The sequence below is a fragment of the Bidens hawaiensis genome, unplaced genomic scaffold (genome assembly GCF_021521415.1).
Source record: "Bidens hawaiensis isolate Kalapana, Puna unplaced genomic scaffold, B.hawaiensis_p1.1 tig00035523_1, whole genome shotgun sequence".
In the NCBI taxonomy this organism is placed as follows: Eukaryota; Viridiplantae; Streptophyta; class Magnoliopsida; order Asterales; family Asteraceae; genus Bidens; species Bidens hawaiensis.
The window spans coordinates 123,658-195,746 of NW_027496184.1; the positions used below are offsets into that span (position 1 = coordinate 123,658).

The 72,089-nt window shown below is 36.5% G+C and overlaps 5 protein-coding genes and 1 long non-coding RNA gene across 6 annotated transcripts; 4 read left to right on the forward strand and 2 right to left on the reverse strand.

Annotated features, from left to right (window-relative positions):
- The first annotated feature begins 15,272 nt into the window (after positions 1 to 15,272).
- Positions 15,273 to 17,101, forward strand: LOC143587468 (uncharacterized). Its single transcript, XM_077068751.1, has 2 exons — positions 15,273 to 15,537; positions 16,825 to 17,101. The coding sequence occupies exons 1-2, from the start codon at positions 15,449 to 15,451 to the stop codon at positions 17,027 to 17,029; spliced, it is 294 nt and encodes a 97-aa protein (XP_076924866.1). The 5' UTR covers positions 15,273 to 15,448; the 3' UTR covers positions 17,030 to 17,101.
- A 5,001-nt stretch (positions 17,102 to 22,102) lies between these two features.
- Positions 22,103 to 23,749, forward strand: LOC143587463 (putative fructokinase-5). Its single transcript, XM_077068748.1, has 5 exons — positions 22,103 to 22,311; positions 22,642 to 23,052; positions 23,140 to 23,274; positions 23,372 to 23,488; positions 23,570 to 23,749. The coding sequence occupies exons 1-5, from the start codon at positions 22,135 to 22,137 to the stop codon at positions 23,699 to 23,701; spliced, it is 972 nt and encodes a 323-aa protein (XP_076924863.1). The 5' UTR covers positions 22,103 to 22,134; the 3' UTR covers positions 23,702 to 23,749.
- A 1,790-nt stretch (positions 23,750 to 25,539) lies between these two features.
- On the forward strand, positions 25,540 to 27,164 carry LOC143587474 (pheophytinase, chloroplastic-like). Its single transcript, XM_077068756.1, has 4 exons — positions 25,540 to 25,928; positions 26,586 to 26,697; positions 26,791 to 26,884; positions 26,956 to 27,164. Exons 1-4 carry the CDS (start codon positions 25,540 to 25,542, stop codon positions 27,162 to 27,164), a joined length of 804 nt encoding a protein of 267 aa, XP_076924871.1.
- Positions 27,165 to 27,180: 16 nt separating this feature from the next.
- Positions 27,181 to 27,752, forward strand: LOC143587464 (uncharacterized). The gene is made up of 2 exons (XR_013144894.1): positions 27,181 to 27,252; positions 27,330 to 27,752. It is a non-coding gene; the product is annotated as an uncharacterized LOC143587464 (long non-coding RNA).
- On the reverse strand, positions 27,630 to 34,683 carry LOC143587462 (histone acetyltransferase HAC1-like). The gene is made up of 14 exons (XM_077068747.1): positions 34,042 to 34,683; positions 33,850 to 33,958; positions 31,480 to 33,771; positions 31,094 to 31,390; positions 30,738 to 31,016; positions 30,521 to 30,649; positions 30,246 to 30,450; positions 30,020 to 30,158; positions 29,642 to 29,951; positions 29,437 to 29,576; positions 29,276 to 29,354; positions 28,791 to 29,183; positions 28,151 to 28,368; positions 27,630 to 28,066 (listed from the first exon to the last, which is right to left on the reverse strand). Exons 1-14 carry the CDS (start codon positions 34,218 to 34,220, stop codon positions 27,952 to 27,954), a joined length of 4,884 nt encoding a protein of 1,627 aa, XP_076924862.1. The 5' UTR covers positions 34,221 to 34,683; the 3' UTR covers positions 27,630 to 27,951.
- An 11,587-nt stretch (positions 34,684 to 46,270) lies between these two features.
- On the reverse strand, positions 46,271 to 47,504 carry LOC143587465 (delta(12)-fatty-acid desaturase FAD2-like). The gene has a single exon (XM_077068749.1). The coding sequence runs from the start codon at positions 47,452 to 47,454 to the stop codon at positions 46,324 to 46,326; it is 1,131 nt and encodes a 376-aa protein (XP_076924864.1). The 5' UTR covers positions 47,455 to 47,504; the 3' UTR covers positions 46,271 to 46,323.
- Positions 47,505 to 72,089: the final 24,585 nt, after the last annotated feature.

The window sequence follows — 72,089 nt, forward strand, 5'->3', positions numbered from 1 at the left end:
ACATACAAGCAAGAGGAAATAGAATATTGGAGTTATAGTCATTATATGCTATCTGATGGCTCAGATATTTTATTGCAAATTATTACAAAGAGTTATGTTTTCCAAGAAATGTATTTGAAATATCAAACGGGTAATTAAACCCGAGTTTTTAATAAGTTTTCAATATAATAATATTTTACTAAAGACTTCCGCTGATATAAAACCCGCAACTCTGATGTATTTACAAAACATGTACCAACTTGTGGTCACACGCCTAGGCCCTAAAGTGGGGTGTGACAGGTTGGTATCAGAGCCATCAATCTTAGCGAATTAGGTATTTAATTATACCTAGGATTTGATTAAGGATAAGTTTTGAAAACTTATTATATTGATTTTGATTCAAGCAACATAGATACTTAGTTGAAAAGTATCTAGAAATCATTCAAAACTAAAAACGGATAAGATATAACGAATAAGATAGGAACGTCTTCCTATCCTTAAAATCTAACCTCGCGCAGATGTCCGATTATCAATCTAGCCAAGGATCATGTCAGCCTCAATTTGGCAAAGGAAAAGGATTTATGGGAACGTATTTTCTCCCAATTCCTATATCTAGCGATGAAAGTACATGCCAAACAAAAATGGAGGAAGACTCAGATTCCTTTGATTCTAACATTCCACTAGCTCGGATTATTCAAAATCAAAATACGTATGGAGACGTATCAAGTAGATCCAAGAAACCAATGATGCCAAAGGAAAAAAGAAGTAATGACTTATCGGGAAGAATATCCTCACGAACAAGAATATTTTAATTTTCTGGAAACTCAAGATCCTTACTTCGCTTGCGTTCAAAAGGAAGAGACAATGAAAGAGATGGAAGTAGAAGAAAAAAAAAGGAGACTATCAAGAAAGATAGCAAAATTAAGAATTTTATCATTCGATGGAAGAAATAGAACCTTAATAAAGAGTATAATTGTAACAAAAATAATATGCATTCTTGTAACTATAATAAGATGAATAAAAGATATGTTTTAAGTTCTTCGAATATTGGACTTATCTTTTAAAATTTTATTGTAGTATGAAAGTGCAAACTCTCACAACAGTCCTCCCAAGAAATCGGGAAACGAAGAAAACATTAATAATAAAGATATGAAATTCCCGCCCAATATAAAGAGTGAATTCAAAAGATGATTAAGGAATCTATGAAAGACTTTTCTACGAGTCAAATACCCGGTGTTTCCTCGAAGTACGAGCCACTCAAGAAACCCGACATTCCGTCTTGAAGTACATGAACGACCCGGGTGACGACCGAACATTGCATCGATTTGCGTGCCAAGAAAGGTGGATCCCGAATTATAAAAATAATTATAAACGTATTGAATTACAATTACAAGACTTAAGACGAATTTTAGATTTAATAGGGTTTTAAGTAAAGTGAAAATATCATTAGATTAATTATCATAATTATTGGTTATTGTTATTATTATTAATTATTTTTGTCGAATAAAATAAATATTACTTATTGATAAATAGGTAAAATATTATGTAATACATATACGTTAATAGGAAGGTTTAAAAGAAAATTTATTGTGAACATCTAACATAGTTTGGTTTGTTAAGCTAATGGTAACAATATTGTTATCATATTTATTACCTATGACACACACACATACACACGCGCACACACATATATATATATATATATATATATATATATATATTAAGATGTTAATAATAGTCCAAAGATAATAAAACAACAAGCTGGTGGTTAAGTTTCTAGAAAAAAAAAACAAACATTTATTTCATGTTATATATATATATATATATATATATTAAGAGGTTAGTACATAATAATAGTCCAAAGATAATAAAAAAACAAGCTCGAGGTTCATTTTCTCAAAAAAATATATAAATATTAATATTAAAAGTTCGTTAAAAGCTTTTAAAAAAATAAAAATTTAAAAACTCACCCTGGAGACTCGAACCCGCTTCCCAGGCCAGTTCAATGTTTTAAGGAATTACGCACCTGTCACTGGGGCAGGTGTCTAATGATGGTTGTGTATAAATCTTGTATTAATATATGTTAATTTATAGTTTTTCTATAGTTTATTGTTTGAACTACGGTATTTCAAGCGCACTTTTGTATTTCAGGTCATTGAGCATCAAAAATTCTAATTGAAGACATTTACAAGCATGCTTTGGAGTCTATAAACGATCGAGCCGCTTCTCATTTTTATATAATCTAATATTATGAGTCAAGTTCACCATATTAAATTGTTTGAGATTAGGTGAGGTCAAAAAAAGATAAGACGTGGAGCCGGATGGTAAACTTGTCAAGTTTCAACACATTTAATTGATGTTACATAATATCTAGTGGTCTCCACTAGTAATGTGTTCAAAGTAATTGATATTTAGAGCATGTTTTGGTGATGGCATTTAAACGCATAACAACATGTAACGTCCGAAATATTATAGGAATATTGGATTTTAATAATCCCTATTAAATGGTATTGGCCGATAATAATCCCTATTCGTTTTATTCCCACCGGCGGTCCCAAATTCAAAAAATTTGGCCCCCAATGGTCCCCCGTTAAATTTGACTTAGCGGCGTATAGTTTTTTCTGAATTTCAAACCAATTTTTTAGGGCTTTTGATCGTTAGGAGGATACGAGTCGATTTGTGTAAAATTTAGTATGAAATAGTTCTTCAAAATGATGAAACAATGCTTCAATTCGGGTGTTTGAACTTACAATTAACCAAAATCAAGTCGTTTGGATCATTGTTTCGAGCTAAGTTTTACATCGATCGACTCGTATCCTCCTAACGATCAAAAGCCCTAAAACATTGGTTTGAAATTCTGAAAAAACTATAACGCCGTTAAGTCATTTTTAACGGGGGACCATTAGAGGCCAACTTTTTTGAATTTGGGACCGCCAGTGGCGATAAAACGAATAGGGATTATTATCGGCCAATACCATTTAATAGAGATTATTAAAATCCAATATTCCAATATTATAATATTAAATAAAGGAAGATTGTGTTAAGTTGTCGAGCGTTAAATAATGTTAGCTAGTGTTTAATAAAGAAAAGATCATGGACTTGGATTAATTAAGATGGATTAAAGGGTAATGGGCCTTAGGTCCATGGGTTTTAAGGGATATAAATATCCTCTTAAATCACCCTAAAACCCTAAATCCTCATTTCTTTCCATTTTAATCTCTACATACTCAAGAACACACACACCACCTTATATACGGCCGCGAGAGAGAAACGGGATTCGAGTCCAAAATCAAGCCAACCATTATTAGATCTTCAATATATATACGAGCTAGATACGAGATAACCAAGCAAACCGCGACCACACCGAACACATAAAGGTATGTCTTTTACCTTAAAGTTCATGTTTTTAGGATTGGTTAGCCTTGAAACTTAAACATAAAGTAAATCGGGTCTAAATGAAACGTAAAGTAGCAAACTTGACGTTGGAAACGAACTTAACGAACCTATGGCTATGTACGGCGACTTGTATTGAACGTTTTTAAGCTTAAAGGTCCAAGCTTTATAGTATATACGGGATATATATGAACGAAAACGGTTGGAAACGTTGGTGGGTGATGTCGAACCATAACAAGGGTATTAAAATCGCAAAATGCTTGTTAAGATTGATTAAAACCAAACCCGTATCTGCTACTGTATAAATTCCCCTGCAAGCAAGTTCTCTTGCAAGCATGTTCGCCTGCTGACTAAGTTCGCTGGCTATAACTTCGCTTGTTGTTAAGTTCGCCTATCAACAAGTTTGCTGGCTGACCAAGTTCGCTTGAAATAAGTTCGCCACTGATAAGTTCGCTACAGGTTAAGTTGCCACCGATAAGTTCGCTACTGGTTAAGTTCGCTTACATTATGACCGCTTGCGAATACAGGAGAGTTAAAATGATAATTTAAAATCCTAATGAAAAATACGTTAAGACAGTTAACGATAATAAAATTTTTCTAAGCTGACCTAACAGCTTAACCCCAGCCAGGGGCTCTGCCCCTTGGACCCCGCCAGGGGCTGACGCCCCTAGAACCTCGCTGCCGGGGGCGCTGCCCCCGGACCTCCGTTATCTTGTGGGTAATAACTGAACTAGGAAGACGATATGGGTAGTGATAGTTAATTGATACGTGTAATTGTTATACAGTTAGTCGTGCACAACTCAACAAAGGGATTACCATAAACGGTGAACGCAACCGCATTCAGGTGATTTTCTAGCCCCATTTCCTTGTTATGTTTTCGGGGCTGTGTGCATACTCGATTTTTTTGTTAATACATTTATCCTAAGTGTTAAATGTATGCCTTACGTGAATATGTGAAAAGTATGAATGATTGCTTGTCAGTACGTGAATGATCTTCGGATTGCACGTTTTGTCAAGTTGTAATGTTATGTTAAATGATAATATGATATGTACGATATATGAATGAATTTAAATGAGGTATGGTTGTATGTTAACAAAGAGGGACCGAGCCCTAATAATACTCGAGGAAGGAGGGACCGAGCCCTAATAATACTCGAGGAAGGAGGGACCGAGCCCTAATAATACTCGAGGAAAGTAGGGCGTAATTCTCTTTATAACGTAAGAAATGAAGGTAAGTAAGAATGAAATAAAGATATGAAAGTATGAATGAAAGTATGTAAGTATATATGTATTGCATGTTATGTGATTAACTAGAACTCACTCAGCGTAGCTGACTTTTAGTATGTGCACAGGTGAGTAGGATGAGGCAGCTCGCTTGAGGGGAACACGTGGCATTGAATAAGAGCCTATGATGGTTCACTATAAGCCTGTGTTGTTTGTTTCTTGCACATAACTAAAACAACCTTGTAACCCAATAATATTTTCTAATCTTAACAAGTCTTTTTACAATTACCACTAATCTTACAAGTTGAGTTTTGTGTTCATGTGAGTTGCTACTGATGGGTGGTTATACTGGTGAAGAGGTAGGTCCCAGCAGAGCCCAGTTGGACCCGCAAGACTCACCTTAAACAGGGAAGTCTGCGCAGAGACCAACTGGATCCGCAGAACCAACCATGCTCAGAGACGTGACGTCCTTACGCGCAGTACGCAAGCTGGCCCCGCAGGAAATGCCTCCCAATGGTGAAGGACTCCGCCTGTCCCCGCAGCCTCGGATACAAGCCATTAGGGAAGGCCACCCGCGCAGCATGGCTACACGCACAAGGCACTTAGCTCTCGATCATTCAGTGTCACCTGAAGGAATGAGCCAAGCCGGGAGCAATCCCGCACAGAGGCGGGAGGGGGAATACTCCCGCCCAAGCCAGTCCGTATACTGAAGGATCTTTTACTGTACCTGACGAGGTATGGGCGAAAGATCTGATCAGAGATACGACAGCTCACTGATACAGTATGGCGAGCAGCATGCTCCTGTACTGTATCACTATTAGCCGCTGCCTACTCACCAACTACTGTCATACCACGTGCGTAGCCGGCAGTTGGTGGAAAGGGAATGGTACACAGCAGGCCTGGTCACTATCAGCCGCTGCCTACCCACCAACTACCAGCAGGGCACGTGCGTAGGCTACTGTTGATGAACAGGAACACTGTAGCAGCCGGCCATACCTCCTTGGAAACCTACCTTCGGCTATAAATACCCTAAATGGTATGATCATCTGGACACATTACATTATCACATTATCATCATAATATACCTGATATCTGCTCTAGCAATCTCTTAATATACTTTTATATTTAAAGAGCAATCTAGTCTGATTCTCACGCCGGAGGGTGGTCACAAGGAGGAACCCCCCCCTTCTCAGTGACGAGCTCACGGTGTCTGTTTTGCAGGTTATCAGAAGAACCATCTTCCAAGGGTCTAACCCCTCGTGGGAAACAGCTATCTAACCCCCAGGTTACCAGTAATCTGCCCGGGGTCCGGTTAGTGTTTCTTCATTGGCGCCATCCGTGCATAAAGCTAGAACTTTATTTTTCTCCAGTTTTTTCAAACTTCTACAAAGATGGTTAGAGAAATTCCGGTAACCACAACCCCAGCTACTGGGATGAACACCGGCAACACAGTTTTTACGAACACTATCCCGGCTACCGAAGCCGGGGCAAGTGAAGTAAATTTTACGAACACTACCCCACTTACCAAAGCTGGGGCAAGTGCAGTAAATGATCGCCTACTGGGATCCACCGATACCCAGTTTGAGAAACGAAGACTCCCCCGCCAGACTCTCGATGAAGTTAAGGCATGGGCGGAGGCACGACAAAAGGAATTCCAGGCTGAGTTGGACGAACGCTTGCGTTCCGTGCAACAGGCCGACGAATTCGAATACTGGGAGGATGACTCGGAGGAATCCGACTCCGACGCGAACCCTCGCCATAGGGCAAAAGGGAAGCGTAAGGAAACGGAATCCCAACCGAAAAGGCATTTTGGACAAGCCTTCAAACCAAAAAGCACAGGTGGAAGTCCACGAGACTTCTCTAAAACGTTCAGACCAAACGTTGCAAATGCAGGAACGTCCAAATTTGCAAGGGACATTGCTGAAGCAATCGCCCCAAAGAGTGCCAAACAAATGCCCAACATAGGCACATATGACGGTATATCTGATCCAGACGATCATTTGAACAGGTTCATAGCGGGGGCAACCGTCAGCAATTGGACGGAACCCACGTGGTGTTACATGTTCCAAATGACGCTGGTGGGGGCTGCTAGAGCTTGGTTTGATCGCCTACCGGTCAACCACATCTACGACTGGGCAGACTTCCAGCAGAAGTTTAGCCAACACTTCAGCCAGCAACGGAAGTATACCGAGGAGCAATGGACAATCCTCAAATGCATACGAGAGGAAGATGAATCTCTGCCAAACTTCATCACTCGCTTCAACTCAAAGAAGCTAAGTTTGGGCAATATCAGCGAAGATCTTGTTCGCGCTGCCTTCATCCAGGGCGCACATGACCCAGAGCTCATCCGCACCCTAACGGGTAAAGATGGCATGCCATCCACATGGGATGGCATCATGACAGCAGCAAAACGCTATGCGGAAACAGAGAAGCAACTGGGTAGAGATCTCCCACAGAGCACAAACCTCTACACTCAGAAGACGAGAGAAGACAACGTCCTCACCGCCAGACTAAATAAAAAGCGAAAGCTAGGCATTTGGCAGTCAAGGGTAAACTTTGACACCTCATCCGGCTTGCAACATCGAGTGGGCGGAAGGGATAATGTACAGTCGCACCGGAACTCCAGATGGACGCCACTCACCAAAAGCGTCACTGAGATATTCGCCACTGAAGAGCTCCCATGGCCAAAGCCTCCAATAATCCGACATCGTCACGATGCTGATCGGAGCAAATACTGTGACTTCCACAAGACAAAAGGCCACAACACTGAAGAATGCATAGATGTAAAAGACATGGTCGATGCATTTGTCAGAGATGGGACGCTCGCACACCTCGTGGCGCAATAAAGGCTGAGCAGGCGGATGCGTGTAGAACCCCAGCTGGGGAAAACGAATTAAAATTCCAGCTTCAACATTGAGACTACATGCTGCGTAAAGAACGAGATCCCGAACCAGGTGCGTATCGGCTCGATGGCACTCCCATCCCAACATGGAAGGGAGCTCATTTACACAGTCTGCATGTAAATCAATTCCAATTTGTAAAGAAAAGGCCAAGAGCCACTTCTAATGGAAATGATTCTCTTTAAGAACATCGAAGCTGATGATTTTACATTCATACTTTTCTGAACACTAATATGCCGGTTTTCACCGCATAATTACGTGAAGTCATTGCATGGGAAGGCGGTCCTACCCGCACGAACCCAATAACGTGACAAACCTTCACGCAGGTCAGTTTGGGAAAAAGTTCAGCACCTAAAAATGAAAGTGCCGGTCTATCCGCATGAATCATTAAAGGAAACTGAATAATAACCTATCGACAACCGCGCGTCGAACGGTTCAAAACAAAATTCTTAAAAAGGATAAGGAAAACCTACACGCAGGTCAGATAAGGGTAAAGTTTTGCCATCCTACTAAGTGCAAGTGACGGTTCTACCCGCACAATCACGAAAGAGGAAGCAAAACTTCACACCTATTATCAACCACGTTCAAAGGTTAACTTATCCTCAAAGGATGAGGAAAACCTACACGCAGGTCAGATAAGGGTAAAGTTTTGCCATCCTACTAAGTGCAAGTGACGGTTCTACCCGCACAATCACGAAAGAGGAAGCAAAACTTCACACCTATTATCAACCACGTTCAAATGTTAACTTATCCTCAAAAGGATGAGGAAAACCTACACGCAGGTCAGATAAGGGTAAAGTTTTGCCATCCTACTAAGTGCAAGTGACGGTTTTACCCGCACAATCACGAAAGTGGAAGCAAAAACTCTAATCCATTATCAACCACGTTCAAAGCTTAACTTATCTTAATGCCTTAGAAATTTCGAAAAGGAAAACCTACACGCAGGTCAGATGAAGGTTAAAGTTTAGCCATCCTACCAAGTGCAAGTGACGGTTCTACCCGCACAATCACGAAGGAGGAAGCGAAACTTTAACCCATTATCAACCACGTTCAAAGGTTCTTATTCTAAACACTTGGAAAATTGCTAATTTAAACTAAGTATGCAAGTCATAAGTTTATAAAGCAAGGAACCCAAAGAAGGAAATAACAATCTTATACGCAAAAAGATTAATATTTCAAGAATGGCCGGGTAACTACCCGCCTAAAAGAAAAAAAAAAACTATACAAGTCTATCTTAGCAATGGGAAGGGATCTTCAGGATCAAGCTTCAGGGCCGCTTCCACTTGGACCCGCTCCGTCAGAAGAACGGGGTGGTTCGAGGAACGCTTTGAGGACAGCTAACCCATCATCAGCAGCAGCTACTTCGTCCACCTTTTCCACCACTGGATGCGGGAAGGCGGCGTATTGGTTCAATGCGTGGTCATAAATGGCTTCGGTATCCACATTGAACAAAGGGAAGTTGGAAGGCGGGACGCCTTTCTCAACAAACCCTAGACCAAGCAAGAAGCCGGCCTTTTCCCCATCCTCATGAAAAGCGTTGAGGGCTGCGGTCATAGCATCATCGTAAGAGGTCTCTGAAAAGACCCGACGCACAACCTACAAAGAAAAAATACAAGTATTAGAACCTTTTCTTACAAAAGAAAAGCGAGAAGATAAAGCTAAACATACCTGAGGCAACGCTTCTCGAAGAAGCCATTGGAGGGCAGCTTGAGCTTCGTTATGGGCGCGTTCGGCTTCGCTCTTGTTAAGGTTGGCAAGTAAAACTTCCTTTGCGGCAGCCTCTTCGACGCCCTTAAGCTTCCGCTCGGTGTGGTCAAGCACCCCTCTTTGGTCCAAGATTTCCTGGAGTTTCTTGGCATCTTCCATTGCCAAGGCATCATGAGCGCGTTGGAGAGCCTCTAATTTGGCCTTGAGCTCCTCATTCTCCACACGCAAAGGCTCAGCAACGGCTTCAGCCTTGGCAGCCCTCTCGGTTGCGTTTCGCGCAGTCTCCCTGGCCAGCCGAAGCTGTTCATTCACAGCTTGGGCAGCCTTGGAGCGGGCCTCGAGTCGCGCCTGAACTTCAACCTCGAGGGCCTTGAAGGCCTTCTCCTTGTCGGCGGCAGCTGCCGCCAGCTGTTGGTTCTCCTCCCGGAGAGCACGCGCCTCAGATACGTCCTTGGCGCGAGCTGCTTTCAACTTGTCGTTTTCACGACAAAGCAGCTCGACGCGCGGCTGCATCCGGGCTTGGAGAACCCGAAGCTCATTGGTTAGCCTACCCTCCTGGTAGCTAGCCATGGCTTCCCCCAACGCACCATGAGGAGCAGCGTGGCGAGCCCAGTCCACGCACTCCACAGGGGTACGAAGGGTTGTTCCTCGGCGTATGTTCCATCGCGGAACATACACTTCATTGGAATCCGACACTGCAAAAGAAACAAAGGCAGTAAGGAAAAGATGATAAAAAACATAAGGGAAAAAGAAAGGAACCCTACGCACCTGTAGGGTCAACGACAGGCCGATAGCCGCCAAACCCATCACCTGAACCTAAAGGAAATCCATCCAACAGGTCAGGCAGACGGGAAGGGGGCAAAGATCGGCGGGAAGCCCTGCGCGTACCTGATGGTCCGGCCGTAGGTGCCGGTGGCGCGGGCATGGTGGCAGCCGCCGTGGTCGCCGTTGTGGTCGCCGCCTCCTCAGCAGCAGCAGTAACCGCCGGCTCCGTGAAGGATGCTGTAAAAATCGCACTCACGGCCGGCGGTGACGTCATCTCGGCCGGAACAGTTGGCTCAAAGGAACGAGCAACTGGACCAGCGGATGCAGGCGCAGGCGCCTGGGTCGACGCCTCAGGAAGGCTGACCGAGCCTACCGTCATTGGCGGGGAGGTACTCCCCTGCGCTTCACCCCGGAATGCGTCAACATCCACGCCTGCACAAAGAAGAAAGTGTTAAAGATAAATTTAAGAAGTAATAAATCTGCAAAGACATTATGATTGTACTTACGGGTTTTCTTGACCCTGAACGTACGGACGGGCGGGGAGGAACCCGATGGAGCCGGCCTCTTGGTACCGGTCACCGTCGTCTTCGTTGGTTCTCCGGAGGTAACGGTCGTAGCCTCCGGAACAGTGGTCTTCTCACCACCGGGCTTCCCCGCCACCTCTTCACTATCTGACTCCGAGTCAGATAGAACCACCGGACCAGCCGTGGAGGCCTTCTCCTTCCCTTTCCCGCCGGCAGCAGCTTTCTTCTTCTGCACCAATGGAGGAGCATCTGAGGATTCCTCAGAAGAAGACAGGTCAAGAATTCCAACAGCGGGTACAGCATTAAGGGGTTGAGGAAAGAATATCGCCTTACCTGGCCGCCGGTGGCTCAGGATCTCGTGGCCCAGCGGATAGACCTCCACAAAACGATCCGCCGTTTGCTCCAGGATGGGCAACCCGCCCTCGTCCAGAGCACGAGTACCCATCCGCGCGGGACCGTCGGTTTCCCTCGGGAACAGAAGCGACTCCAAATTATTTCCCTCTGAAAGAAAAGAAACAGTTAGAACACAAACTTGTATCAAAAAGAAAGACAAGACATACCATAGGGAATAGAGTTCAAACCGTATTCGAGAAGGATGGGAACCTGAGACGCATCTTTCCACACCCGGCTCATCCCTAACATAACCATCCCGGATTCCGCAAACCGGTAAACCGGAGATTGGATCCGGGATATCTTCGAAAACCATTCCGCCTCCTGGTAGTTGGGGGCGTGAAGGCTTGGTATCGCTTGGCCATTTTTAAACTTCATGGCAAGGGGGATGGCGCGGGCAGAAATATAGAAGAATTCCTGCTTCCACGCGCGAAGACTGCGCTCGGTGTCGCAAATCTTCAGACCCTTAATACGGGTCGTCAAGGTGTACCACCCCTGGATGCACCTCCAGGTATAGAAGGTCATCAGGCGGTCCACATGGGGCTCGATGCCCAAAATCCGGCACACCCACTCAAAATGGCGAATCTTGGCGATCGCCATGGGGTGCAGCTCGGTCAAATGAACACCGTGCCTCTCAAGGACACGGTAAACAAATTTTGTCAACGGGAATCTAAGATTCCCATAGACAAAAAATGCAGCATAAACCCCGATCTTGCCTCTGGGGGCATCATACACGGTCTGGTGGGATTCAGGAAACTCAGGCTCGAGATGATCGAGCATGAACTTCCTGACAACATACCGGTACTGATCGCCGGGCAGAGCACACTGGCACTCGCCAGCAGTACCCCTGTCGTCAGCTATAGCTTCAGCATCACGAGAAGACATCTTGCAGACAGAAGAGAACGATTTCGAGAGAATGCTCGATTGAATAAAGGAGTATTCGCCGGAAATCGCCTTAAAGATGAAGAGAAAAGTAAAAAGTGTGAATTGCAAATAACCCTCTACCCCTTTATATAGTAATCGCAATTAATGCGGTGAATTTAATGCGGAGGAGAGAGAAATCGAATGTGCAATGAAACTATGACACGTGGCAAAAAGCAAGCTGGCAACAGCTGTTGAAAGGACGTGTGCCAGTAATTTCGCGGCCACGCGCCCGAAAAATCGCGCCCACGCGCCTGAAAAAGCGACTGGAATGACCATGTTCTGTCACGTCACCATAACTTCCTGCACGTCCTGACACAGTCAGAAGAAACCGTCGCACGACGTTTCAGAGGTTTGGACTGTTCTGATCTTTTCACCAACTCTTCGAATTTCAAAATTCAAAATTTGAAAATATTAAAAAGTAAGCGGGAAAATACCCCTTTACCCCTTGGCAAACAAGTAACCGTAAGACGGATGCGGGTACAGTGTAAAGGCAAAACTCTTCACATACCTAGCACCCGCAGGGAATTGAAGCCAAATAAACCTTGGCAAACAAGTAACCGTAAGACGGATGCGGGTACAGTGTAAAGGCAAAACCCTTCACATACCTAGCACCCGCAGGGAATTGAAGCCAAATAAACCTTGGCAAACAAGTAACCGTAAGACGGATGCGGGTACAGTGTAAAGGCAAAACCCTTCACATACCTAGCACCCGCAGGGAATTGAAGCCAAATAAACCTTGGCAAACAAGTAACCGTAAGATGGATGCGGGTACAGTGTAAAGGCAAAACCCTTCACATACTTTAGCACCCGCAGGGAATTGAAGCCAAATAAACCTTGGCAAACAAGTAACCGTAAGACGGATGCGGGTACAGTGTAAAGGCAAAACCCTTCACATACCGAGCACCCGCAGAGAATTGAAGCCAAGTACCTCGGCAACCAAGTAACTATAAGACGGCTGCGGGTACAGTGTTCAGGCAAAACCCTTCACATACCTAGCACCCGCAGGGAATTGACGCCAGGAATACCTTGGAAGTAAAATAACCGTAAGACGAGCGCAGGTACAGTGTTAAGGCAAAACCCTTCACATACCTAGCGCTCCGCTGGGAATTGAAACCAAGAAGGATCTTCTGGGCAATGCTTGCGGAAACGGAAATAACATCCCCGCATAGCGGGAACGTCGAGAACTACGCTGTTTGAAGCTCCAGGATGGAATTGGTGGTCTTAACATAATTGATCACTATGTTCAAAACTACCAAAACCTCATGGAAAATCCATACAACTGGGACTCAATGCTCCTGACTTGCGAGGAGGTTACAGACCTACCCGCATCATACCCAAAGACCAAGCAGGAAACTCGGGCATTTCTGCAAGTGACAAGGACTTCCGCGGAAAGAATCCCCATGGAAAACCTTACAAAACCCTTTCAAAACCCTTTGCTCAAGTCCAAAAGTTCACCTCACTTTATTAAACACTCATGAGAAGAACATTGGACTGGGGGGACTTGAAGAGGTAGGTCCCAGCAGAGCCCAGTTGGACCCGCAAGACTCACCTTAAACAGGGAAGTCTGCGCAGAGACCAACTGGATCCGCAGAACCAACCATGCTCAGAGACGTGACGTCCTTACGCGCAGTACGCAAGCTGGCCCAGCAGGAAATGCCTCCCAATGGTGAAGGACTCCGCCTGTCCCCGCAGCCTCGGATACAAGCCATTAGGGAAGGCCACCCGCGCAGCATGGCTACACGCACAAGGCACTTAGCTCTCGATCATTCAGTGTCACCTGAAGGAATGAGCCAAGCCGGGAGCAATCCCGCACAGAGGCGGGAGGGGGAATACTCCCGCCCAAGCCAGTCCGTATACTGAAGGATCTTTTACTGTACCTGACGAGGTATGGGCGAAAGATCTGATCAGAGATACGACAGCTCACTGATACAGTATGGCGAGCAGCATGCTCCTGTACTGTATCACTATTAGCCGCTGCCTACTCACCAACTACTGTCATACCACGTGCGTAGCCGGCAGTTGGTGGAAAGGGAATGGTACACAGCAGGCCTGGTCACTATCAGCCGCTGCCTACCCACCAACTACCAGCAGGGCACGTGCGTAGGCTACTGTTGATGAACAGGAACACTGTAGCAGCCGGCCATACCTCCTTGGAAACCTACCTTCGGCTATAAATACCCTAAATGGTATGATCATCTGGACACATTACATTATCACATTATCATCATAATATACCTGATATCTGCTATAGCAATCTCTTAATATACTTTTATATTTAAAGAGCAATCTAGTCTGATTCTCACGCCGGAGGGTGGTCACAAGGAGGAACCCCCCCTTCTCAGTGACGAGCTCACGGTGTCTGTTTTGCAGGTTATCAGAAGAACCATCTTCCAAGGGTCTAACCCCTCGTGGGAAACAGCTATCTAACCCCCAGGTTACCAGTAATCTGCCCGGGGTCCGGTTAGTGTTTCTTCAACTGGTTAGTCTAAAAGATAGGAGTTTTAACAAATGGGTTTTGCTATTGAATATGGTCAATAGAAAGAGTTATTGCTAAATCCGAGACTGTCCCGAGGACACTTAACATATAATAGTTACGATTGAACGAAGTTACAACTAAAGTGGAGTTGTTGCTAAGGACATAGTTATAATCGAAGCAAGTTACCAGTGATGCTAAAGATACACTAAGTTCGCATTGATTGACATTTCCACTTATATTCAACATACTTCTTATATTAGTTGTCACTAATGGAAAACTTCATTGATTATCACTATAGAGATTGGCATGTGTATTTTGACAATATAACTTGAAGATAGTGTGTAATTAGAGATACGATTAGGAGAGAATTATAGAGTAAGTTTCTTTGTGTCGTTTGTACGACGTGAATGTGATGAGGTTAGATAAGAGAATATCAATCTTAACTTGCAGTTTACTTCATTGAATTAATCGATGAATGATAATGAATTAAACTTGGTAAGAACCATTGTGTTCTTTGTCTATTTTTAAAATGACCACATAACCTTAATCATAATCTGCTATGTTCTTCATTGCAATATCATTTGATATCATTCCAAACAACTATGGCTAGATGTTAGTGTTCAAAGCAAACCCTATCGATCCTAACATCTACACATTTAATTAAATTAAATAATATAGATATTTTCAAGCCATTAATCTACCAAGTTACACCATAGTGCCATGCAATAACATGTAAGCCAACTTTATTAAAGTTACACCCATTTTAACATACGTTAAAACAACTCGATCTGGCTTTATCCTATTTTTACCTGTCATATTTATTCTAAACTTGTATTGCCTAACACTATATAACCCAACTATTGTATTCAACCAAAGGAAGCATAATGATAAGATTTTAGTGGCTAACATTAGCAAACAAAAGATGCATAGGTGCACAAATTTAAAAATCCTATAACCAAGTTCATTATTTGTTTCAAACATGTCATGCCTCGCTTTCCATATTACCATCCAATCACCCAAATTAGTTCCTATTCCCTGTTATCACAACCTTAAACCCGCAACCAAACACTCCTTCTTCTTCTTCATTTTGTAAATCCACAGCTAGGGTTTATTATAACTATAACACTCGCCGTTATCACGGAATCATCAAAGCTTCTTCAGAAACCATGACTACTGTAGAGAAATTGGGAATTAAGATCGTTAAAAACCCAACGGAATCAAAGCTTACTGACCTTGGTGTTAGATCTTGGCCCAAGTAATTACTCTTTTACTTCACTCTCTTGTTTCTTGATTTATGACCCGAGACCGGAACCCGTTAATAAATAATAACCATAGGTTAGAGACGGGTAACGGGTTACCCGAATATAGGTTAATAAGGTCAGTTACTAAATTGGGTTATTATCGGTTAACCGGTTTCATAGGTTAGTGATTGTTTACTCAAAAACCAGGTAGTAACTGAAATACAGGATGTTAATGAGCCGAGCCCGAGCTTGCCTAGACTTGTTTTGACTTACGAGAGCTCAAGCTCAGTTTCGAGCTTCTTTTCTGAAGCTCGAGCTTGACTCGTAAGTTGTTTTTCAAGCTCGGGCTTGACTCGTTTATTTTTATTAGTTAATTTACATACGTTTTAGTTTTTATTATATATTTTGAGAAAAACCTTAAGCGAGCCTATAAGCTCGGCTGAAGCTCAGCTTGTTTGTTTCGAACTTTTATTTAGAAGCTCGAGTTTGGCTTGTAAGTTGTTTTTCGAGCTCGGGCTTGACTCGTTTATTTTTATTAGTTAATTTATATACGTTTTAGCTTTTATTATATATTTTGAGAAAAACCTTAAACGAGCCTATAAGCTCAGCTGTGCAGTGTGAAATTCATACGCAGAAGTCTAAAAGGGGTCAAATTTAAAAATACACGAGGTTCATTATGGCTCGACGGGCCTAAACGAGCTTCCCATACAAGGCTCGAGCTCCAGCTCGATAACTAAACGAGCTTTTTATCGATCCGAGCGGTTTGCTATTTATTAATTAGTTTATATAGGTTTTTAATTATATTTATATCTTTTGAGATAAACCTTGAACAAGCCTAAGCTCGGCTAGATCTCGGCTGTGTACTTGCGTAGTGTGAAATTAATACACAGAGGTCTAGGTCCAAAAGTGGTCAGACTTAAAAGTACACAAGGTTCATTATGGCTATATGAGCCTAAATGAGCTTCCTATACAAGGCTCGAGCTTAGGCTCGATAACTGAACGAGCTTGACTTGAGGCTTGGCTTATTTCGAGCTTTTTATCGATCCAAGCTCACGAGTCTCGTCTCATTTTCTCCCTTGGTGATATCGGTTATTGAGATTAACTGGTTATTTTGACCTTTTGAAGGAAAAACCAGTTCGGTTAATAACCGATACTCCGATAGTCCATAAACTGCTTGAGTAGTATTTTCACCTCTACTTTCAATTGTCGTTTTCTGTTTGAAATTTGAAACCCTAGAAGTCGAATCCGAACAAATTTGTTAAGGAAGACTGATGTGGAAAGTGTGTGTGTGTGTGTTATAGGTGGGGATGTGATCCGAGCAAATTTCCATGGACATATTCGGCGAAAGAGACATGCTACCTTCTGAAAGGGAAGGTGAAGGTTTACCCTGAAGGCTCCGACGAGGCTGTGGAGATCGGCGCTGGCGACTTGGTGGTGTTCCCTAAGGGTATGAGTTGCACTTGGGACGTTTCAGAAACTGTTGATAAGCATTACAAGTTCGAGTGATCAGTCGGATATATTCAGCTTTTATGTGTTAAAACTGTTTGCTAAACTCGTGCTAAAGTCGTTTAATCGTTTGATTTTAGTGTTGAATCTGGTTTCTAATATTGTATGATCAGTATCCATAATCAATTTGGATGTTGTTATCTTTGTTAGTTAAAATGGTCAAACTAATAATAATATGGTTGTGTGAAGTTATTTGCTTGTCTTTAGTTTTTCCGGTTTAACATAATTGTCGTCCACCATGGTAATCATATAAATAGGAAAACATTTGTTCCACGAGAATCAAAACCATCAATTCTATACATAATTGTCGTCTAGATAACCTAGAACCTTAAGCTCTAATGCCAAATAATGCATATTGAATAGCAATCAAATGGCTCAAAATTCTTGAAGATTAATTCAATAATAGGAAAACTAACTCCTTAAACGATAATTCTCTTTTTAAGCATTTAAAGTGTTCCAATTAGGCTATGTGTGGTGGATGAGCTACAAATTGAGACGAATTGCGACACGTGGCGCCCAGTCAGTAAATTGTAGGTTTTTGTTTTTGGGTGTAATGGTGTTCTAGCCCAATCTATATATATATATATATATATATATATATATATATATATATATATATATATATATAGGTTTTGGTTCATTTCAGAAATGATTCTTATAGAGAGAAGTGCGAAAAGTGAATTAGACCAATCATAAATTTTCTTTTTATTTTTGTATTATTTAAATAAATGGGTATTTTAGTAAAATGTTAGTTATATTTTTTTTGGTAACTAATCACACTTAAGTAAGTTACAATCCATTAATTTTATTATTTCATCTTTAACTACATTGACTTAACCCAACCAATACAAAACGATATGGTCTCCTCCATGTAAATCAACATCAAGATTCAGTTTCAATAATTCAATACGGGTAGGGGATTCAATTTCAAGATACTAATTTAATTATGTTTAGAGTTTCAATTTTAAGAATTAGAATATGAGCTCAATCATTTGCAATATTCATTTTAATAATGTCATTGATATTATTAGAATGAATTTGTATTACTATCGTCATAGATTCCTTTTAATTTTCGGATGCCATCATACCATAAATTGTACTTATATGATCAAGGGGTAGGTTTGAATTATTTTTGTTTCACGAACCACAATAAAAAACTTGTATTGTCATTAATCTTACACAATTTAACAAAATCATTAAACTATAAAGGTTATCTGGTACTTATGAGTTCAATTTTTTTCCAAATCATACAAACATGTCAAAATGAATTAATAAAACATTATATTGTTTATGTAAAACCCAATAAATAGACTAGTAATTCTGTGCATACTCCTTTATCAACAAAACAATCATCTTGAATCTTGAATTTATAAGCTTCGAAATATATGATTCTTTAGCATTTATGTCTTAACCGAGCCTCCATCTTTTACGGGGTAACCTTTGAGCATCAAAATTATGTTATTATGTTTTTACAATAAAACAAACCAAAGTTTATAAAACATTAAACATTAATGTAACTAGTTTTTATATTAGAAGTATTATTACCATACACTATAAACAAATATATAGAATACCTACATATCATCATATTAGTAAACATAAATTACATTTCACATAGTACAGTAGTACAAATATACATGTACTTAAATCCAACACTTAAAATCTGTAAAACAATTTCATTTTTGTTTTTATAATATAGATATTACTCCTATTTAATTCATTAACTATTTATAAAATTCAAATAGTGAACAAAACAAACTTTGGTGATAACCCAACCCAATTTGACATGTATTTAAATCAAAATTTGACATGTTATCGAATCTTTTCATTTTTGCCATCTCTTGGTAGCGACTCATCACTGTACGAAATATAAGTGCACATACACATTCTACACTTAGTTTATAATACCGCCTACATCAATCATCATATTATTCATAATGCATAGTATAGGAACTTTGAGATTTTTAAACAGCTGTTAGGGATATTCCTATGCATACACACACATACAAATAATTACACTAATCAGATAATTAATCATGCTACACATATGCAACTAATATATCCCTTCACAACCATTAATATCTCTATATATGCAAATTAACTCCTAAACAACCTACATATAACATAATTTGGGCTCAAATTAATACCTACATACACAATTTGCAGATATGCCTTAACCTACACATAACACAATGTATACTTAAATTAATACCTACACACCCTACATTATTTGCAAATAATACCACATACGCCGATCATCATATAACTCATAATGTACAACGTAGGAAATTTGAGATTTCTTTATCAGTTGTGTAGGGATATTCCTACACATACATGTACAAATTATTACACTAACTAGACAATTAATCATGCTACATATACGCAACTAATATATCCCTACACAACCTTTAATAACCCTACATATATGAAACTTAACTCCTAAACAACCTACACAGGTTACACAATTTGCATATATACCTTTCACAACCTACACATAACATAATTTGGGCTCAAATTAATACTTACACAATTTGCAAATATACCTTCACAACCTAAGCAAAACACAATGTATAATTAAATTAAAACCTACACAGCCTACACAATTAACAAATAACCCCTACACATCACAATTCTATATGCCAAGTATAGAGAATTTAAATCATACACCAAACAATTACTTTAGTAACCAAACATCTAAATACTAACCCAAAGCATATAGTTTAGTTAGTAAGTTTTTTTTGCCTTTCTTTCTCAATGGAACACCAACGCAACAGAACTACATACAAACATTTTACAGATGCAAAAATAACAAATTACATAATCTAATATATACAACTAGCAACCATCAAGTAACCAACATACACACAAAGAAAAACATCACCAAATGCATACATTGTTTGTATAAAGCTACCATCTAACATAATAAATAACCATAAACAATGCACCATAACAAACTGCTTGTATTGAATAAACCATAAAAAAAACATAATAATAATAATAATAACCATCCAAAAAAAGAACATAATAATAATATAATCCAACAACTACAACATTGTGTAGGGTACTCCACAAATCTAATATCGAAAACGCCCAATTTCTATTGAGAATTACTCAGACAAACTACGATGAAGGGAATCTTTTCTTATATGCCAGCAAACTGAATCATCTCATAAGAATAGAAGATTTTGTAATTTTTTTGCTTTGAAATTGATTATGACGGTTGGAATGAAAGAGAGATGATTAAGCAAAATTTATGGAAACTAATTAAGATATAAATGTTTTCTTTATTTAATTCTACACATATAAGACTATTTTACCCTTTTTATATAAAAAGTGTTATAATAGCATCTTTGTATTTACAAAAAAATGTCATTTTCTATTTCAGACCGTTGATTACACGGGATATATGGTTGAGATTTACTTCTCGCACTTCTCGCTATAATATTACTTCTCGCATGATCCATCCCCTATATATATATATATACTAGTTTTTATCCCCCCGTATTACGGGGGTTGTTTTATATTATTTATTTCTAATATTTATTTATTTTTTGAATTTTTATCTTTTTTATTGTATGAAAGTTAATAATATACTTATGGTTTGATGATAAATTATTTCACAAATAGATGAGATGTTATAACCCGATTTAAAAGCTATATGTGTTTGATGAGACTAAAGACTCGTTTATTTTTTTATTACAAATTGGTTTTTTAATTATAAATAATATATATCTTTTTTAAATAAGTCATATATTAATTTTTGGTATATCCCTACTTTATAGGATTATTATATCATATATTTAGTGAAGTTAGTTTTTAATTTAATGAGATGTTATAACCCGTTTAAGAAATATATGGGTCTGATAAGACACATACCCGTGAATTCGTGTCAAATGCATAATAAGTCTCCATTTAAAAATCAAGAAAATCTGGTGACTCTAAAAAATGGGGGAGCGACCACATCGCGACACCTAGGATTTTTGGGTTTTCGTTTATATATATATATATATATATATATATATATATATATATATATATATATATATATATATATATATATATCCCCACGTACACACAAACATATAATAATAATAAAACAAAAACACCACACGGCGAGAATTGCATGTCGCTCCTCCCCCCCCCCCCCAACATTTCGCCCATTTGTAGCCAGGGACGGTGTTCCCTCAACTTATCGCCTCAAAACTTCACTTTGCCGCCCCTTTCTCCTTACCACTACACACCCCCTAGAGATAACTAACAAGAAACAAATAATGATAAATAGACAAATAGATAATAAATACTAATAAAAAGATAAAGATAAATAAATAGATGATTCAAGGGCTTTTAAATATAGAAGATAATTCTGCATCACTTGTCTTGAAAACTTGTCAACTTGATGTAAAGTACGAAATTAGTGCGCCCAAAGTAAATTAAAAAAATTTCTGCTCCTTCCTTCACGTAATATTTTCCTATTTATAATCTTATAATCTTATACCGGGTCGTATACATAATTACTAAATTACTAATTACCAACATTCATCAAAATGGATGTCTAAAAAAAGAAAGTTGGTGTGTTGTTGCAACCACATTAACGCATTCTCCTTTTAGGTGATGGATTTGGATCCAAAAATTCATACATTTTTAATTAAAGAGATTAAAAATAAGAAGAGCTACAGTTATTAAAAAGTAAAAAGTGTATTTGTAAGATAAAAAACCGTTGGTTGGATGTTTTTAGGATAATGTTGTTCGGTTGTTCCACAAAGCCAACCAGTTTGAACTTTAAACGGATAATAATAATAATATTGTTTTAAACTAATCCATTAAACGTTATTAAAACTCTATCCATAATATATGATTAAATATATTTAAAATCTCCTCATGCTCCCATAATTACAAACCATAAAGCAAATAAAAAGAAAAAAATAAGGCATAAATAAAGAGTCAAATTTACGTTTCAATAATCATTCCGAAAATCCTTCAACAAACATGATTTCTCCATCTCACCCACATATATTCCCATTAAAACTCTAATTTCTCTCACTTGTTGTATATATATTCACCATATTCATAATCATAATGTTATTATTCATTCCCATTGTGAAAAAATGGCAGCTTCTTCAACCATAGTATGTTTTGGAGAGATGTTGATCGATTTCGTGCCCGACACCGCCGGGGTCTCCTTGGCTGAGTCCCAAGGATTCCTCAAAGCCCCCGGCGGTGCACCCGCTAACGTTGCATGTTCCATCTCTAAGCTCGGTGGATCGGCTGCCTTCATTGGCAAGGTAACGTCATAATTCATTATATATAGATCGTGTACATTATTTTTATTTGCATTTTATTTTCATAATGATTTGCTATATATAGATCTTGCGTTGGATTATATAATTTGATTTATGTTATGTTTAATGTATGTGTAATGTGATTGTGGTCATTTAAATGATTATAGTTGTTGATTTATTCATCTTTTTATGGTTGTTGATCTTGTTTAATTAATTAATTAATTTTATATCAAATTTCTAGCTTCATTGATGCATGTATGTTTTACAACATAAGCTTATATTGTGCAATACATCTTTATTATGATTCATCTTCTAGTTGATTGATGTGAGTAGGTTGGGAAAGATGAATTCGGGTACATGTTGGCCGACATTCTAAAGAAGAACGGAGTGAATGCCGAAGGGGTGTTGTTTGATGAGCATGCTAGGACGGCTCTAGCGTTCGTGACCTTGAAGAAAGATGGTGAAAGAGAATTCATGTTTTACAGAAACCCGAGTGCTGACATGCTTCTAAAAGAGTCTGAGCTCAAGATGGACTTGATCAAGAAAGCCAAGATATTTCACTATGGCTCGATCAGTCTCATCACTGAGCCATGTAGATCTGCCCACATGGCAGCCATGAAGGCCGCCAAGCAGGCTGGGGTCTTGCTCTCTTATGACCCCAATGTTCGCCTTCCACTCTGGCCTTCTGCTGAGGCCGCCAGGCAAGGCATCAAGAGCATTTGGAACGAAGCTGATTTCATCAACGTATTGTAGGGTATCGGTTAAATATTACAATTTTGACGTGTCACGGTTTTTTTGATGTGAAATGACAAAAATACCCTTTTTATGTAGGTGAGCGATGATGAGGTGGAATTCTTGACACAAAAGAGTCCTGATAACGAGGATGCGGTCAAGTCTTTGTGGCATGATGGTTTGAAGCTTATGGTTGTTACCGATGGCGAGAAGGGTTGCCGTTATTACACAAAGGTATTGTTACCTTTTGATTTTTAATATTTCACATGTTATATACATTATATCTCAAAATCACAAAATGTATGATGGAAACTTATCTTGATGAGTGCAGAACTTTAAGGGAAAGGTGCCCGGATACTCGGTGAAGGCCATTGACACAACTGGAGCCGGAGACTCTTTTGTTGGCTCGTTGTTGGTTTCCATGGCGAAAGACACTTCTATTTTTACGGTAATAAGCCCGCATGTTACTTACATCCAAACATTTAAGACGCGGAATTGTTGTTTTTAATAAATTTTAATGTAAATATAGGATGAAGCAAAGTTGAAGCAGGCACTAGCCTTTTCTAATGCGTGTGGAGCGATATGCACGACTAAGAAAGGAGCCATCCCGGCGCTACCATCCGTATCTGATGCCCAATCTCTCATGTCGGGTACCAAGTAGATCGAGAATACATCCATGGGTCGTATTTTGTTTTTGCGAGACTTGATTTGAAGCCAATTGTTTTATAAACATGTTTGAAACTTGTGTTTTTGTTTGGATGATTCAAACCGTAAAATAAGGATATCTTGATTGGGATCAAAGATGTTTTTTTGTGTGTTTGGATGTGTGATTTCTGGTGGCATATCAAAATGAGATTGTTCCTCGCATTTGTCACAAAAAAGGGTTTCAACAAGAGTAACTGAGATGACTCGTTACAAGTGAACCTGTTTTGAAAAGGCACATAACTTGTCCATCTTATCATCCTTTTATTAAAATGAAAAAATGTTTATATTTCATACCTTTTGTTCTCTAGACCTTGTTTTGCAATTTAATTTTTTAATACATGGTTCCCCCAGGGCATCTTTTCCAAAGTTTTAGTAGCCACTAGTTAGTTGGACAATGGAATGTAGATTAGGAATTAATCAGGGTTAATTAGATCGGACTTTAATATCCAGTTTCATATATTTTCAGTCGTATTATATATACGTATAAACATTTTATCCAGAAATTGGCTGGAATTTCGATAGAAATCGCTGATTTTGACCGGATCTCGCCAGAATCCGTTGATTATGGTTGAAACCTTGCAAAAAATGCTGACTAAGTCCAATTAATCTTATTTTGGTTGGATTTGACCATTGACCAATTAGTCCAAAACTAATCAGTGGAGTGGGGATTAATCAATAATTAATCCACAGTCGAGATTTTTACACCCATGATCTTTCCACCACATATCCAACCAATTCCTCATCTATCACAAAAGCATCCAACCTTACTCTAAGGCTCTATCTCTTGCCCAACCTCGTTTAAGCTAATTGAGCCGACGTCATGTAGCACAGAATACCACCTCTAATTAAAATAAAGAAAAGGCTTATTTATATTATTTATTTATTTAATAAAAACAATAAAATGATTCAATTACGATAGAGTAGGGGTGTGCGTGTGTGGTTCGGTGCGATTATTGCTTAAAACCGAACCAAAAACCAAACTTTCGGTTTTATGATTTTTAAAACCGTTCGGTTTCGGTTTCGGTTTTTGGTTTTTGGGTTCGGTTTGGTTTTGAATGCGGTTTTTTCGGTTTTTCTAATCAAGCCAAAACATTTTGGGCAAAAAAACACTTGACCCAAGATACTGAAATTGGGCATGTTATTTTTTTTTTCTCTTTAAACTAACTAGTAATAAAATATTGAATATTTGGGCTTCAAATATTAAAAGCTAAGAAAAGATACATTTAAAATAAAAAATAAAAATCAAACTAAAAGTAGTAGTACAATTAGTTATTAACCATATGTAGCAACCATATATTTGTTATTAACCATATGTAAAACTAAACATAAGGTCGCCGGTATATTTAATTTTAATGGTTATGGTTAAATTGTTATGGTTATTTGAATTTTTTGGTTATTTCGTTTCGGTTCGGTTTTTTTGGTTCTTAACAAATACAAAACCGAACCAAAACCAATATTCCGGTTTTTGCTAAAGTTCAAAACCGAACCGTCGGTTATCAATTCGGTTTGGTTTTTTCGGTTCGATTTGTTTGGTATTATCGGTTTTAATTCGGTTTTTTCGGTTTTGTGCACACCCCTACGATAGAGAGACAGGTAAGCGGGCAACAAGCTACGCTGTCATCCCATTTTGAATGGCAAAACCCGATATTACTAAAAACAAAGTTATCGTTTTTCGACGCCGATCGGTTATTAATCAATTTTCTTAACCCTAGGGGTGTAAAATGCAACATCCCGTTTTAATTGGTACCCAAAAAACCGTTGAAAAACAAAACAAAAGCAAAACAGTAACGGACAATGGCAGGAGCGTTAACGGCAACCGCAACCGTTATCCTCCAACAACCACCAGTTCCACTGCAACGTCGTCCGGTTAACGTCCGACGGAAATTCATCAACGGCGTCAATCTGAGTAGTAATAATAATAATAATAATAATAATAATAATAATAATTGTTTGAATTCAATCGCTTGTAGGAGCACAGCAAGCACGAGTGCTGCTGGCGGTGAGATAACAGACGAGCAAGTGTTGACTGTTACGCCATTGGAGGTGAATACGATTAAAGAGATATGTAGCAAGTGGGAGTGGAGAGGTTATAATATTAATTACTTGAAATTTCAAGGGCAAAATGGTCACCCGCCCTTGCTTCTTGTACATGGTTTTGGTGCCTCTGTTGCTCACTGGCAAAGGTATTTTGACTCAAATAATTATATGTGATATTTATAAATATAGTTATTATTTACTGGTTTTCATTCTACTATTTCGTAACGACCCAAACCGTGTCTAAAACGAAGCTAAGATGAATGAGATATTAATGCTCGAAGTTGTGTGTTTGATTGAAACTTCACTGCTGTTTAGGGCTGCAAACGAACCGAACAAACACGAACAAGGCTTTGTTCATGTTTGTTTGTTAAGGAAATAATGTGATCGATGTGAGAATACGGTTTCCTATTTTATGTTAGGGGTAATAAATTAAAGAATATAAAATGTTTAGATAAAAATAATTGTACACAAAACTTTCATGAACAACATATACAAACGAACGCTCGTGAACACATTACAGAACGCTCACGGACACAAGTGAATGGGCGGGTTCTGTTCAGGTTCGTTTGTTTAACTAATTGAACAAAATTTCTTGTTTATGTCCATACGTTTATCGTTTGTTTAACTAATTGAACAAAATTTCTTGTTCATGTTCGTTCATTTATATTAAACGAACGGACATAAACGAACTTCCCGCCAAATGGTTCACGAAATGTTCGCTAAACGTTTGGTTTGTTTACAACCCTACTGCTGATTGTTTTAGCAAATGTTTGAAGTCATCTGAAAGTTTAAGCATCTATCAGGAATATCCCAACTTTGGCTCAGACCAATACAGTTTATGGCATTGATCTACTTGGTTTCGGTGCCTCAGATAAACCTATGGGTTTTCCATATACCATGGAAGCATGGGCAGAGGTATCATTCTTTATTGGTTACCTTTGTATGCATGTTCATGTTCAACTAACTTCCATTCAAGTTTATAAAATTCAACCTTATGCACTATGACAGTTGATATTGGATTTCTTGGAAGAAATTGTTCAAAAGCCGACGGTGCTGGTCGGGAACTCTGTTGGAAGTCTCGCTTGTGTTATTGCTGCTGCAGGTCTGTTTTATGTTAAGTTTACACAAATCGCGTTATCTTTCGTTCAACGTGTCTTTTTTTACTGTAACTAGATGCTCAGAATTCACTGGTTAAAGGGCTTGTTCTGTTAAACTGTGCGGGTGGCATGAACAATAAGGCGATAGTCGATGATTGGCGAATTAAGCTTGTATTCCCTTTATTATGGTTGATTGATTTTTTGTTGAAGCAAAAAGCAATTGCATCTTTCATCTCTCTATTTTATTTTATATTATTAAATTTGTTACTTCACATATATTATTAACTTGTACAACTTAATCAGAGAGAGTCTTAGAAACATTCTATTATCAGTTTATGGAAACAAGGAGTCTGTAGATGAAGATCTCATACAGGTACTAAATTACTAATCATTTATTATTATTATCTTTTATGTTTTTGTTTAGGATAAAATGTTAAAAATTTTAAACAGATAATCAGGGAACCAGCTCTTGATGAAGGGGCACTGGATGCCTTCATCTCCATTGTGACCGGGCCACTAGGGCCAAACCCGGTTCAGTTGATGCCAAAAATTAAACTTCCCATCTTAATATTGTGGGGAGACGAAGACCCATTTACGCCTCTTGACGGGCCGGTCGGTAAATACTTTGCAACCCTACCATCTAAAGTTCCAAATATCAGCCTTTCGGTCTTACCCGGTGTTGGACACTGCCCTCATGATGACAGGCCCAATTTGGTTCATGAAAAGCTGGTCCCATGGTTAACCACTCTTTCTTCATAAACATATAATTTTATGATTGTATAGATTCATCAGTTCATATATTTCAATGTTATCATTACATGATGTAAAGTTACATTGGAAAACCGAAATCTATGGTACATTTTGACAACATTACATGATGCAAGAATCAAAGAATCAATGGTAGGTAAAACTGACCCGACCCACATGAAAGAACATGATCATGTGTTGAACATTAACCCTCATGTGGTGTCATCTGTTGACTGTTGACCATTCTTGTTTTGTCGTCCTCAGCACGCTTCAAAATTCTTCAAAAACACACTATGATACATCTTTTTAAATATTTACAACGTTATCATCCACTGCTGCCACCGACCTCCGCTGCACGCTGCCTCATCATTTCCATCACCGCCGCCCGCCGCCTGCTATCAGCCTGTTGTTGCAGCCTTCTCAAATGCTCCTTTAGATCTCTGTAAACATTATCCACACACTTTAATGAAACAACCACATTATCCAATAACTCTTCTTTAAATCTTTTTATGAATGAAACCAACCTGCAACGCGGTACATGACATTGAGACTCTTTGCATGCGCGTGCATGAAGTCGAAGTAAATACCACATTCTCTTGCAAAGTACACAACCACCAGACGCCCGTGTTTTGCAATTAATCCCGTGTCTGAAAAGTCCCTTCACTTTCCTACAATTTGGATACTGACAATGCGGGGACCGACATTGAGACGCGTGCACCAGCAAATCAAGCATTTTCCTAAGCTGCAATACCAACAAAATAATATATGGTTATAATCTTGAATCTTTCTAAACAGAACAAAAAATGAAATGAATACACACACACACACACACACACATAGGGATGTATTCTTCTCAGAACCAGTTATGTTGAGAAATGCGAGAACCTCATAAATCACTTGTACGTTGTGCATTAATGATTTAATGAGATAGTGAGTAGTGGTTATGTGTCTTCTGTATAACACTTACAAAAAGGGATACAAGTGCATTATGCAGTTCTCATAGTTCTCAATGTATTTGTTGGTTCTGAACTGAGCACTCCCCTATACAAACACACACACACACACACATATATATATATGTATATATGTATGTATGTATGTATGTATGAATGTACATGTATATGTATATGTATGTGTGTGTATATGTGTGTATTTAGCATATACCTGTACAACACGTTGTTGGCGAGCTTCTTTGTTTTGTGCATCGCGTTCAGCAATGGAGGGGTGAGGTGTCAACTTATGAGGATGGTCAATACCTCCATCTTTGTGATAACATGAACTGCAGACATCATAGTCAGGACAAACATCACACCGCCAACCTTGTCCGGTTTCTATGTCATTATGACATCTGTTGCATGTTGTAACAAATGCAGGTGCGGTTGGATTATGAAGATGATATAATACCATCATTGATGAATGTTTTGCACGACGAAGCGTATCATATTGATAATGATTTCCTTGACAAAGACTAAGAAAAGCTTGTCGCGTGTCAAAAAATTCACTCTCGAGAATATCGTCTTTGTCTTTTGTATCAACTGGCACATCATTGATTTCAACCTGCATATTTTATCATTATTTTCAATCATAAATTAATAATATGATCAAGCTATGATTATTGGAATGGAAACCTGAATTTTGAAAAAACTTACAGGATAAAGAGGATGTTTTTCCCTGTGATTAATAGGATGTCTCTCTCGATCCTCAAGTGTTTGTTCAATTTCATAACACCTGCAAGTCATAATTACAGCAAAACACATTACATTTATCTGAAAAACGTATAAACTTAGAAAATAAATATTATATTGCTTACTTATCACAGATCTGAAACTTTTTGCACTGATGGCAAACCCAGCGGTTTCCAGATACCATAAGAATACAGCAATGCGTGCACGCGTGTTGCAAGTGAACCATAATGAAATCTTCCTTCATTGGGGATATTGATTCACCAAGCTGTACCAAATAGTGTAAGTAAGAATACATTAGTGATTTTAATAATTATGAAGAAAATGAATTACCCTTCGCATTAGTAACAGGTCTTTGGATGCATTGCCAGAAAGATCGGTTTGACCACAAGCTTTCAAAGCTCTTTTTGTCATTGACTTTTTAACTAGCCCTTTTTTATTTTTTCTTCCTTCTTCCTCTTGACAAATCTGATAGATCATATCTTCAGCAGCACCGGGCCAATAATCTCCATCAAAGTAAGGTAATCGAGCTGCGGTTACTTTAGCTTTGCATTCACCAGAAGATGTAAAAAAATGATCGTATAGATTAGTGAGACCGACTACAATACTTTCCTTTGAAGCTTTTCTCAACATCGATAAATACCTAATACACATATACATATGCATCAATAATAATGTATTAATTACATTAATGAAATAATACCGACTCACCATTCTCTTAATTTATCAGATTTTGGTGTCTTTTGAATTTCAGGATGGCAATACAAGATATAATCTTCACCCTTTAATGGAGGACAAGCCCATATGTAGCAACTTGTGAAACCGCGTACTTTGCAATATTCTAAGTAACCTATCTGTGTACATAGAAAGAAAATGGGTTGGCATAAAAAGTAAGATTTGATTTAAAATGTGTATGTGATTAAATCAAAGAAAGAACTTGCCAGAATTTCATGATATACAAATGTACGGAGGGCTTCCCCTGTAACAGCCCTAATTTCGGGTCTAAAATACTTGACTGAATCCAAATATGAAAGATAAACACGCCGATGATTTGGCTGTTCACACCCGGCTCCAAATTCTTGAACATACATCCCAAAAAGACATACTTCAACACCTTCAATTTTTTGAAACAACAGAACTACCTAAAACAAGGTTGGCATAAGAATGATGTCATAAAAAGAAATAATGATGCAATATTACTACTTTTAATACCTTAGACTTGTACCCAAACTCAACAGGGTAATTTTCATCTTGAAAGATTTCAAGAAATCGTGGTTTCACTTCCAGTTTCTTGTCAACAGACGATACAACTCTAACAACAAGTGATTCTGCTCCAGGAACCTGAAATATTCAAATTTTAAAAACAATAAGAATTCTGATCTATATGTAAAAACTTAAAAATTAGAAGTCTTATGATAATTGACATCACCTCATCATAACTTTTACCCTGGACCCTCGCACGTTCTAGTCTCTCCTGTTTTAATCTTCCAAACAACCTGCTTTCTATGTGATCACTTAGTATAGTCCTAGGTAAATCTTTTGCTCCAAGTACAGCACTTTGAGGTAACGGCTTTCTTTCTCCTCTTTCAACTTCCTCTACATAACAATTTGGACACGTGTACTCGGCTTGCCCACCATCATTTCTTCTACCATTAAATAATGCACATATCTGATGCTGCCATGCTTCACATCTGTCACACTGAACCCACTGCAAAAAACCAACAAAAGATAAAACAATTATTCAGACAACATATATGTATTTACGCATATATCACAGATGCATACCCATTCTTCGGTTTTCTCGTCATTTTTCTTTTTCTCCAACCGAGCTTTCAAAACATTGGTTCCGTCAACATTAATAGTATCGCCACGGGCTTCATTGTAGCAGGGTATACAAAAATAGTGTCGGATGTCACCCGTCCCAACAGTGTAAAACATTGCATTTCTTTTAATTCGAGCACCACAAGGCGTGCAGTATGTAGGTGGTGGTTCAAAAGTGAGTTTTTCAACCGCACACAATTGACAAGAATTCTCACTCATTGAATGTTCTAGAGCTTGATTCTTTTCTACTTTCGCTTTGCTCTGTACAACAAATAAACGGATATAAAATGATGAGAAGAAACAAAATATAAAAAGTGGCACGACTGCACGAGGGTATTTAGTAATCTCACCTGGCCAACCCACTGCCTGAGAGCAGAGATATGCTCCTGAACCTGCTCAGGTGTAAATAATTCTATCATTGATACTCCCTTTATATTTGCCTTTCCAGATTTGGTTCCAGAAACAGTTTCAACAGGAAGTGCTGCATTTCCTAAATTAGGTGGGGCCTGGCCTGGATCTGCCTCTATCTCAGTCTTGACAAACTCTTGTTTAGCTAAACCGGTGGTCTTATTAGGCACAGCTGGAGCAACTTTGGACTTCTGGTTCCCAGAATCTTCCACATAATCTGTCTTGGGACTTGCAAGCACAGAGCTCGTAGGAATTTCCAATTTTACCCCAGAACCCATAACCTCAGATTTGGTAGGAGGCGCATTAGTATCATTCATTTGATCCTGAAGATGAGATGCATCGGTGACAGGAACAGGTACGACAGAATTTTGAATTTGATCTTGATTTTGACTTTCAGCAGCTAGAGATTGTGATGATGATGATTCTATTTTCATTCGTTTCAAAGTTGGATTTAAATCTTGTGAAGTTTCAACAGATGGACTCGTTTTCATTGTATGTTCACTAGAATCTGCACGTGAGGCCCCTTTCAGTTGTACAAATCGTTTTACTGGAACACAAACAGGACAATTAGGATCCCTACAGTGCCTATGATGATGGATTAAAAGCTTTGTTCCTCGACAACGAGGAAATTGACATTCAGCCAGATCTGTACATGTTTTCATATGATCCAACAACTTTTGGGCAGTTAAGCAATTGACTTCTGGACATTTTCCAGGTGGATGAACACACTTGCGAGCATGCTTCAAGAACAATAACCACCTCTGTTGTTTCTTGAAGTCACGGGTTGGATTAACAGATTTAGAAATAGCCCCAGAATTTGGTGGGTCTGCTGATTTATTGGCAACACTTTGGTAAGTAATAGATCCTTCTAAAGGAAGATTGTTCCTTTGAGCTTGAGCTTGATCTTGACCCGTTATTCTTTGACTAAATTCTTGTTTGACATTTTGCTCTGACATGTTACCTGGTACATGAGGCGCTTCTTGAGACCTTGAATGCCATTGGCCCTGCATTACAGACCCTGGTTGACCTCCTATCAAGCTAGTAAGACCATTTTGAGTGTCAACAAATTGATCTTCCATAAAGTTCTCTTGAAAGTGATTAAATGTATGTGAAGACGGGAACTGGTCAGAGACCTGTGGTTGACCTCCAGGATCAGGTATCAACTGAGATTGACCGTAAGAAAAATGCTGATTCTGCTGATATTGCTGCTTCTGTTGACTTTGACCTAGACTTTGACTTTGATTTTGAAGAAGTTGCTGCTGTAGTGAATGCTGAGCTGATTGATCAATTACAGGTTTCATGTTTGACATCTGCTGATTGTTGAGCAAATTTGACTGATTCACCATCATTGGAGCGCTTGTTTTATGTAATGCATGCAAGCTTGCTGAATTCATGTTCGGATGATTCATCATTGAAGTAGCAGAACTTGCGGGAACATGAAAGTTTCCAGGCCGGGAAGAATCAGCAGTGTTACTTCCAAAGTTAGAAGCTGTCACATAGTTTTCTGAGGTTCCTGACCCATTCATAATCGGTAAATTATTTCCCATTATTCCTAGACCGTTGTTTATTGACCCATTTGAAAACCCGTTAGCTTTCTGATGGATACTAGACCTGATTCCCCCACCCATATGGCTTCCAAGGCTATGTAATATTCTGCTGTTTTGACTACCAACTTGTTGCTTTTGTTGCAGTGGTTGAGATACGGTTGAAGAGTCAATAGTTGACATCCCAACAGCACTATGAGAATAATCCATATTCATGTAAGATTGATTACTCGTACTATAATTATTATTGTTATTACTATAATTATTATTATTATTATTATTGTTATTATTACTACTACTACTACTACTACTACTACTACTACTATTATTATTATTAATAGTATTATTACTATTAAATCCAGGAGTAGGTATCATCTGACTGGCCATTCTTTGTGCACCCATTGATGAAATCAAACTGTTTCCAACTGAATTATTGGAGAAGCTTGTCGTTGACTGTTGATAAACATTAGGCAGAAAGTTTCCCGTGTTGACAGCTGGTGGTACCGTGTTATCGATAGATGATGGAACAGTTAAACTTGAGTTCCCATTTTGAGGCATCCCAGGATTTGGAATCATGTGAACAGAAGTATTTCCTTGTTGCTGATATTGTTGATTGTGATTATTCAAAGGGGGGCGTTTGATTAAAATATGTAAACGGCTTTCCAGTGTATCTGTATTCAAGTATTCCTCCTATATAACAAAAAAAAGAAAATTAAGTGTATGCCAAGATTGATTTAAAATAAGATGAGTGAATTAATAAAAAATAACCTTGGTGGTTGCAGTTTTAAACAGGCCTTCTTCTAAGCGTCTGACAATGTCCATCATTTTCTTTGAAGGTATCTCCTGAGTTTGCTGTCGCTGCGTTAAAAATTTAAAGCTGCAAAAAAACATAATAAACATCATCAGGGTTTAATGTCACATGTACATAAGCACACGCATATACAAAAAAGAAAAACTTACATTCGTTCTTGTATAAAACGCCGAGCTTTGAAAAGACTAGGATCCATCTGGAGTGTACTACGTTGACCTCCAGAGTTTTGCATTATGGTTTGCTGATGTGGCACGGCAGACATTGAAGTCACAGGTTGATTAGGTACCTGTCCAGAGAACTGTCCAGACATATGTGTTTGTAAATTCATCTTATCCTGTCAACTGCTTGATATCATATACCTTATACCACAAAACACCACTCAAAGTGTTCTATAAACACAAAATATCCAACTGTGATGCTTATCCTTTAGTCAAGCTGCTTCAGTTTTCCTGAGTAAAATCAACTTACGAAATAGAAAAACTTCAGTAAAGGCAGAATATGACTGTACATCAAAAATCAAAGTGAGTCTTCTTAATATAATATATGTTTAAAACTACCACGTTTAATGATTATTACAGAGGGCGATGTTAGGAGTATGGGTGTCATGTCATTACATGTATCCAAGGCCATAAAGCCTAACATTGTGAATCGATAAAAGCCTGTGCTTAATACTCATGGAGCCCTACACATATTCCAACACTAAATGTACTTTATCATTATACCTGAATAATTAGTCATAGATCCTAAAGTCATCAAACTCTTTAGCAGTCAACTATTAACATTGCTGGTGTCTGGTGATATGTCTATCTTAAACCAACTCTCGTAACTTTTTTTAGTTTGATCTTTACACAACAATCTACTTAAAGATTTTTAAATTATAGATCCCTTTTACTAGCAAGACTTGCCTAATCATTAAAATCTGACGGTTCTGCTGAACTATCTAGCTCGGTAGAGTTTTATAAGTAACGAACAGAGCATTTTCCTTCTTATTATATTTAATTTAACTATATATCAAACCTCTTCCAACTTAAACACCCATATGATTAGCTAACTAAGTGTTTTAGAAGTTATCTCAAAACTACACTCTTCTAGACTGTGTTCTACGGTTCTACCATGTTCTTGCTGATCTGTTTTTGATCTCATTGTATATACATATACATGTATCTACATTGTTTATACATATACAAGCACACACATGTACAAAAATTTGCATCTTTACACACACATACGTACATAGACAGTATATATAGGCATATGTACACGCATGCATGTACACAACTGATATAGATCTAGGGGTGTTCAACGAATCGAATTTCGAATATTCGAATCTATTCGAATCGAATTTCGAATATTCGAATCTATTCAAATCGAATTATTTGAATTTTGAAATTTTGAAGTTGGATTCGAATTCGAAATTCGATTCAAGAATGAAGTTCGAATTCGAATCGATTCGAATTCAATTAAAAAAATCTATTTCAGTTTCTAAACCACTACAAATTTGAGTTTTTTAACAACAAAAAGTACAAGCACATAAAATAAATAAATCATTTAAAGTTATCACATCCTAAATATTCAAAATGGTAATGTCCAATTATATTAACTATTGACCAAAGTGATAAACTTTCAATTTTTAATCTCTATAACTTAAAAGATTTATTTGGTTTATCTTTTCATAAGTATGAATATGTATAACAAAAATAAAATATATAATTTGAATTCGAATTTCGAATCGAATTTAAAATCATAAATTCGTATTCGATTTCTAAAATCGAATTCGAATGAACACCCCTATATAGATCATTATACCATGCACAGATACGTAGATGTAGTCATGCAGTAGATATAGATCATATGTCATTTATGCATACACTTAAAAAGGGTGTATATAGATAAAAATAAATAAAGAGCAACACAGATAACATATAACAAATCAGTCCTAAATTAATCCATCAAGACAAAGAAATATACCCAATGAGCTTCAATCGAAAGAAAACAACAGAAGTTACGATAAGAGTCTTAACTTTCGTCTGCTCACAACAGCGATCTTGACAAGTCTACTAAAAACACAGATACATCACATTTCACTAACTACTCGGTACTCAGTGATACGGCGAAGGCGTAGTCTTCATTTTTCAACTATATCTCAAGAGTCAATAATAATATTACACGAGGAACTAGGTCTGTCTATAAATTGGATCCGTGAATCTATAAATCTGATTACTGACAAAAATGTGAACCGAATCTTAACTCCTTAGCTATAAATCATAATATCAGCTGACGATAAGCTGAATCAATCTTATTCGCATCAATCGAATTGAATAACACGAAACCCTAGCTAAATCAATTGGTGAGCCAATTGGAATAACGAAACGTAAACTGAAAGAAAGTAATGAAGGATTGGATAATAATAGATCGCAGCGTGAATACCTTTAATTTGATTGGATATTAGATTTGGATGAATGAACTGAACAGTAAAAGAAACCCTGATGACTTGAAGACGAGAGACAAAAGGGGTGAAATCGGTCGGGTATAAATACTACCCGATAAGTTACCGGGTTTGAAAGTGTTTGTCGGATCTTAATGTATTAATTAACTACTTATAAATACTAGTCAGGCTTCAGTTTGGAGACTTGGTGTAACATCATAATGTTTTTTTTTCCAGTTTTTACTATTTTTGTTTATAATTCGTTTTTCTATTTTATACTCTTCAGTATAATGTTTTATATAAGAGTAAAGTGCCATTTTCGTTCTTGTGGTTTGACAAATAATACGAATTTAGTTCAAAAAGTTTATTTTTTGTATATGGACCCTCCACGTTTCTCAGTTCTTGCCAATCACATCCAAATCACCAACTCCGTTAAATTTAATCGTTAAGTCAGGGATAGACATGTATTTTCACTATTCTTTATTATAATACTTATTTTAGTGAACTGCGTTTTCGTCCTTGTGGTTTGTCCAAATCTGCGGTTTTAGTCCAATAGTTTCAAATTTGCAATTTTCGTACTTGTAGTTTCATTTCACTTGCAATCAAATTTGGGCTTGTTTATGAAATGAAGATCAAGAAAAACGCCAATTTGACGAAGATGGTAATGCGATCGAGCTCCACCAAAGCCCCCTCCGGCACTTATGATAGCAGCAGGCTTGGTTGCCCACACATTTGGTGGCCTTGATGCCCAATCTATTGCATTCTTTAAAGGTGTAGATCAATGAAACATATACATTGTAAGTACCAGATTCAGAAGTTGAACAAAGCATGATACGATTATGAATGATCATTCATGTCATCATGATATATGTCACACTGATAATGAGTATTCAAATGAAATCTTGTGCGAGTGACTACATACACATGTGCCAAATAATGAGTAATTAACCATTGTGCCTGATAGTTTTGACCCACCATCCGAAAAAGGCTTGATATGGGCGGTAAGAATGTGTTGGTGTTATTTTTCAAACGGGTTAGAATGGCTTGACGTTATCTTTCAAATGAGTCAGAATGGGTTGGTGTTATTTTTCAAATGGGTAAAAAACGGTGTATTTCTTTCTGAAACCCATAAATAAGTTGAGATAAAAGATAATAACTTCTGAATATATCCAATGTTGCAACCCGACGTTAGTATGCACGTAACGTTGCATCGGGCGCACCACTCGGTACCAAACACACAACCCGGAGCTGATATGCGCGTAACCGAAATCAAATGCTAGAACTCATATAACCAGTTACTCGTGCGGAGCCGCATACCGAAACCAGGTTACGCCAACCAACGCCTGCTCGCACGTAACCGGTTCCCAAAACCAGAAAGTCATTACTCATAAGCTAAGCTGAAATGTAAAGTAATTTTTTTGTAAAAAAAATAAAGAACATTTTTTGTGAATCAACCCGTCCCGACCCGAACCAAAATAACCTTTTTTTTTAATCAACCCTTTTGACTCGAACCCTTTCTGACCCTTAAGGCCGTAACACAAACCACTATTTTCATACTCACCAAACTAATGTAACCAACTCTTTATTCTAACAATAGATTCAATCAGTACTCACAACTCAAATCAAATTAATGAATTTAAAATCAGCAGTTGCAGCACCAGATGTTTAAAAATTAAAACCCACACAATTTAACTTCATATGGGTATTTCAGTAAAGAAAGAAATAATAATATGACCTACCAGTAATGGAGTAATTGTATTCAGGAGAAGCAAATAAGAAGCCATCAAACTGAAGAATCTTCTGACGGAACGCCTCAACCACCGGCGGATATATACCGTCGACTTCGAGATCCGTGTTGAGCATCGGCAGTGACGAAATGTCCACGTACTCGAACGTCATTCCGTCTATTGATTTACTCAACTCAATCGCTGCGATTAAAGTAACCCAGATATATATATCAAATTTTAACTGCAGAAATCAATGGAACATACATGTGTTCGGTGAGAAAGAACAGGTACCAGACCGGAGAAGGCCGCCGTTGTTAGAAGCTTTACGAAGTGATCCATTGATGGCTGCAACTTTGATGCCTCCTGCTGCCAATGCCATGGTATTGGTACTTGCTTGCTTGATGTCCGATTGGTCAACAACACACGGATGATGTTTCAAAACATAACATAACTGGTCAATCTAATTTCTAAACTTATTTAAAAAAAAAAAGTAATACCATCTTTTTTTTTTTTTTACCAAAACGAATCTTTAAAATGGTTTGTTGGCTAAATACATCACGTCGAAATACATTTGTCTTTTACATAAGACCAACATCTATGAACACTCATTAAAGGTACGAATGTACGATGAGATAAAACTCGTTCAGTTCTAGCATCCAAGTAGTAAACGTCAGCTGCTCTTCTTGTCTCTCATCATCACCGAGTGCCGCTGAAACTAAATGATGAGACATGAAGCGAACTTGAGTCACATGAAATACCAAGTCTCTCCCTTACCATTCAACTTGGAAAAGAAAATTAATACCATCTAAATATCTTTTTTTGAACAACTTTCATTAAACAAAGGCAAAACCAATCCTACCAAGACGGTAGCAAAGGCCGGCACCAAGAACAGAACCGGAAACGAGTTACATAACCAAATATTTCCACCTATCCCAATCTAGATTAATGCATTTCTCTCTTATTTTTAATCCACAAGAAACTCAAAACCTTTATGTCTCCAAGCACTTTAACAACCTTCACCGGCTTGTTTTCGAAAATGTACTTGTTTCTAACATTCCATAAGCACCAAATAGCCACCATAACAATGGAATAGACCATTTTTTTATGGCCTAGGTCCGAAATCAATTTTACAACGTCAATTAAGTCTTGGACTCCTTTAACCTGAAAGGGGTGAATATTTCACAACTTTCCAATTCTTTGCCACATCATAGTTGCAACATAGCAAGATGTAAAGATATGGTCCATCGAATCCTCTGTCGCAAAACAATTACTACATATACCTGGACCCAAAAAGATTTTTCTTTTTATTAGATTATCGCTTGTTGGTAGGCGGTTCTGAAAGGCCCGCCAAACAATCGCGTTCACCTTCATCGAAACCCAATTATTCCAACTTAAGATACTCTTCGGGCAAGGCAGATCTATTCTATAAGTAACTTCTTCATCGAAACATCACCACCCCACAACGAGTTGTCTTCCACACCCTTAAAACTGAAATAATAAAGCAAATCTAACAATGCCATTCGTTTGGTTGCTGCTTCCCCAAACAGGGGCTGAGTTTTCCAATTCCACTTTATCGAATAATTCCCATCATTAACTTTAGCACGATCGGCCACCGCACAAGACTTCACCCCTTTAAACGAGAACAAAGTAGGGAATCGGTTTTTCAAAATATCCTCGGTTAACCAAACATCCAACCAAAACCGAATATTAAACTCATTACCTTTTTACTCTTGAAAGTTACCATCTAAATATCTAATTAACCTTTTTAAGTTAAAAACAGTTTGTTTTCATAAATCCTAACTTTTTATTCTTTTAATATAAAATAAATATTACGAAGTTGGCATCTAATGTTTGTTAACCAAGATTCACAAAAGGTTACTATTGTACATACATGGATTTTTTTAATGATGTTTTGATTAACTAGTTAAAAAAGAATATGAGTATATGACATGATATCCTCTTTGTCAGAATTAAGAGGCGTTTAGTCGTAAAGCTTAAACTTTCACCCGTTTATTTTTCTTAAAATACAACATAAAAAATCTAGTATAAAAAAATTGAAGACGGATGATCCAAAACAAAAATCCAACGCAAATATTTTAATTTCAACACAAAAAACTATTATAAAATACAGTATTTAAATTAAAGATTAAAAATGCTTTATTTTATGGTGTAATTTTTCAAGAAAATAATGTCATATGAAAAAAGTTAAAAACATTTAAAAAAGTGAGGAAACTTGAAAAAAATAAAAAATGTAATCCCTAAAATACTTTATCTTTCCAATTTTTTCATGCTCTTTGATATTAACTATTGATTATAAAAACTAAATGTCAAGATGTGTTCCTAGCCAACTAGGCAAAACACATTTTTTTATTTGAAATTATATTTTCATATTATTTGATCTCAACCACTTATTTTTTCATACTCTTTGATATCAGCCAAACTAAAACCCAATTTAACCGATAAAACCATACGAAATAACGACCCCAACTAATAATCAAAGGTTTGTTATCCAATCGAAAAGTATAGTTCAATTATGTTTTATTTATACCTTATTTCAAAATCAAATTGCATCAAGCTAGAAATCAAATCACACCGAACTTGTTTTGAATAATGGTTAAATTTCATCAAACCAAAATCACTCTAAATAAACGTGTTAATTAATATTTGTCTTGTTACAATAACTGTTTATTGCTGATAGGACGAAATAAAAGAACAGAAAAATGAGCATTGATGATCAAAAGAATGACAACTATATGAAATGATCAATTACCAATAACAATTTTATTATTTTTTTTTACTTTTAATGTATTTTAAGTAAACATTGCTCGATATATCACTTCATCCATGCTTTAAGAGTAGTCAAGACAGATCTAATTAATGATTGTGTACCAAGGATAGAGTAGTAACGAAATAAAACAAGCACAGAGTTGTTCTTATTCGTTTCCATTCACTTAAGTTAGCTGAAAGATTCCAAACTAGACACGGATATTCTTTTGTTTGTATCAATTCATTAAGAAAATAGGTTTGTTCGTGTTCATTCGTTTAACAGATACATGAATATCAACAAGCGAATGTAACATAAAAAGTTATATTAATGTCAGTGTCCAATCAGACTACTTTGGCTTAAAAAGTGTCATATTCTTTAGTCTATGATGGTTTCTTGTTAAGGTTCTTCATGCTGAAAAGTGCATGAGACCGGTTGGTCAAGATGGTTCTTGATTCTTTGCGCATCGGCATTGTTGGTGCCTACTTGGATCGGCGGAAGGAGAAGTGGTCAACGAATTCAAATTGCTCGTTTGATTGGCACTACCTTATTTAAATACTAGATTGAGGCCCGTGTATTACACGGATAATTGATGAAAATTGTAACTTTAACCATTAAGTGAATTACAGTCAATAAAATGATCATATATTTGTTAATACAATTACAATTTATATGAAAATTATAGAAATTACAAAACTATGATAACACAAATATGTTATAAATAAGTAGTTCCTCTGTCTCATTAGAAGTGTCATGGTTTGAAAAAAAAAAGTTTAAGGTGGATTGAATGATTACTTTTCTTGCTTACCAAATGACAATAATGTCCTTGGAAATTGGGTCCATCAATATTGGTTATTAATGTTAATTGTGTGTGTTTAATGGTAAATTTGGAAATTGACTAATAAATTTTGGAGTTAAGTGCCATTTTAATACCTGTGGTTTGATCAACTACGCAACTTTAGTGTTTTTTTTGAATTTTTCGCAACTGGCTACTCCATTTTTCAAAAACTGGCCATTTTAATACTTTTTTGTAACCCCGTTTAATTTTTCCGTTAAGTCAAGGGCATATTGGTAACTTTAGTTATTTTATTCATTTTCTTTTTTCTTTTAAGCCCTAATAATAGTGGCGGGAAAACTGAAGAGAAAAAGGGGGTGGAGTTCCGGCGGGTGGTGGTGGTCGGAAAGTTACGAAAGGTGGCGGTGGCGGCAGCCGTAGCGATGGTGGTGATAAAGTTAAGGAAGGTGGCGGCGGCGAAGTCAAGGAATGCAGTGGTGGTGCCAGTAAAGTTAATGAAGGTGGTGATGAAGTCAACGATGGTGTTGGTCGGAAAATAAATGGCAGAGGCAGTGGTAAAGTTAAGGAAGGTAGTAGTGGCAGGAAAACTGAAGAGAAAAAACCGGAGACCGGTTTAGCCGGTGACCCATCTCCGGAGCGGCTGAAAAGAAGGAACAACATGCCGAGAATGACAGCGGCGATGGTGAAGGAAAGAAAAAGAAAAAGGAAGGGCAAAATTGTAATTTGAACAACACCGTAGAAACATCATCATCAAGTGCTCCGACACTGGCGCAAACTACAACCATATCTATTAACCAAAGCCCTCCACGTCATCACGGGTATGGATATCCGGCAGCATACCATCATCACATGTCGACACCAGTGTACACGGTAAGCTACAACACGGCGCATCCTCCGGTGAACATCTCCTATTATGCGGTCGCGCCACCGCAATATGTTATGTTGATTGTTAGGGGCTGTTTGTTGAAGGGTTGGTGTTCGATTGCAGGTCCAGATGTTATGTTGATTATTATGATTTGAATATTAGGGTTAAGATGATATAAAACTGATTTTATTATTAGGGCTTAAAAGAAAAAAAAGAAAATAAATAAAATAACTAAAGTTACCATTACGCCCTTGACTTAACGGAAAAATTAAACGGGGTTACGAAAAAGAACTAAAATGGCCAATATTTGAAACATGGAGTAGTTAGCCGCGAAAAATTCATAAAAGGTACTAAAGTCGCATAGTTGGTCAAACCACAGGTACCAAAATAACACTTAACTCTAAATTTTTAAAGTGGACATTTGTAATGGGACAAACAAAAAAAGAAAGATTGACACTTTTAATGGAACGGAGGGAGTAAAACCTTCCTTGTACACTACATTTGTAATTGTATTTGTTGATATCCATTGTTTATCAAAAATCAAAATATTTAGTCTATGTCTGCTTATAACTATTTATAAGGTAACATATATGTCTGTGTGATAAATAAGGTTATTCAAGTACATACCGCGACCCTAGATAAATTATAATATATATCCATGAAACTAACAAAAAAAATATTCATACACATAAAATAGCATACATTTTGATCAATTAATATACACTAACCTTAAAGCCATGTTCAAATAACAGTAATTTTTTTTTAAAAAAAAATTGTGTATAGCTTTATTATTTTGAATATAAACTGTAATAGACACTTTAATTATGTACTACCCAACAGGTAACACTAACATAACCTCAAATCATTGTATTTGTCTAAAATTAAATTACTAAGTAATATAATATTGAAATGATTTGAATGAATAACTGATGAAAATGACATTCTAGGTTTTCATATCCTAAATGACTTTTAGAAAGCGAAAATAGTGGAAAGGGATTGAAACAGATTTTCTTGTTTAAAAATTTGAATGTTTTTAATTGAGTAATTTGTCTTATAAGGCATATTAAAATTAATATATTTGAATGTATAAAAAAGTATAATCAAGTTATAAAATATATGTTTCTGGATCATTTTTGTATTGAGTTATGAAAGAAAATATTGAAAACTAAATATTGATCTTCTTGTTGCTAATCTTTTATACTGCAGAAAAAAGTCATATAAATAAGTGATAGATAGTTCATATAGTAAATCGTTATTCATATGAATTATAATTATAATATTCAACTTCAGTGATTTAATGCTAAACACCGAGATATATATAAAATGTATTCTTCATGTTTGCAACATTTATATAAAATGGTTAGAGAAAATTAAGAAAATACATATTTTCCTGAGTTCAAATACACATGAAAAAATTTTAAATCCAAATTTGAACAAATCTTATACAAAAAAAATTATGCATTGCTGTTCAAATCCCAGTTTAAAAACAAGTTATAGTTTTATAATTACCTATGATTTTAAAATTTTAATCTAACAGGTCTGCAACTTCAATTTTGATATTTTCTTATTTTATTATCTTTCAACATTAATGTTAATGAATGAATCGAATAGGATTTACATTCAAGAAAAATAAACTTCAATTCATATATTGAAATGACTCAAAATATAAGGATCAATATTGAAATGTTGAAAAAAAAGAGAAAGAGAGCTATGAGAGTGACAAGTGGCGAAAATGGGTAGTTATTTATTAGAGTAGATAGATATTTTTTTATTTGCATGTATAATATTTTTTAATTTATAAAAATATATACGATACAAAAGTTTTAATATATGAAATATAGGAAAAGAAATTTCTTAAAACTATTTTATTTTATATTAAATAAATGTAAAAAAAGTATATGATGATGTGAATGATGAGATGGAGGTTTGGTGTTATGAGAAATTATAGGTTTTCTAGAATGGTAAATATAATGTAACATGTTGACATGAAAGTTTAACATTGTAGATGCTCTAAGTTTTAGGCTGAACAAGATGTATACTAAAACTTAAAGAGATATGTGTTACCTTATCTTTGGATGTGTATTTTTAAAATATTGAATTTTAACGCCTATTTTGGAGTTTTAAACGGTGGTGAAGTTGCTACTTTTAAGTTTTTCTATAAAAGTTGAAACCAAACAAAGAATTGTTTAACAGGGAAAAGGATAACCTTTCAAAAAAAAAAAAAAAATAGGGAAAAAGGATACCGTGATTTGAACCGGAAAATAACAAAGGAAAATTCCCAAAATAGTTCAATAGATGAGAGTTTCTCAAAATAATCTAAAAATTTTATAAATTTCAAATTTAGTCCATCAAAAATCATCTCCGTCGATACATTTTGAATCGTGCTGACAAAATTCATCTTCCAATAAAATTCTGCCACGTGTAAAACACTTCACCTAACCCGTGGGTTTTGTTCTCAAATCTATCTTGGCAGATTGTTTCATATTGAATATCATCTCCACGAATTTAGACTGGGCCGTGAGTTTTCAAAAAACCTCTAAGTCCGCGTTTTTTTGAAATTCATCTTATCTGATGAATTTTAAGTGAATTTAGACTTCCAATATGGTTTTCGAAAATAAATGCAACTAGACCTATTATTTCTCTTCAATTATCAATCATCTTCATTACTTGCATTTCTCATAAGTTAACAAAAATCTTGGTTGGTTGCTCTCAACTTGAAGAATGAAATTTAAGAGAGGTGATCGGATTAAAGTGGTTGATATGGGTCTTGGTTTCCCGGGTTTGTTTTATGATGGAAACAACCGTCGCACCTCCACTACCTTGTCTTCAACCTCCTTCGGCCACCATCGTCAACCACCATGGAAGCACTTGCAAGTTCAGATCTGGCAACCACTTTCAACCACCATGGAAGCACTTGCATGTTCAGATCTAGCAACCACCTTCAACCACACTAGTTTTCATCTTTTTTATTTATATGTTCAAAATTATGTATAGTTGAACTTTTGTATAATGTTTAGCCAGACAAAATTATCGGTTTTTTCAAACTAAAATCATCTAAGGAGTCTAACTGACTGAAAAATTATCAGTTTTTTCATACTTTTTTGAAAATCATCTGAGGAGATAAAATTCACATGAAATGCATATGGGGAGATGAATTTCAATAAAACTCAAATATCATTTTTTTTCAAAACTCATAGGCCAGACACATTTAAGTGGAAAACCATTGTTTTTGACGAGATGAATTTGGATTAAAAAAATAACGGTCCTTACAAATTTCAACTAAAAAATGTGGTCACCTTTACACGCGTCAATACCTCACTGGTTATCGAAATCTGTCGGCACGATTTCAGATATATCGACAGAGATGATTTTTAATGGACTAAAATTGAAATTTACAAAACTTTTAGACTATTTTAAAAATCTCTCTCGTTCATTAGATTATTTTAGGAATTTTTCAAAATAACAACCTAGTTACCTTATCTTTGGATGTGACTAGTTTTAAAATATTGAATTTTAATGTCTATTTTTGGCGTTTTAAACGCTGGTGAAAATGTATTTTTAAGATTTTCCTTAAAACCAAACAAAGAATAATTTTACAGTGAAAAAAATAACGTGACAAGAACCGGAAAATAACAATCTACCACGAAAACAACTGTCAACCCACGTAAATGTATAGCAAAATAAAGGATAGACATAACTTTATTAATAGTGACTACATGACCAAACTTCATGATACAATTTTCATGACACAATTGAACACTAAGGCCTAGTTTTACGACCATAAACACGTACATGCTTTGAGTCTCGACTCATAATATAATTCGTATATCCTTATTGAAAGATATATGGATAGTTCAGTACTTGTTACTGTACCAGTAAACACCTTTGTTCTTCTCATCAGTTTCATCCGGCTCAATAAACAAACACTGCTTCGATTCTCTCCATAACGCGATAAAAAACGGAGTGCTGTCTTTTTGATAAAACTCACCAAGAATCGGCCTGATAGCTTTGGTGGCTTCCATGGCATGATAATGAGGAATGTATGAGAACAAATGGTGGAGCACATGTGTATCGGTAATATTATGAAACACCTTGTTTAAGACTCCATAATCCCTATCAACGGTTGCGAATGCACCTTTCATCCAGTTCCACTCAGAGTCATCAAAATGAGGCAAAGAGGGATGAGTATGATGAAGGTAAGTAATAGTCACGAGAAACGCGTTCATGACCATCAACGGACCGATATAGACACTAAAAACCCACGTGAACCCATACATCATCACGGCTTTGTATAACATAAAGGAAAATCCGATAAGTCCAATATCAGACAGGACGATGAGTATGCGCTCAGCGTCGTTGAAAATAGGACTTTTCGGATAATAATGGCTAGCAAATGTGCCATAAGGTCGTCCTGCAGCATTTATGGACAGGTAAATATACCAACCAAGGGTTAGTTTTACCATAAGGGTTAGCGTCCGACCAATAGGGTTGTCTAGGTAAAAAGCGGATGCATTAAGTGTGTTTCTCGTCTTTGGGACATAAACCTCGTCACGATCAAGTGAACCGGTGTTAGCATGGTGCCGACGGTGGCTTATTTTCCACGAAAAGTAAGGGGTCATAAGACATGAGTGTAACACAAACCCTATAGTATCCTCCAGCCATGTATGGTCACTAAAAGCATGGTGACCACACTCATGAGCAATAAGCCAAATGCCCATGAACACGCAACCTTGCATGAACCAGTAGACTGGCCATGCGAGATAGGGAATGGGATGTGGGAGGTGCGGGATGTAAGTGGTGGCGAGGTAGTAGAACACGGTGACTGCCGTAAGGTCAGCCACCAGATAGGAAAATGAGTGGATCAAAGATCTTTCGAAACAATGAGGTGGTATGGCATTTTTGATGTCTGATAACGTAAATGGAGGTTTTGAGGTTGGTGCTCTTTTGATGGCAACAACATCGGACTTTTTAGCCTCGACACCCATATATGCTTCTTAAGTTGGATCTTAAGTAAGTGTGCAATGGATGAATAGATCTCAACACTTGCATGCATATATATACACGTGACACACACAAACAACGTTAACAACCTAGTTTTTGATGAGATATACTATATACTACGCTAAAAACAAACAGTCGGTGGTTGGTTGTATATATATTCGTAAAGACTGATATTATTTTAAACCTTTCTTTTTGGATCTAAACATGAACATGCAATTTGCCGATATTATTAGCAGTTTTTGTATAACGAAGATCGAAGAACTTGAATTCTTGAATGTTAAAAATCATATACAAATCATATACAATTTTTTTTATTTGAACTAATTGCTAGTTTCCCTAACCATTGATGATGCCATCAGATGTCCAATTATTGTTTCTACTATTACCTGCAATTCACAACAAAAAAATAACCAAACTAACCATGATTTAATACCCAACACTTGTTTCATTCATTCAGTTCGATTTGTACATTCATAATCAGTCAATAGATCGAAAGAGAGAGAAAAAAAAGGAAAGAAAGATTGGCTAAATCCATTTCAGCTTGATTCTAAAATAATAAGGCTTTTGTATTCATATGTGACACCCATATTGCTAATCAAAATACTGGACAAGGAGTGTTCCAGTTCCAACAGGTCCATACGAAATTAGCCACTTTGTCCTTCTACCCAACCCGCTTATGTTTTTGATCTTGCAAATAAGGTTTTTTGCTCAAAATAACCTAGAATAATCTGATCAATTGGTTTCTACCCAACTCGCTAATGTTTCTTATTATGGTAACATCTAAATTTGTCATTGACAAAGGGGATCAATTGCACGCAACTTGGAACAAAATATAAACCAAGAGTCAATATACTTCATGTTTGTGAGAAAAGTAAATAAATCATTTGTGCAATCATAATCAATACAATGAAATGACTTTATAATATAAATCAAACTCCCTTAGTTGTAATCCACAATAAGGTTATATAAGGAATGGATGGGATAATGGTAGGGCTAGATAAGGAATATTTTAAATCTTAATTAAATTTTAGTTTTAAATTAATAAATTTAATTAGAAATTATAGGTTAAACATGAGATTGCCACTTGGCAAACTATTAGACCAACTAAGGAGTTTGTGGTTCAACCAACATTTTTGTTTATTATAATAGTAGATACGAAGTAGCATTTAATTTCTATATATAAAAGCTCAATAGTCTTAAATTGTGAAATAAACCAGATCTAATCCATTAATAATGGTTTGGTTTGGTTCGCTTTTCGATAATAAAAAATCGTTACTAACAGTTTGACTTAGTACTGTTTAAAATAAAAACTGGCAACTAAACCATGATCAACCATACTCTCGTCCAAACCATCTCTCTCTCGCTCTCGCTCTCGCTCTCGCTCATACACACACACCTAAAGACCACATTAGATTTTTCTACAATCCCATTAATCCATTTTAACCCATATTATTATTATTATTATTATTTTACTTTTAACTAATTTTTTTCACCCATTTTATTTTTTTTTTATTTTATCTTTCACCCCATTAATCCATCCTTCACCCATTTTATTTTGTTTTTAACCAATTTTTTTCAAATTAAAGTAACGTATTAAACAAATATAAGATTCTATTAAACGCATGGAAACGAATAAGACCAATTTCGTGTTTGTTTTGTTTAGTTACTAATCTATCCTTTGGTACATAATCATTAGATATGATCTTGACTACTCTTAAAGCATGGATGAAGTGATACATCGAGCAATGTTTACTTAACAAAACATAAAAAAGTAGAAAATTTAAAATTGTTGTATTTGGCAACTGGTCATTCCATATTGTTATCATTCTTTGATCATTTAATACTCATTTTTCTGTTCCTTCATTTCATCCTATCAACAATAAACAGTTATTGTAACAAGACAAATATTAATAAACATGTTTATCTAGAATGATTATGGGTCGATGAATTATAACCAACATTCAAAAAAAGTTCAGTGTGATTCGATTTCCAGTTTGATGTAATTTTGTAATAAGGTATAAATGAAACCGATAGAACTATACTTTTCGATTAGGAAAATGAACCTCTGATTATTAGTTGGGATCGTTATTTCACATAGTTTTATCGGTTTCATTTATTTCAAAAACAAATTAAAACGAACCTTTGATGATTAGTTGGGGTTGTTATTTTGCATGGTTTTATCGCTTAAGTTGGTTTTTAGTTCGGTTGAGACCAAACAGTAGGAAAAATAAATGGTTGAGATCAAATAGTATGAATATGTAATTATTATATATATTAAAAGTGGAATTTTCTCCCCCTCACGTAAACACTATTCCTTTTACTATTCAATATAATAATATTTTATTATATTTTATTTTCTTATTAATTAACTTACTATATATTTATTATCCACATTTTTATATATTCTAACTTTAAAACAATACACAGAGATCTATACACTATTAGGGATGAGATAGATACCGTACCGGTACCGGTCTCAAAAATTACAAATTTTTGGTTCTGGTACCGGTATCGAAATATTCTGTTCGTTACCGGTACTGAAGATAAAAAAATTTCGGGAAATCCCGGTATCGGTACCGGTACGGATACCGAAACTCAAAACTTTGGTACAGATTCGGTACCAACGGTACCAAATCAGTACCGATTTCGGTAACGTACCAGTACCGAATTTGCTCATCTTTATACACTATCACTTGGTTTTTACCTTTACTTGCTTTTTTTAAACTAATTAAAAAAATTAACAAACAAAACTTTTAAACTTTAAACTTTAAACTTGGGTAAGTTTCGGTTTTACATGTTTTATTTGTCGGTTAAACTATTTATTTTTACTTTGCTTTTGTATTTCTTATAGTTGGTCTTACAATGATAGAAAGTTTTATCATGATTTAAAAATATCCCATCATCACATGTTTTTATATCCACGCTTCGACGATGGCGCCTTTAAAATATGTTTTTTTCATTACAAATTCATGTTTATGAATTTATGTTTGTGCCACCGATAATAACAAAATTTGCATCGGTTCACAACTATAACGTTCCGTTTTTTGGTTTTACATATGATAATTTGTTGTATTTTGGCATTGAAGGGTTTATTTCTTTTGTTTAGTTTCAATGTTTTAACTTGATACATGATGAATTTGCGTCAACTCGCAACACGTTCATGGTTTAACGTTTTTACGTATGTTTTTTTTCGGTTCAATGATCCCGTCGCGAAGCGCGGGCCTAAATCCTAGTTTCAAATTAAAAAAGAAAGGCATTCCGCCTAAGTTGGCTAGGAATACGTCTTGACATTTCATTTTTATAATCAACTAGTTTTTCTATCCGACGTGTTGTGCCGGGCAACTGGTAAACCCTATCATTGAAATCTGGGCGTTGGTAAAACCCGAGTGTTACGGCGATTAGTTGACACGAATTCGGTCAACACCGGCTGCATTTGTTACGATATAAACACCATTGGTAAAATTTAAACGTTAAAACCCAAAAAATAAGTCGTCAAATTAACATATAAAAACATTAACATATAATAAATCAAAATGTTTAAGATGATGCTTATTTGGCTGGCAAATCCGGGCAGTGATAAAACCCAAGCGTTGTCGGTCCCGAGCATTGAGGCGGTAGCTTAACATAAATTCGGTTGGTTTTTTATTACGTACGTTACGGTATCATAACTAAAAAACGAAAAAAAATTTAAAAATTTAGGTGGACCAACGACCAATTGGGGGGGGGGGGGGTAAACTTGAGCATTGGTAAAACCTGAGCGTTGTCGGTCATGGACTTTAAATAAGGTCGCGAGTCTGCGCGAACTCGGTCGGTTTCTTTCATGTTGAAACCAGAACAAAACAAAAAAATTGACAGTTTTTATTATTGTGATAACTGAACAACAACAACAACAATAATAATAATAATAAATATTCCCCGAGCAACACGGTGCCGTCAAGTGGTCACTTGCGGCACAAAGTTCTTGTTTATATATTATAGGATTTTACCCGGCGTGTTGCGCTGGAGAAAGTCGGTAAAATATGGGTGGTGGTAATCTCGAGCGTTGTCAGTCTCAGGCGTTGAGACGATAAGTCGACGTGAAGTCGGTCGGTTTCTTATGGTATCGAAACTAAAACAAAATTGGTAGTCGGTCGTTTTTCGTTACGGTGGTACTAGAACTAAAACAAAAGACGGTGACTTTGGTCAGTTTCCTTTTCGTTCGTTACGGTACCGGAATTAATACAAAAACAAAATTGGCATCCAGTCGGTTTTCATTACGTTCATTATGTTACCGGAACTAAAACATAAAAACCAAATGACATCAAAACCCAAGCCTTGTCAGTCCCGAACGTTGATGCAGTGTGTTTACGCGAATTCAGTCTCTTTCATCACATAAAAATAACATTGACGTTTGATCGGTTTTGTTACATACATTATGCTACCAATTATAAAAAAGAAAATTAAAATGGTGTGACAAGTTTGGTGCCGCCACTTGGCACAATAAGGGATTAGCGACACTGAATTTCTTTTTTATAATATATAAAACAATGGTTATGATTAAAGAGTATGAATATATTGGGAAGATAAAGTATTTTAAGAAGAACTATATTTTCATAATTTATTTAAACTCCATCGCTTTCTAAGCATTCGTAACTTTTTCATGCTATATTATTTTCTTTAAAAAATTACATTATAAAATAAAAATATTTTTTCATTTTTAATTTAAGTATTGTATTGTTATGTAAAAAGATAACAGTTCAAAAAATGCAATAAAAATACAAAAAATGTGGTTTTTTTCCTTTGATATGTTACATTTTCGTACTAGATATTTGTGTTATATATATATATATATTGTGTTGGATTTTTTGTAATAGGTTTTTTGTTGAAATTATTTTTTTTTATTGGAATTTTTTTGTTGGATTAACCGTCTTCAATTTTTTTGTGTTGGATTCCGTGTGTTATATTTTGAGAAAATAAGTGGGTGGAAGTTTGAGTTTTAGGACTAAACGCCTCTTAGTTCTGACTAAGAGGATCATCATTAGAAATTGTTACTTGTTAGGGCCTAAGAGTCTTTTTCTTTCTGTTCGACTAAGATATTTAAATTCTTAGGACGTACCATGCCGGTGCAGAGTGCTTTTGTGTCGCATTGATCATTAGTTGTACGTGTGCCTAAACTATTTTGGGCGTTTATAGAATTGTTTTTTGGATCGAGTGCCGATGGCTGTAAGGCCCCGTTACCGGTGCCTCACATTTGGACGTTGGATTTACTCATTATCATGGTCCTAATAATCAGAGTTAATAAAAACATTCTCGGAATATAAAAAACTTTCAATAAAACATACATATCAATCCATAACTTGTCTTAATTAAACGTACTGTCTTTAAAACATAACTAATAAACATCTTGGGTCTTCCGATTCCAGCCTCTTATTCAATGCCACGTGTTCCCCTCAAGCGAGCTGCCTCATCCTACCCACATGCGTGCATACTAAAAGTCAGCTACGCTGAGTGAGTTCTATTTAATCATACAACATACAATACATTCATACTTTCATTTATACTTTCATTCTTTCATTCATACTTATTTATACTCATATCTTACGTTATAAAGAGCATTACACCCTACATTCCTCGAGTATTATTAGGGCTCGGTACCCTTCTTCCTCGAGTATTATTAGGGCTCAGTGCCCTCCTTCCTCGAGTATCATTAGGGCTCGGTACCCTCTTCCCTCGATATTTAGTAGGGTTAGGTTCCCTAGTTCTCGAATATTAGTAGGGTTCGATTCCCTCTTCGTTACCATACAACCATACATTTCCTCGAATATTATTGGGGTTCGGTTCCCTCTTCGTTACCATACAACCATACATTAACCTTCTTTTATTAACTTTATAACTTTCATACATATAAGCATACATATCATACTTACATTATACATAGCATTACAACCTGACAGTACGTGCAATATCCGAAAATCGTTCACGCATCGTCAAGCAACCATTCATACATTTCACATAATCACATAAGGCATACACTTATCACTTAGGATAAGTGTATTAACAAACACATCGAGTATGCACACAACCCCGAAAACATAACAAGGAATGGGGCTAGAAACTCACCTGGATCCTGTTGCGCTCGTCGTTTATCGTAATTCTTTTCTTTAACTGAGCTCGGCTAACTGTTAAATATATATTTGTTAATTAACCGTATAACTAATTAAGTTGGTATTTTAGTTTACCAACGGGCTTCCTAAGTTGGGCTTGTTTGTTTAGTTCATGATAATGGGCTAACTTTGTTTTAACTTGGAATGTGGGCTTAGCACCATATGAGCTTAGTGGATTCAGGTCCAACTGTCCACTGCCTGGACCCAACGGGACTCCGGCCCAAACCATTCTAAAACCAAGTGGCTGAGAACTCTTGGTCACAGAGAACCCTTTTGACCGAGAACCCTCGTTGACCGAGAATCCGTATTGACCGAGAACCCGTACCTGGCTGAGAATCCGTATTGACCGAGAACCCGTACCTGGCCGAGAACCCGTATTGACCGAGATCCCATATCTGGCCGAGGACATGGGTTGGCCGGGAACCCTCAATCTTGGCTGAGAATCCTCTGATTAGGTGTGTTCAGCTAACCTTTCTATTTTTATAACTTTTACCTAGCACAGTAACCGTTTTATGGCTCATATCATGAACTTTGACCAACCCTTTCTATTCGTACAATCTGCTTTACACCCGATACTATATCATCATCTAGATCTAACCCGTTTTAGGCATAAAGCTTCGACCTTTATAGGTTAAAAACGTTCTAGGCTAGACTAGGGTTCCCTCTAAGAACCGTTTATACCCAAGAGTCCATTTCGTCCATTTTACAAAAACATAACCTTTAAAAGTAAAGAACATACCTTTAGACGTTTGTAAGGTCACGGCTAGCTTGATATACGATCTTGGACATGTTATCTTGCTTGTATGATTGAAGATCAAATGTTGCTATGATCGGGTTATGGTTTGGATGGTGGGCGGCGGCTAAGGAGGGGTTGTTTGGCTTATGTGTGTGTTTTAAGGTGTAAAATGGATAAGATAGATGGAAATGGAAAAATTTAGGGTTTAAGGGGTATTTATACTCCCTTAAGCCCATAGACCTAAGGCTCATCTTTCCTTTTTAGTCCATGATTAATTTTCTTTAATTAGCCTACTCATCTTCCCTTTAATATTTTATTATTTCTTTAACAACTTAAGTAGACTTATCAATTATAAGAAATAACATATAAAATATTATTATTCGAAATTTTGGGATGTTACAATGGCGTAACGAACTAACACTTGCCAACCAAATTCGTGCCGATCGCTCTGTCGCTGCAATGCGACGGGTTTTGTTACCTTGTTATTATTATTGTTATTATTTTGTGAGGAGACCGAAGTGAGGAGGCATGCTTAACGCCTCTTTGTTTAACAATAAAAGATATAAAAGGCGCTAATGCGGCATGAGTACACAAAGATTTAGGGAATATACTTAAATCCTCATTGTCAAACGTGGAAGCTTTGTGCTAATTAAAAACCGAGGGTTAACTAACACACAAATCATCAAACCATCATCGCTTTGCTTGGATATACATAATAAAAAGACAATTCTTTGCAATAAATATGAACTACCAAAACTAGCATAACAATAATATGAAAATGCCATTTCTCTCGTCTCAAACGGGTCGAGTTACTCCGGCGGCGTATGATCATACTAATGAAGATGAGGATGAGGATGAGATATCAACAACCACAACTCAAAAATAAACACATAGTCATATTCGCACATATAAACTAACTGATTAATTACATATCTAAGTAAATAGTGGAATTGTAGTGATAACTGATCTATTTAAGTTCTGAACGCATAACGTGTAACATCCCCAAAGTTTCGATCCAAATTTGACAACTTAGGAAAGTTGAGGGATCAAAAATAATCTCAAGATAAGTAATGAGAAAATATTAAATAAGGAAATATAAGAAAAATAAGAAAATAAAAATATTTCCTAAGTTAAGTTTACTTACATGAAAGAAATTCCATCCCACATTGGAAGATGTAAGAAAGTGGAAGCATTCCACCAAGGTATAAATAAGGGAAATGGAATCCATCCCACATTGGAAGTGGTAAAGAAATGGAAGCTCTTTATAAGAGATAGAATTTCCATAGTAAAATTCTTTTATGAATATCATGCACCAAGTGGTCCTAGCGGAGGGTGCGTAGCACCCGACGCGCACGCGCACTGGCTCGGGCGAAGGCGACGGCGAAGGGCGTTGGGCGCAATGTGGCGCTTTGATGGCGCACTTTGCACTTCGCACGCTCGCATCGCCAAGAGCCGCCTTAGTATTTTTGGACAACGAGAATTATCCTAGAAATGACAAGCTATCAAAGATGAAAGACAAAAAGTGAAAAATAATATTCAGGGACCCATCGCGTTACGTGATGAGTCCAAGAAGACGGCCATCGCGTACCGCGATGGGCCATGATGACTCACGGACACGTATCACGTCCGGGTGACACGTGGCAGCCTACCAGGACACGTGGCAGAATGTGTCAGACCACGTGTCGACACGTGTCGGTCTCGCTACGCGATGAAGTCAGGAAAAGGACCCATCGCGTACCGCGATGGGATCCAAAATTGGCTATAAATAGAAAGAGTCTCGGCTCATTCCCTCACACCCACAGCCACTCTCTCTCTAAAATCACACTCTCTCTACCTCGGTTTGCATGTCGAACACCGTTTTGCGTGCCACCGACCCGACAATCATCACCTCGTAATCCGTGCCAAATACCCGGTGTTTCCTCGAAGTACGTGCCACTCAAGAAACCCGACATTCCGTCTTGAAGTACGTGCACGGCCCGGTGACGACCGAACATTGCCTCGATTTGCGTGCCAAGAAAGGTGGATCAAGAACGCCTCGATAAACGTGTATATAGAGTAGAAGTGCTGCCCGTATAAACTTAGGAATATCTAACTCCGAATACCCGTGCGAGGTAAGGGGTTCTGCCTAAGTTATTATTATATTATTATAAATGGCTTAGACCATAGTCGAGGGTATAACCCGAACCTTGATTACGATTAAGAATAATATAACTTTTATTGAGCAAAGGTTATAGTCAAAATAGTATTTCTTTATGACTAAGAAATATAATACAAGAAGTTATAATTATGAAATCTATGTTTCTTCTTGAAGAAGAAACTCAGTATAGACGTTTCTTCCTAAAGAAGAAACGTAACATATAAATGATAAATAAAGAAAGGGACTAAAGGTCCAAATGTTTTATATAAAAAAATGATTTTATCAAGGTTAAAGCTATACGAAATAGACTAAAGGTCTAAAGCTAGATCGTTGATCTAGTTATTTATACAAAAATGTTATTCTCGTACTATAGGTCCGAGGTAACAAAACAAGAAGACAACAATCAGAAAACAAGAATCAGTATCAGAAACTGATTATAAACAGACAAGGTGAATACGCCCCAAACCTTTTATAATGAGTCTGAATGTTTGCACAGGATTTACGAATCCTTAAAAACTTTGTGTACAATAATAAGAAACGGACACTATGATTAAGAGTATACATGTGTCTGGATCCAAACATACATGGTGACTCGGCATTTCCCCGAGGCCATGCATATCATCCACATGCCTCTGAAGGTCTATGGGACTGTTCAGAGAAATGATATTGTGTATATAATTAATTGTACATGGTACTTAGGGTAATTTGATCCCAATTTAGTTGGGTGCCTAATGAGTAGTCACAAAGGTATTATTGTTGGTTTCACAAAGGTATTGAAAAGAGATTTTAGAGTCAATGTTATTCACCAGCTTTGTGCTGACGTATTTTTCCCACCCATGTTACAGGGAAACAAGAAAGGTTAGAACATACAAGCAAGAGGAAATAGAATATTGGAGTTATAGTCATTATATGCTATCTGATGGCTCAGATATTTTATTGCAAATTATTACAAAGAGTTATGTTTTCCAAGAAATGTATTTGAAATATCAAACGGGTAATTAAACCCGAGTTTTTAATAAGTTTTCAATATAATAATATTTTACTAAAGACTTCCGTTGATATAAAACCCGCAACTCTGATGTATTTACAAAACATGTACCAACTTGTGGTCACACGCCTAGGCCCTAAAGTGGGGTGTGACAGGTTGGTATCAGAGCCATCAATCTTAGCGAATTAGGTATTTAATTATACCTAGGATTTGATTAAGGATAAGTTTTGAAAACTTATTATATTGATTTTGATTCAAGCAACATAGATACTTAGTTGAAAAGTATCTAGAAATCATTCAAAACTAAAAACGGATAAGATATAACGAATAAGATAGGAACGTCTTCCTATCCTTAAAATCTAACCTCGCGCAGATGTCCGATTATCAATCTAGCCAAGGATCATGTCAGCCTCAATTTGGCAAAGGAAAAGGATTTATGGGAACGTATTTTCTCCCAATTCCTATATCTAGCGATGAAAGTACATGCCAAACAAAAATGGAGGAAGACTCAGATTCCTTTGATTCTAACATTCCACTAGCTCGGATTATTCAAAATCAAAATACGTATGGAGACGTATCAAGTAGATCCAAGAAACCAATGATGCCAAAGGAAAAAAGAAGTAATGACTTATCGGGAAGAATATCCTCACGAACAAGAATATTTTAATTTTCTGGAAACTCAAGATCCTTACTTCGCTTGCGTTCAAAAGGAAGAGACAATGAAAGAGATGGAAGTAGAAGAAAAAAAAAAGGAGACTATCAAGAAAGATAGCAAAATTAAGAATTTTATCATTCGATGGAAGAAATAGAACCTTAATAAAGAGTATAATTGTAACAAAAATAATATGCATTCTTGTAACTATAATAAGATGAATAAAAGATATGTTTTAAGTTCTTCGAATATTGGACTTATCTTTTAAAATTTTATTGTAGTATGAAAGTGCAAACTCTCACAACAGTCCTCCCAAGAAATCGGGAAACGAAGAAAACATTAATAATAAAGATAATGAAATTCCCGCCCAATATAAAGAGTGAATTCAAAAGATGATTAAGGAATCTATGAAAGACTTTTCTACGAGTCAAATACCCGGTGTTTCCTCGAAGTACGAGCCACTCAAGAAACCCGACATTCCGTCTTGAAGTACATGAACGACCCGGTGACGACCGAACATTGCATCGATTTGCGTGCCAAGAAAGGTGGATCCCGAATTATAAAAATAATTATAAACGTATTGAATTACAATTACAAGACTTAAGACGAATTTTAGATTTAATAGGGTTTTAAGTAAAGTGAAAATATCATTAGATTAATTATCATAATTATTGGTTATTGTTATTATTATTAATTATTTTTGTCGAATAAAATAAATATTACTTATTGATAAATAGGTAAAATATTATGTAATACATATACGTTAATAGGAAGGTTTAAAAGAAAATTTATTGTGAACATCTAACATAGTTTGGTTCGTTAAGCTAATGGTAACAATATTGTTATCATATTTATTACCTATGACACACACACATACACACGCGCACACACATATATATATATATATATATATATATATATATTAAGATGTTAATAATAGTCCAAAGATAATAAAACAACAAGCTGGTGGTTAAGTTTCTAGAAAAAAAAAACAAACATTTATTTCATGTTATATATATATATATATATATATATATATATATATATATAAGAGGTTAGTACATAATAATAGTCCAAAGATAATAAAAAAACAAGCTCGAGGTTCATTTTCTCAAAAAAATATATAAATATTAATATTAAAAGTTCGTTAAAAGCTTTTAAAAAAATAAAAATTTAAAAACTCACCCTGGAGACTCGAACCCGCTTCCCAGGCCAGTTCAATGTTTTAAGGAATTACGCACCTGTCACTGGGGCAGGTGTCTAATGATGGTTGTGTATAAATCTTGTATTAATATATGTTAATTTATAGTTTTTCTATAGTTTATTGTTTGAACTACGGTATTTCAAGCGCACTTTTGTATTTCAGGTCATTGAGCATCAAAAATTCTAATTGAAGACATTTACAAGCATGCTTTGGAGTCTATAAACGATAGAGCCGCTTCTCATTTTTATATAATCTAATATTATGAGTCAAGTTCACCATATTAAATTGTTTGAGATTAGGTGAGGTCAAAAAAAGATAAGACGTGGAGCCGGATGGTAAACTTGTCAAGTTTCAACACATTTAATTGATGTTACATAATATCTAGTGGTCTCCACTAGTAATGTGTTCAAAGTAATTGATATTTAGAGCATGTTTTGGTGATGGCATTTAAACGCATAACAACATGTAACGTCCGAAATATTATAGGAATATTGGATTTTAATAATCCCTATTAAATGGTATTGGCCGATAATAATCCCTATTCGTTTTATTCCCACCGGCGGTCCCAAATTCAAAAAATTTGGCCCCCAATGGTCCCCCGTTAAATTTGACTTAACGGCGTATAGTTTTTTCTGAATTTCAAACCAATTTTTTAGGGCTTTTGATCGTTAGGAGGATACGAGTCGATTTGTGTAAAATTTAGTATGAAATAGTTCTTCAAAATGATGAAACAATGCTTCAATTCGGGTGTTTGAACTTACAATTAACCAAAATCAAGTCGTTTGGATCATTGTTTCGAGCTAAGTTTTACATCGATCGACTCGTATCCTCCTAACGATCAAAAGCCCTAAAACATTGGTTTGAAATTCTGAAAAAACTATAACGCTGTTAAGTCATTTTTAACGGGGGACCATTAGAGGCCAACTTTTTTGAAATTGGGACCGCCAGTGGCGATAAAACGAATAGGGATTATTATCGGCCAATACCATTTAATAGAGATTATTAAAATCCAATATTCCAATATTATAATATTAAATAAAGGAAGATTGTGTTAAGTTGTCGAGCGTTAAATAATGTTAGCTAGTGTTTAATAAAGAAAAGATCATGGACTTGGATTAATTAAGATGGATTAAAGGGTAATGGGCCTTAGGTCCATGGGTTTTAAGGGATATAAATATCCTCTTAAATCACCCTAAAACCCTAAATCCTCATTTCTTTCCATTTTAATCTCTACATACTCAAGAACACACACACCACCTTATATACGGCCGCGAGAGAGAAACGGGATTCGAATCCAAAATCAAGCCAACCATTATTAGATCTTCAATATATATACGAGCTAGATACGAGATAACCAAGCAAACCGCGACCACACCGAACACATAAAGGTATGTCTTTTACCTTAAAGTTCATGTTTTTAGGATTGGTTAGCCTTGAAACTTAAACATAAAGTAAATCGGGTCTAAATGAAACGTAAAGTAGCAAACTTGACGTTGGAAACGAACTTAACGAACCTATGGCTATGTACGGCGACTTGTATTGAACGTTTTTAAGCTTAAAGGTCCAAGCTTTATAGTATATACGGGATATATATGAACGAAAACGGTTGGAAACGTTGGTGGGTGATGTCGAACCATAACAAGGGTATTAAAATCGCAAAATGCTTGTTAAGATTGATTAAAACCAAACCCGTAGCTGCTACTGTATAAATTCCCCTGCAAGCAAGTTCTCTTGCAAGCATGTTCGCCTGCTGACTAAGTTCGCTGGCTATAACTTCGCTTGTTGTTAAGTTCGCCTATCAACAAGTTTGCTGGCTGACCAAGTTCGCTTGAAATAAGTTCGCCACTGATAAGTTCGCTACAGGTTAAGTTGCCACCGATAAGTTCGCTACTGGTTAAGTTCGCTTACATTATGACCGCTTGCGAATACAGGAGAGTTAAAATGATAATTTAAAATCCTAATGAAAAATACGTTAAGACAGTTAACGATAATAAAATTTTTCTAAGCTGACCTAACAGCTTAACCCCAGCCAGGGGCTCTGCCCCTTGGACCCCGCTAGGGGCTGACGCCCCTAGAACCTCGCTGCCGGGGGCGCTGCCCCCGGACCTCCGTTATCTTGTGGGTAATAACTGAACTAGGAAGACGATATGGGTAGTGATAGTTAATTGATACGTGTAATTGTTATACAGTTAGTCGTGCACAACTCAACAAAGGGATTACCATAAACGGTGAACGCAACCGCATTCAGGTGATTTTCTAGCCCCATTTCCTTGTTATGTTTTCGGGGCTGTGTGCATACTCAATTTTTTTGTTAATACATTTATCCTAAGTGTTAAATGTATGCCTTACGTGAATATGTGAAAAGTATGAATGATTGCTTGTCAGTACGTGAATGATCTTCGGATTGCACGTTTTGTCAAGTTGTAATGTTATGTTAAATGATAATATGATATGTACGATATATGAATGAATTTAAATGAGGTATGGTTGTATGTTAACAAAGAGGGACCGAGCCCTAATAATACTCGAGGAAGGAGGGACCGAGCCCTAATAATACTCGAGGAAGGAGGGACCGAGCCCTAATAATACTCGAGGAAGGAGGGACCGAGCCCTAATAATACTCGAGGAAAGAGGGACCGAGCCCTAATAATACTCGAGGAAAGTAGGGCGTAATTCTCTTTATAACGTAAGAAATGAAGGTAAGTAAGAATGAAATAAAGATATGAAAGTATGAATGAAAGTATGTAAGTATATATGTATTGCATGTTATGTGATTAACTAGAACTCACTCAGCGTAGCTGACTTTTAGTATGTGCACAGGTGAGTAGGATGAGGCAGCTCGCTTGAGGGGAACACGTGGCATTGAATAAGAGCCTGGCATCGGAAGACTCAAGATGTTTAAGTTTAATGTTTTGTTTATTTGGAAAGACGAGATGTTGTTTTAAGACAAGTTATGGTTTGCAATGAAATGTTTTATGAAAGTTTTTATATTCCGCGAATGTTTTTATTAACTCTGATGATTAGAACTATGTTGATGAGTAAATCCAACGTCCAAATGTGAGGCGCCGGTAACGGGGCCTAACACAACTTAAGCTAATTAACATAGTGGGTTAGTGGGCCTTGGGCCAGTGCAATTAAGGGTTTTGAATTTTGATGGTCTGCCGTTTAGAGTTATAAAGAAAGAAAATTAAGGCTAGAGGTATTGGCTTTTATTTTCTCGACGGGAGGAGGACAGAAGGCAGCGCCTTTTCTTGGGTGGTTGTGCACACAAATCAAAAGGGAATAATGAGGTTGAGGCAAGGCTAGACTCATTGTAACTTTCTCCGGGTGAATGGTTCGTTTAGTTTACACATTAAACTTTGTGTTATTCATGTTTGGAGTTGTTTTTGACATTGACAACGTTGTATAAACAATTTGATGTGTTGGTTATTTAAACTATTTACATGTGTTAGTAATCCTTACTTTCCAACTTGTTCGGTTGATGACAAAACCTAGTAGTTTGTTGAGTGACAGAGAAGGTTGATTCACACTATTAAATAGGGTATTTGAATTATAAAAGATCAGATGACAAATTGCTGTTTTTGATTACCAACTAATTTAATTGACTTTCCAACACCATGTTTATGTGGTGTCCAATTAATCAAACGAGTTATGTGTGTAACCTAGAACCCGAAATCCGGAGGAGCTTACGTTTTCCTTAAATTGTTTTAAAATCAATTTTTCAAAATTTGCTTGACATCGTTTTTTCACCCTACTTAGTTAGTTAGTTAAATTTATATTAATAATCAAACAAACTTTGTAATACTAACCACATGCTCCTCGTGGATACGATACCATATTTACTCTAGCTATCTGGTTTAATTAGGTTTTTGCATGACTAAAACGACGATCATCATCTAACATGTTAAGAGTACAAGATAGATTTAATTTATACACAGACTTGAGTTCGTCCTGTCACACCCGACCAAAGGCGGCGGAACATGCCGAGGTATAACGATTGCCCATAAGCACATGATACTAATTAAAGAGACAATATTTAACAAACTCATTTTATTTCATAACATTGAAAATGTCACATAACAAATATTCATAAGTAATCATAACAAGATATCACAAAATATAGCAAATTAAATATTGTTCATTTTACTAATATCCTAAAGGTCTTGACAACGTTTTCTCCACAAGCTCGAGTCAACCAAGATGCAAACCTGTAACATTTCAAAAAATAAAGTTTATCAACACAAAGATTGGTGAGCAATTCATAAGTTTTAGCATATAAGTATATAATAAGAAAAACTACAATCTTGTATACGAAACAACAAATAAATAGCAATAATTTGTATAACATGAGGTCGCTAATAAGAATACATTAGCGGCACCGTCTATAAGAGAATACCAAATAGGTTCGGATTTCATGAGGTCGTTAATAAGAATACATTAATGGCACCGAGCTATAAGAGAATACCAGATAGTTCACGGATTTATGAATCAATCCTCCAAAAGCGATAAAACACATAAGCATATAAACATATAAGCATAGAACATCAAATCGAGTATTTATTTAAGTAAAGTATACAATAACGGTTATGATTTAAGATTCAAGTATAAATCATTTAATTTGAATAAGTATGAAACGTCAACTCCAAAACGAAAGGTGGAAAACGGGGTATGAAAATACTCACGTTCAAGTAATAAACTTGAAAGATTATAATTTAGAGATTTGCCGGAACGACGGGTTTAACGAACAATGCCTAAAAGGAAAGAAGTCTCGGATTTATAAAGATTGTCTTGAAAGTCTTTAAATAAAATAAATGTTGAGAAATGTAAACAATTAAAGTTCAAGGTTTAAAATGTAACTATTTAAGAACTTATAATAATAACCCTTTAAAAATATAAGTTTGCTCGAAACCGGGTTAAAGTATCTAACCTTAAGGTTTACATAACCTATGTTAAATAATAAGATGGGTAAAATGCAAGAATGCAAGTCCCTTTGGAATAAAGATACTAAAACGGGTTTTAACGAGTGTTCGAGTTGTTGGTTCGGGTCTTGACAATTGGTCAAACCCAAAGTCAACCTTCCAAAATATTAAATGTTATGAGATAACTCATAAAAATCTAATAATACTTAACCAAGTATGTAGATCTATTATTTTAGAACTAACAACGTACGTTAAGCCAATGTTCGGTTTTGTCGGTCCAAACTTTGTTATGAGATCAAGTTGGATCCAACATTTCCAAGTACTTAAGAAAATAATTAAAATCAGTTTGTAAACTATTTTTAAAGAAATATACAAGTCTTGGTAGCTAAAAACACACTTGTGTGTCTTAAGCGAGTAAAAGTCGGTTTTGTTCGGTTTCCATCTCACAATAAGTTCATAGATGGTTTCCAAATGCCCAAATATCCAAGAACTTGTATAATATTGTACAAATGAAAATAATTAAGTTTTACAACCAAAAAGTTAACAAAAAAGTCTTTAAACAAAAGTTCGGTTTTCGGTTCGAATCTAGTTTCGGGTTAAGGCCGAGGTTAGAATCTACAAACCCATAACCATAGAACTTATAAAAATGATTTTAGAAACTTAGATCTAACATTAAACATGTTTAAACAATTATTTAACAAAAACAAGTAAACAAAGTTCGGTTTACGGTTTGGAGCTAGTTACGGTTAAACCGTGTTTAGACTCTTCAAACCCATAACCATGGAACTTGTAAATATGACAAACAAACCAAAATGAGTAGAAGTTAAGCATGGTTAGTATGTATAAACAAGTTATATAACTATATATATATATATATATATATATATATATATATATATATATATATATATATATCAAGAACACGAAGTCCTCCATAAAGCCTTGCCTTACAAGGTCCGAAACCTCGCCGACCGGAATCGGATAAGCAACTACCAAAGGTAACAAGGGGTGTGTATTTTATATATGTTGTACCACCATATTCAAGTATTATTAAGACTATATAAGCTAATTAGAATGAAAGATTAAACTCGGTTTGACTCTTGGAAGTCAAACCTTCAAAAACACTAAGAAAATGACCTTAAGATCTTTGAATTTTGAGAGAGAATTTGGGGATGTATCAAGGGAAAATGAAGAGATATGATGGTGCTTATATATGGTAATGTTGGTGGTTAAATATGGGTGCAATTTACAAAAGTTTGCATGAAAAATGGATCAAGACATGACACAAGACAACAAAACTCGTCCAAGAAATGTGCAGACATCGCTGGGCGCCGCGCGACCTCACCCCTTGCCCTGGCCACGCGGCGCGGAGTTACTAGGGGGTGGGTTGGCCCCCAGCTCGTCTAGTGTGGTTCGTTATGCGTCCTGAAAGTTCATTTTTGATGTAACTTGATCGCTTTAAAGGCGTTTTCGAATCCGTAAAAGGGGTTTTTCAAATTGAACCAACAAGAATGATTTAGTAACATAAAAATCCAATATTTTTATATCATAAGCTTCGGTTTACAAAATGGTTCGGTTTACATAATAAAAGGTTACAAAACGAATACAAAATCGAGACCTGAATTTGACGAATGTCACATATACCAATTGTAATTATAAACCCTAGATCTCAAATTTGATTAAATGATCATTGTTGATACAAATTGATTTAGGGTTATTGTTTATTGGTTAAAAACGAATTAAAAGCATGATTCAATTACCAATTTTGATGATGGATCACGGGGGAACAAAGAACTAGACTCACGACTCTGAACTCGAACTCAAAACCGATCTTTAAGGCTTTGAATGGTACAATTATACGTTGTGGGGTTTGCTTCGCAATACTGATATGAGGGTGTGGAGACGTTTAATTGATATCTAATAGTGAATTTATAGTGTATCATGGACGAGTCAACCTCTTTTTGTAATTAATTGAATATATTGTTAATTCGTTATTATTTACCATGTATAAAGTGTTAGTGGGCGCGGTTTTGGTTAACAGACGTTTTGACAAGATTAATTTCATAATTATTCCGTGAATTGAGGAACAAGCAAGGTGGTGGTGGTGGGGGGGTCGGCGACGGGAAGAAGAATATATATATATTTGTTATTTTGCTAATTAGTCCATTGTATTTGGTGTTGGAAACATAAGTGGGTTAAATTTAGTTAAGGGTTGTTTTTGTACATGACACATAGTTATAATCTATTAAATAAAATAAAAAATGCTAAACAAATGCGGAATTTATTGATTAATAATCCGAATACGAACCCGAGTCGGGTAACGATTACAAATACAAGAAAATGAAAACCCGAAATGTTACAACATTCCCTACTTTTGGAAATTTCGTCCTGAAATTAGAGATTAAGCCGTAACGAAGAGGTGCGGGTACTTGGTCATCATTTGGTCTTCACGCTCCCAAGTGTAACAACTCGGTTTTTCCATTTTAGATTACCCGACCCATTTTTATGTTCGGGAAATTTTATCGCGTTTATTGAGTAAGTTAATTATTATTATATTCTTGTTTAATTAATTAATATAATTCTCAAGATATGGCAAAACTTATCCTAAACTACATTATTATCTATTTATGTTTCCATTTCCATATTTCAGGAACTAAAAGTGCAAATTTGGTTTATTATCCAACTAACTCGTTAACCCAGTCAACCAACCCGTAACCCGTACCCATTAACCGTTTATTCAAACCGTGTACTCGTTTTCTTTCTTACACCTAAATTCTCGTCGTTGATTTGGAAATTAAATCAATGGTTTTGTTAATTATACCATATCGGCCTAACCGACAACAGGAATTAAGGAAACAAGTTGGTGCATTATACGTTTTCCTATTATAATAATCCGCCTATACCTGTTTCTAATTATACATGATATCGAGCATTATTTTGCAATTAAATTGTTCTGAATAATCATGTCATCATCGCGAGCCTAATCCCTAGGATTAATTTCATTATTGAAGCCTGCATGTTTCCTTCTTGTTCACGCTTTGGCAATCGTGTGTCGTTCATCATTCACCATCAATACGAGTCTTTTTAAGGTAATTGATCGATGTATCAAGTTCGCCTTAACCTATATTACTTTAACCTTAAGATTAATTTTATTATAGATTATCAGGTTAACCAAATCGTAGTTCTAGAGTTTTCATTTTTTGAATTTGGGGATAAACTGTTCATAATTGATCGATGTATCAAGTTCACGTTAACCTATATTACTTTAACCCTAAGATTAATTTGATTATAGATTATCAGGTTAGCCAAATCGTAGTTCTAGGGTTTTCATTTTTTGAATTTGGGGATAAACTGTTACTGCTGCATATAATATGTCTTTTGTGAGTTATAACCAAGTTAGCCGGTGGCTCGTATGGCTGGTGCAGGGTGGTCTGTGTCCGTGCGCCGGTCAGGGGCGCGGGTTTGAACCCTACCTGACCTAGTTTTGGCTCTCTTTTTTTATTTAATATATTTTAAATGAATATTAGTTATTATAATTAATATAAATAGTAAACAAATGTTATTTTTGTGGAACCGGCACCATATATTGGCGTTTACTCGTCTTTGTATTTTTTAACTATTATATATATATATATATATATATATATATATATATTTATAATTTATGCATATCTATACGTTTTTGTTATTAAATAAATGGTACAATAAATATAAAGAAAAATACGTTAACTATAATTTCTCGTAAACCGATTTTCATTAAAGGTTCAAAATACTTATTCATTTAAAATATTACATACAACATTTATATATTTATTTAAACGTCATTATAATCAATCACTTGAACATTTATCCATTTAAACGTTTATATAATTATATTTATTTATTCTAGTAATTATAATTATATCTCAATTGTATATTTAAGCAGAGTATTTATGTTATTTATTTAACTACATATTTACTTAAGTATTATTTTAAGGACACGTGATATTACATTTATTTAATTAAAGTGTTTAATTATCTTATCAAGTATAAAATTCATGGTATTTTAAAATAATTCTTTTAATCAAAAGATAACAATAATATTGGTCTACAATAATAACATTAGTCAGCAATCGTTCAATCAATAGACATTCTAACCACAACACTTAACTCAAATCACATCGAAATCTTAAATCATTAAATTATGTTATATCATTTATAATTAATTTATATTTAACTAGGAATCATTGTCGGTGTATCCTAAATGGTTCATCTTTCTCGCATCATCCTCGCTTATCTTTCGTTCATCCGATCAGGTGAGTAATCACTCCCCTTTTTAAATCTTTTTGGGGACATATGTGTCATATTATTTTATTATTATATATTACTCAACTTGCAACTGTTGTCACTTGTGTTTAATAATTTATACCTTACTTGTTTATGTGCTGCTTACTTGCTTTATATGCTTCCGCATTCGGAGAGGTCCAACATAATCTTGGTCTAGTATGATCATACGACCGTCGTAGTGACCGGCGTCCGACGCATTGACAATGGTTTCACCGACACCTCATTTTTGGTAACCAATGCCCAGTCGCATGGCAACGGTTTAGCCATTTCTTTATGGTTTGATTGATTTGTCTATATGCTATGGTTAAATTGCTTATCTCACTTGACACAGTTTGCTATCTTAATTATTATTATATAAAATCATGAAAATCTGGTGTTTTACTCACTCAACCTTGTGTTGACAAAACTATTTTATTTTCAACGCATATGCAGGTCATCGTATGATGTAGTTGAAGTTAGAAGATCGTTTAAGGACTTATGCTAGAAGAAATTTAATGAGACAATTAATTTTATGATTTTAATTTGTGTTTGTTTTGAGATATTGTAATGAATAATTGTTTTAATTGAAATTATTAAATAAATATTGAATTTATAATGTTGCATCATAGTAACCTTGTGAGCTATGACAATCAGTTCATGCCCCGACATTTCCGCCGTAGGTTGGGGTGTGACACCAAGTGAACACAGGACCACGTTTAGATTACCAATGAACTTTGACAAGCAGAATACGACTATAGTTGGTCTCTTTGTCCATATGAACCATGATTTCAATAGTTTTCTCGATAGAGCGCATAGATTCATCAATTTGTACTTCGTCGAGGGTTATGTGGAGGTTCCCCCTCGGCTAAGCACTTCTTGAGATTGGAAATGTGAAAAGTTGGATGAACATTTGAGAGCTCTCCGGGGAGGTCGAGACGATACGCAACTCTACCAACCCTTTCAACGATCTCAAACGGGCCAACAAAACGAGGAGATAAGTTATTCCTTTTACCAAACCGAACTACTCCCTTCCATGGAGATACTTTAAGGAGAAATCGATCACCAAAATTGAACTCGAGAGGTTTACGACGCTTATCGTCGTAGATCTTTTGACGGCTATGAGCGACAAGGAGATTTTGACGAATAAGAGCGATTCGATCGGAAGTTTCTTGTACAAGCTCGGGACCGGTGATTTGCGATTCACCAATCACGTTCCAACAAATTTGGGAACGACATTTTCGGCCATAGAGATCTTCAAATGGTGTCATGCCAATACTAGTGTGAAAGACTTTATTGTAGGAAAACTCTACAAGTGGCAAGTGAGTATCCCAATTTCCACCAAAATCTAGTATGCAAGAGCGGAGCATATTTTCGAGAATTTGGATAGTTCACTCGGATTGACCTTCGGTTTGCGGATGATAAGCGGTTCTTAGATCAATAGGGGTACCCAAGGCAGTTTGCAACGAATTCAAAATATGAGAGGTAAACCGACTATCACGATTAGAGATGATGGTCAAAGGTATTCCATGGCTGCAAATGATGATCTTGACATATAGTCGAGCTAAATCGTTTATGGTGGAATTTTCTCGGAAAGGTATGAAGTGAGCCGAATGCTATCATTGCGACTTTGAGTAGTAGGGAGTTTGGTAACGAAATCCATGTCTATGTCTTGCCATTTTAAAACGGAGATCGGAGGTTTCTTGAGCAAACCAAATGGATTTTGATGCTCGACTTTAACTTTAAAACAAGTGAGGCATTTAGACACATAAACCAAAATATCTTTCTTCATTCCCGGCCACCAAACATGGAAAGAAGATCGACATACATTTTATCCGCACCAGTTGAATAAAGTATCGTGACTTATGAGCTTCATTGAGGATGAGCATGCGAAGACCGTCACGATCAGGAACTCATAAACGGTTCAAACAATAGAGTAAGCCGTTACGTTTGGTTTCAAGTCGGAGTTCAGCGTCACACTACATCTCGTCGTATAAGCTACCTTCGGTGATGGAGACTGTTTGTGCATCGCAGATGTGGTATTGAAGGTCATATTGTAAGGTGGCACATTTAAGCAAGACGGATTTAATCTGACTCTTATGACTAAGAGCTTCGTCCACGACATTCTCTTTCCAAGGGTGGTAGCGAATTTCTCAATCGTAATCGATTAACAATTCGGCCCATCGTCTTTGTCTCATATTGAGGTCCTTTTGGTCGAAAAATGTGTTGTAAAATTTTATTGTCGGTATATACCACACATTTCGTGCTGTAAAGGTAGTGTCTCCAAATATTCAAAGCAAACACGATCGCCCCAAGTTCAAGATCGCACGTCATGTAATTTTTCTCGTGAACCTTGAGTTGACGTGAAGCGTAAGCAATGATCTTGTCTCGTTGTATGAGAACACAACCAAGACCTTGAATGGAAGCGCCACAAAAGAAATCGTCGTTGCCTTGGGAAGAGAAATGATTGGAGCATTGCAAAACATGTCCTTTATAGTTTGGAACACTTCATCTTGATCAGAACTCCATTCGTAAACTTTTCCTTTGTGGGTTAGTGCGATAAAGGGGTGAAGCAATCTTTGAAAAGTTGCGGATGAAACGACGATAATACCCCGCTAAACCAAGAAACAAACGAACCTCCGTTGGAGAAGGTGGGGTCTTCCAATTTTTAACGGCTTTGATTTTAGCGGGATCGACATGAATGCCCTTGTCGTTGACGATGTGGCCCAAGAATTGAACTTGATTTAGCCAAAATTCGCATTTGGAGAATTTGGCGTAAAGTTGTTCCTTTCATAACAAGTCGAGAATGGCGCGCAAATGGTCTTTGTGCTCGATCTCGAATTTAGAATATATCAATATGTCGTTGATGAAAACAACCACAAGAATTTATCGAGGTACGGTTTACAAACACGGTTCCCAAGGTCCTTGAAAATTTTGGGAGCATTGGTTAACCCAAAAGGCATAACTCGGAACTCAAAGTGGCCATAAGGAGTACATAGGTGGTCTTGGGTATGTTATCTTCGTAGACACATAGTTGGTGATAACCCGAATGGAAATAATCTTTGAGAAACATGCGGCTCCTTGATTGATACGCGAAGGGGGATAATGGTTCTTAACAGTAACCTTGTTGAGCTCGCGGTAATCGATACACATACGAATAGTACCGTCCTTATTCTTGACAAACAAACAGGTGCGCCCCTTGGTGACGAACTCGGGCAAATGAAACATTTGTCCGTGAGTTCTTGGAGTTGGTTGGAGAGTTCTTGCATCTCGGAAGGTGCAAGGTGGTAATGTGCTTTGGCTACGGGGTTTGCTTCGGGCATGAGATCAATAGGTAACTCCATTTTATGAACGGGAGGGAGTCCGGAAACGTCATCGGGAAACACTTCGGGGAATTCGTGGACAATTGGGATGTCAGAAAGTTTATTTTATTCATCAGATTTTGTGGCGACGTGGGCTAAGAAAGCGACATACTTCTTGCGTAAATAACATTGGTCTTCGAAGCACGACATGAGGTTTAGCTTTGAGAAGGGTCTTT

What these genes read in the sequence shown, in the direction of transcription:
- LOC143587468 (XM_077068751.1), top strand. Translation starts at nt 15,449, where the DNA reads ATGACTACTGTAGAGAAATTGGGAATTAAGATCGTTAAAAACCCAACG. An exon ending in GGTGTTAGATCTTGGCCCAA is followed by an intron (nt 15,538 to 16,824) that starts GTAATTACTCTT and finishes TGTGTGTTATAG; the next exon opens with GTGGGGATGTGATCCGAGCA.
- LOC143587463 (XM_077068748.1), top strand. Translation starts at nt 22,135, where the DNA reads ATGGCAGCTTCTTCAACCATAGTATGTTTTGGAGAGATGTTGATCGAT. An exon ending in CGGCTGCCTTCATTGGCAAG is followed by an intron (nt 22,312 to 22,641) that starts GTAACGTCATAA and finishes TGATGTGAGTAG; the next exon opens with GTTGGGAAAGATGAATTCGG. An exon ending in ACGAAGCTGATTTCATCAAC is followed by an intron (nt 23,053 to 23,139) that starts GTATTGTAGGGT and finishes CTTTTTATGTAG; the next exon opens with GTGAGCGATGATGAGGTGGA.
- LOC143587474 (XM_077068756.1), top strand. Translation starts at nt 25,540, where the DNA reads ATGGCAGGAGCGTTAACGGCAACCGCAACCGTTATCCTCCAACAACCA. An exon ending in TCTGTTGCTCACTGGCAAAG is followed by an intron (nt 25,929 to 26,585) that starts GTATTTTGACTC and finishes AGCATCTATCAG; the next exon opens with GAATATCCCAACTTTGGCTC. An exon ending in TTGTGTTATTGCTGCTGCAG is followed by an intron (nt 26,885 to 26,955) that starts GTCTGTTTTATG and finishes TACTGTAACTAG; the next exon opens with ATGCTCAGAATTCACTGGTT.
- LOC143587462 (XM_077068747.1), bottom strand. Translation starts at nt 34,220, where the DNA reads ATGAATTTACAAACACATATGTCTGGACAGTTCTCTGGACAGGTACCT. An exon ending in ACGAGAAAACCGAAGAATGG is followed by an intron (nt 31,017 to 31,093) that starts GTATGCATCTGT and finishes GGTTTTTTGCAG; the next exon opens with TGGGTTCAGTGTGACAGATG. An exon ending in GCCAACAACGTGTTGTACAG is followed by an intron (nt 28,369 to 28,790) that starts GTATATGCTAAA and finishes TTGGTATTGCAG; the next exon opens with CTTAGGAAAATGCTTGATTT.
- LOC143587465 (XM_077068749.1), bottom strand. Translation starts at nt 47,454, where the DNA reads ATGGGTGTCGAGGCTAAAAAGTCCGATGTTGTTGCCATCAAAAGAGCA.